At 41.1% G+C, this 72,089-nt stretch overlaps 1 pseudogene; it reads left to right on the top strand.

The window, feature by feature from the left end:
* The first annotated feature begins 29,755 nt into the window (after window positions 1–29,755).
* On the top strand, window positions 29,756–48,152 carry LOC132381571 (Ig heavy chain C region-like; annotated as a pseudogene).
* Window positions 48,153–72,089: the final 23,937 nt, after the last annotated feature.

Raw genomic sequence — 72,089 nt, 5'->3', positions numbered from 1 at the left:
AGATGTTTCAGTGGAGATTTTGATAGATGAGGTCAATGTCATTTAATCTGATGCTTGGCTAAGGAGGTAAAGCGATTGTAAGTAGTCATGGATGGGGAAGGTTGGGGAAGTTTATCTATATTGATCTGTTTTGATGAAGTGAAGCTCCTTGATAAAGTTAGTTTGGGGTATGTTAGTTATAATGTACAAGCTTACATTTCACCCCCACTTAGATGTTAGAAATGTCAGAGGTTTGGGCCTGTTGCAGCAGTATGTCATGGGAAACTAATATGTAGAAAATGTGGCAGGTAACATAAGTATGAAGATTATGAAGGCATAAAGATTAATCATTGAAAATGTGGAGGAGAACTTAGTGCAGATTATAGAGGATGTGAAATGCTCAGGAAGGTAGCTGAATTTCAACAGGTGGAAGTACATTTTGGTGTGACTTGTGCAGAGGCTGTGGCAAAAGTTAAACCAAATGCTGATAAAGCATTACCACTCAGAGAACAGAATTCAGATTCAGATTCAGTTTATTGTCATTTATAAACCACAAATACAATGCAGTTAAAAAATGAGGCAACATTCTCCGGAATGATATCACGAAACAGCACAAAACAGACCACAAAGAAAAACCACATAACGTTTGGTAATCCCTAATCCAGACTCCGGGGAAGACTGCTGTGTATCGATATCGTGCTATCGTCTTAGCATGTTCCCCAGAAAGGAACTACAAACCCATCAGACAAAACTAAAGCTACAAGACCTGCACAAAACCACATAGTTACATATAGTTATAGTTAACATATGTTTCAACAGTGCAGACAGTACCATAATTGATAAAAGACTAACTGACAAAGACCACATAATTAATACACATAGTTTCAACAGTGCAAAGCAATACCATAATCAGATAAAGAGCAGTCCATGCATGGTTTAAAATAAAGTCTCAAAGTCCCGACAGCCCATCATCTCACGAAGAAGGCAGAAGGAAGAAAAACTCTTCCTGCCATGAACCTCCAGCGCCGCAGCTTGCCGATACAGCACTTTGAGAGCTCCAACCACAGCCAACTCCGAGTCCGTCCGAAAACTTCGAGCCTCTGACCGGCCCTCCGACACCGAGCACCATCTCTGCTGAGTGCTTCGACCCCAGCACTGGCCGCCAAGCAACAGGCAAAGCCGAGGATTCGGGGTCTTCCTCCTGGAGATTTTTCCAATCGCACAGTAGCAGCGGCAGCAAAACAGGCATTTCAGAAGTTTCACCAGATGTTCCTCCATGCTTCACACGTCTGACTCTATCAAATCAGGATTGTACACTACCCCTACTGACAGATAACAGATATTTTTTCCTGGAGTGGCTGATGCCCGCTGCGTCTTGCCGCCATCCTGCAAGGGAAGATCTTCAGAATGTGAAGTCAGTGGCTACTTGTCAGCATTATCTTCCTCTTACTAAACATATTTTACTAGTTGATAAATTGAAGTTTGTGATGTTCATAACCATAAGACAAAGGAATAGAATTAGACCGTCCAGCCCCATCAAGTCTGCTCTGCCATTCAATCATGGCTGATTCTTTTTTTTAACTCTTCAAACCCAATTCCAGCCTTCTCCCCATAACCCTTGATGCCATGTCAAGTAAAGAACCTATCAATCTCTGTCTTAAATACACCCAGACTTGGTCTCTACAGCTGCATCCAGCAACAAACTCCACAAATTTACCACCCTTTGGCTGAAGAAATTCATCTGCATCTCTGCTTTTAAAGGGAACTCCTCTATTCTGAGGCTGTGCTCTCGTGTCCTAGATTCTCCAACCATGGGAAGCATCCTTTCTACATCTACTCTGTCTAGGCCTTTCAACATTCAAAAGGTTTCTATGAGATTCCCCCCCCACCTTCTCTCCCCCGCCCACACCCTTCTGAATTCCAGCGAGTACAGTCCCAGAGCCATCAAACATTCCTCTCATTCCTGGAATCATCCTTGTGGACATCCTGTAGACCCTCCCCAATGTCAGTACATCCCTTCTGAGATGAGGAGCCCAAAACTGTTCACAATACTCAAGGCGTGGCCTCAGCAGTGCCTTATAAATGCTCAGCAGATGTATTTAATTGTAGTGCTTAAACATCTAGTCATACTAAGAAAATTAAAATTATTGTGAAAGCAGCATGGAAAGTATCTGGTATAACAGGTGTTATGTGGGTAGCTGTAAATAAAGTCCTGATGGCTGGGGTATCTGTATTTCAGTCTCCTTGTGAAGGTACATAACGGGCATAAGATAATTGCAATAGAATGTGAGAAGCCTGATTTCCAATGGTCAAGACTTTAAGAAGTTTATTTTTGGAATCTACATTCAAAAGAGATATTGGTCTATAGGGAACACAGTCAGTAGGGTCTTTATCTTTTTTCAATATTAAAGAAATAGAAGCTCTATAAAAAGATTGTGGTAATTTACCTAGTCTAATTGCTTCCTCAAAAAACCTGCATAACCAAGGAGAAAGAGCAGAGGGAAAAAAAATCCACTGAATACCCATCTGGACCTGGTGCTTTCCCGGAATTCATAGAGGAAATAACACCTTTAATTTCTGCATCCATAATAGGAGTTTCTAATATTAAAAGTTCTTCAGATGATAATTTTGGAAAATTCAATTTCCCTAAAAAATCATGCATGATATTATGATCATGAGGAAATTCAGAATGATACAGGGAAGTATAAAATCTTGAAAAGATTTGTTTATCTCATCATGATTAACTGTCAGTTTACCATTCTGTTGGCGAATCTTAATAACTTGACGTTTAACCGAAGCATTCTTCAATTGGTTATCTAACAATTTACCCTATTTATCACTATGTATATAATAGTCACTTCTGATTTTCATTAATTGATTTTCAATCGAAGATGTAAGTAATAAACTTTGTTCCATTTGAAGCTCAACTCTTTTTTTGTAAAGCTCCTTACTAGGAGCAATCAAATATTGCTTGTCAATTTCTTTAATCTTATCAACCAATAAAAGAGTTTCCTTCTTAATACATTTTCTCAAACCAACAGAATAGGAGATAATCTGTCCACGTATATATGCTTTAAAAATGTCCCAATGTGTTCCGCAGGAGATTTCATCCGTGGAATTAGTTGAAAAGAAGAAATCAATCTGTTCCTTCATAAATTTAATGAAATCTGGATCTTGTAGTAAGGTAGAATCAAATCGCCATTGCTTAATACGAGAAGCTGTGTCCATTAATTTAATAGAAAGCATCATTGGAGCATGATCAGAGATGGCTATAACGTCATAATTACAACCAATTACAGATGGAATAAATGAGAGTCAATGAAAAAGTAGTCAATTCTTGAGTAAGAATGATAGACATGTGAGAAAAATGAAAACTCTTTGTCCTTAGGAGGTAGAAATCTCCAAACATCGAAAATTCCAGTATCAGTCAAAAAAAATTATATAAGTGGCCGACTTCTTTGGTAAAGTCTGAATGGATATAGATCTATCCAGCAAAGGATTTAAACAACAATTGAAATCACCACCCTTAATTAACATATATTCATTTAGATTAGGTAGAGAAGTAAATAAAGACTTAAAGAAATCAGGATAATCCATGTTTGGAGCGTAAACATTAACCATAGCAACCTTCTTATTAAAAAGTAACCCAGTAACAAACAAAAATCTACCAGTCAGATCCGAAATAATATCGTGTTGAACAAATGAAATAGAGGAGTCAATAAAAATTGAAACTCCCTTTACTTTGGCATTCGAATTCGAATGGTACTGTTGACCCCTCCAAAACCCCCAAAAAACGTTGATTATCCTCTTTCCTCACATGAGTTTCTTGTGCAAAAATAATATGCGCTTCCAGTGTTTGGAATACTTTTAAATTATTTTTCCGTTTAATCGGATGGTTTAAGCCATTAGTATTCCAAGAGACAAAATTAATGGTCTGAGCCATATTTCTAAAATCAACCCTTTGGTATATAAAGAGTTAACCAAAGTATGAACTCATGCACCCAGAAGAACAACAAAAATATGTGGAAGAGCCGGAAATGACGACGCATCGGATATTTTAGTAGTTTGAAATCAGCCCAAATGAAAAAACTGGAAAAACTAATAAAAAGGCCAATAGAATTAGAAAGAAACCTCCCACCCACCACCCACGATTAAAAAAAAAAGACTCTCCTGAGCCTAAAGGAGGCCAGGAAAAAAAGTGTGACAATAAACCTACCCCTATGTCTCCAGAAGGCGACTCCAAATATATAAAGGAGAAAAAAAAATCCACCCAAAATCCTAAAAATCAATTAACACTATGCTAAAACAGAATTGAATGTAGATTCCAAGTTCTTTTCCAAGTTATTGGCGACCAGGCTGGAGAAGGTATTACCTCAAATTATCTCGGAGGATGAAACTGGTTTTATTAAAAATCGCTATTTTTTCAATATTAGGAGATTATTGAATATTGTTTATACGCCTTCACGCAACACAACAGAATGTGTCATTTCATTAGATGCGGAGAAAGCACTTGATAGAGTTGAATGGCCATATATATTTACAGTGCTTGAGAAGTTTAATTTTAGTCTGACATTTATATCCTGGATTAAATTGGTATATCATACTCCAGTAGCCTCGGTTTTTACTAATAATCAAAGATCTCCCTTTTTTTGTTTATTTCAGGGTACAAGGTCAAGGCAGTCCTCTTATTCCATTATTATTTGATATTGCTCTGGAACCTTTGGCAATTTCTATTAGAGAATCACCTAACTTTTTTGGCATTACTCGCGGGATAGATATACATAAATTATCATTATACGCAGATGATTTGTTATTATACATTTCTGAACCTGAGAAATCCATTCCTGCAGTTATATCATTATTGGCTCAGATTAGTCATTTTTCCGGGTATAAATTGAATCTTGATAAAAGTGAATTATTCCCCTTAAATAGACAGGTTCCAATCTATGGAAATTTACCTTAGAAATTAGTTAATGACTTTTTTATATACTTAGGGATTAAAATTACAAAAAAATCCTAAGGAGTTTTTCAAGGTTAATTTTTTACCCTTAATTGATCAGATTAAATGCTTGTTTACTAAATGGACACCATAGTCTTTATCTCTGATATGTCAGATTAATGCTATTAAAATGATTATTTTACCCAAGTTCTTATATATATTTCAAGCGGTACCAATTTTTATTCCAAAATCCTTTTTTGACAATGTTGATTCAAAAATTTCCTTATATATATGGCAGAATAAAATTAGGTAAAAGATATTTACAGAAGTCAAAGAACGAAGGTAGATTGGAATTGCCTAATTTTAGGTTTTTTTATTGGGCAATTAATATTCGATATTTGAATTGTTGGTTAAGGGATTTGGATTTATTTCCTAGCCCTCAATGGGTAAATCTGGCAACTGAATCTGTACAAGGATTTTCATTGGGTTCTATTTTAGGGACTTCTCTTCCCTTTGCTCTTGCTAAATTGCATAAACGAATTGACAATCTAATAGTTAAACACACTTTACGTATATGGTTTCAATTTCGGAAATTTTTTGGGTTAAATCAGTTTGTTTTAGCAATTCCTATTGTATCCAATTTCTTTTTTCATCCCTCTATTATGGACCAAGCTTATTCAGCTCGGAAGACTAAAGGTATACTATGATTTTCTATTTTATTTTGGATAATTGTTTTATGTCTTTTGAACAATTATATAATAAATATAATTTGACTAGATCTCATTTTTTTTAAAATATGTACAGATTAGGAATTTATTAAACACTGTACTTCCTACCTTTCCAAATCTTGTTTCTTCGGGTATTTTGAAGAAATTGTTAGAACTAAATCCTTTTCAGAAAGGTTTAATATCAAATGTTTACAATATAATTATGAAAATACGTTCAGAGGCCTTTTATAAGATTAAAAATGATTGGGAAAGAGAATTTAACCTTACTATCCCTATTGAGAATTGGGATAAAATTCTTCAATTAGTTAATTTATCCTCTATATGTGCTAAACATTCATTGATACAGTTTAAAGTAGTGCACAGGGCTCATATGTCCAAGGATAAATCGGCTCATTTTTATTCCCATGTAAATCCTATATGTGACAGATGTCATTCTGAGATAGCTTCTTTAACTCATATGTTTTGGTCATGTTCGCTTTTGAAAAAATATTGGAAAGGCATTTTCGATATTATTTCCACGGTATTGAACATTAATGTACAACCTCAGCCTATTACTGTAATCTTTGGTTTACCAATGACAGAGTCAATTCATTTATCTTCTTCTGCTTGTCGGATGATTGCATTCCTTACATTAATGGCTAGAAGATCTATTTTGTTGAATTAGAAAGAAACTAATCCCCCCACCATATTTCATTGGTTTTCTGAAACTATGATATGTCTAAATTTGGAAAAAATTAGAAGTGTCATATATTAAATTTATTAAATTCTATTAAATTTGAAAAGACTTGGAGGCCATTTATTCAATATTTTCGCATGATGCAATTCGACCCTGTTCCAATCCTATTTGTTTTTCCGATTTTGATTATATTTATGTTGAGAGGATTGGAGTTGGGGACACTGATGATTCTTTGTCTTTTTATAGATACTATAAACAGCCCATTTTTTCCACTTCTTTTTTTTTCTTTTTTTCTCTTTATTAGTTAGTGGTTAGTTTGTTAGATTAGTTTTTCTTAGGGTAATAATATTCGTTTTATCTTTTTCTCTTTTCTGTTTTTTTTCAACATGATATACCTAGTTTTTTTGTTCTTTCGATTCTTTGTTAGTTGTATCATTCATGATTTGGGAAGACTTAACTATATTGTACTTATTGTTTGTGTATCCTTTTATGTTCATTTTAATTTTGTAATTTTGTAATCCCAATAACTATGTATTAATATTATCATGTTGATATTAATAAAAAGATTGAAAAAGAAGTTTATTTTTGATTTATAACATTTATCAAATACATTCAGGAAACCTGGTTGTTACTACATTTAAGGTTTTTTTCCCTTACAGGATTATTAGGTATAATAGACTGGTTGGTAGAAAGGGTGGTGTTACAAGTATTATAATGAAAATGATAAGACATAGAGTTGTGGACGAAAATGAATTATATGAGGCACTTGGAGAAGAAGTATTTGATTCAACAAGTAGGGGCATTAAAGTGGTAAATTCTTACAACCCTTATAAAAAGCCCTCGATTTTGTTGGAAAGCACAGGTAGTTCTAGCTCACTAAGGGTCGAATGGTGTGAGGATTTTAATGCAGATAGTTACTGTGGGGTTGTTTGCAGAATAATGGCAATGGTTTGATTGTAGAAGTAATTTTAGATATTTTACGTCTTGTGTCTTAATGATGGGAGGGGAATGCAACTTAATATTCATAACAGTTCTGAAACTGCTATATATTTAACATTAGTTTCGATCATTCCGGCTGGACTGAGTGACAGATCTCATGAGAGATCAAATATTGGAAGTGATCATTTTCCTATATAAAACCATAAGATACAGGAGCAGCAGTAGGCCATTCAGCCCATTGAGTCTGGTCTGCCATTCAATCACGGCTGATCCAATTCTTCCCGTCATCCCAACTCCCTTGCCTACTCCCCATACACTTTGATGCCCTGGCTAAGCAAGAATTAGCAATTAATAAGGATGAACAGTGGGCAAATAGATTTGAGGTTTAAAGCTTTCAGTAGCTAAAACACAAGTTGTATATTTTACTAAGAGGATCAACAAACATGTACTTAATTGGAAGTTATATAGTCAAACTCTTGAAGTGTCAGTGATAGGATTTCTTGGCATGTGGCTGGACAATAATCAGACATGAAAGTACCATATCAATTAAATAATTGAGAAATGTAAAGGGACATTAAATCTCGTCCGGTGTCTATGTGGATATTCTTGGTGTGCTACATGAAAATCTCCATTGACCATGTACATTTGATCAATTGGATCAGTACTTGATTATGGCTGTGTGGCTTATGGATCAGCGTCATCTTCAAATTTAAAATGTTTGGATCTGATACAACCACAGGCTTTAAGATTGTGTTGTGGCGGAGTAAGCTTGTTTCCTGTTTAAGCTTTACTGGTTGAAATGGGATAATTACCCTTACAGTTACGGAGGTTGAAGTTGATGGTAACATACTGGATTAATTTGAGGGGGCAGAGGAATGATCACGACGTTAAAAATGTGTTGGAAGACTATTGGGAACATCACGAAGGGAGTGTTTTTAATTTTGCATTTTTAGTTTTTCTTCTCATGCTCTGAATATGGGTCTGCTAAATTATAAATTATGTCCCACCGCAGCTTTCTCGGTAACTCCACCTTGTTTTATTCAAATGATTTTAGTTGAAATTATGTTGCATGATTTAAAGAAGTCTAAGGATCCAGAGATGCCTGAGGGTCTGTTGATTCATCAATATGTTAAGGAAGATTATTATATGTTTACCATTTTTTTCACTGATGGATCAAAAGGTAATTTGAGTGGGGATGTTGTTGTTGCTGTTTTTGTGCCTGAATTACAGGTAGCAATCAAGAAACGTTTTACTAACTATTTCTCAGTATTAACAGTAGAATTGGTTGCCATTATTTTTGACTTGCAGGGAGTGGAGGCAACTGCCCTTGCAAAGTTATAATTTGAGTCACGGAAACATAGAAAACCTACAGCACAATATTGTACAGCACTTTCGGCCCACAAAGTTGTGCTGAACATGTCCCTGCCTTTGAAATTACTAGGGTTACACATAGCCCCCTATTTTTCTAAGCTCCATGTACCTATACAAAAGGCCCTTAAAAGACCCTATCGTATCCACCTCCACCACCATTTCCGGCAGCCCATTCCACGCACTCACCATCACTCTCTGCTTAAAAGAAGCTAACCCCTGACATCTCCTCTGTACCTACTACCAAGGACCTTAAACCTGTGCCCCGTTGTGGCAGCCATTTCAGTCCTGGGAAAAAGCCTGTGACTATCCACATGATCCATGCCGTTTATCATCTTATACACCTCTATAAGGTCACCTCTCATCCTCCGTCGCTCCAAGGAGAAAAGGCCGAGTTCATTCAACCTGCTTTCATAAGGCATGCCCCCCAATCCAGGAAACATCCTTGTAAATCTTCTCTGCAACCTTTCTGTGGTTTCCAAATCCTTCCTGTAGTGAGGCTACCAGAAATGAGCGCAGTACTCTAAGTGGGGTCTCACCAGAGTCCTATACAGCTTCAACATTACCTCTCGGCTCCTAAATTCAATTCCATGATTAATGAAGGCCAATACACAGAATGCCTTCTTAACTAGAGTCAACCTGCACAGCTGCTTTGATCACCCTATAGACTCGGACCCCAAAACCCCTGTGGTCCTCCACACCTCTAAGAGTCTTGCCATTAATACGATATTCTGCAATCATATTTGACCTACCAAAATGAACCACTTCACACTTATCTGGGTTGAACTCCATCTGCCACTTCTCAGCCCAGTTTTGCATCCTATCAATGTCCCGCTGTAAACTCTGACAGTACTCCACACTATCTACAACACCTCCAACCTTTGTGTCATTAGCATATTTACTAACCCATCCCTCATCTAGATCATTTATAAAAGTCACGAAGAGTAAGGGTCCCAGAATAGATGTCTGAGGCACACCACTGGTTACTGAACTCCATGCAGAATATGACCCATCCACAACCACTCTTTGCTTTCTGTGGGCGAGCCAGTTCTGGATCCACAAAGCAAAGTCCCTTGGATCCCATGTCTCCTTACTTTCTCATTACGCCTTGCTGGGTTACCTTTTCAAATGCCTTGCTGAAATCCATATACTGCATCTACGGCTACTGCTCTTCCTTCGTCAATGTGTTTAGTCACACTTCAAAAAATTTAATCAGGCTCATAAGGCACAACCTGCCCTTGACAAAACCATGCTGACTATTCCTAATCATATCTCCAAATATTCATAAATCCTGTCTCTCAGGATCTTCTCCATCAACTTACCCTTGACAAAACCTTGACAACCTGCCCTTGACAAAACCATGCTGACTATTCCTAATCATATCTCCAAATATTCATAAATCCTGTCTCTCAGGATCTTCTCCATCAACTTACCAACCACTGACGGGAGACTCACTGGTCTATAATCTCCTACTTCCTTTCTGGAATAAGGAAGCAACATCCGCCATCCTCCAGAACCTCTCCCATTAAAATCGATAATACCAAGATCATCACCAGTGGCTCAGCAGTCTCCTCCCTTGCCTCCCACAGTAGCCTGGGGTATATCTGATCTGGTCCTGGCGACTTATCCAACTTCCAGAAAAACACACAAAATCTGCTGAGATGCAACAGGCCAAGCAGCATCCATAGGAAGAAGTACAGTCGACATCAGGATAAATGAAAGAAGAGATATTAAGAGATTCAAAAGGAGAAGGGGAAGATCTGAAATGATAGGAGAAGACAGGAGGGGGAGGGATGAAGCTAAGAGCTGGAAAGTTGATTGGCAAGAGGGATACACAGCTGGAGAAGGGAGAGGGTCATGGGACGGGAGATCTGGGAGAAAGAAAGGGGGAGGGGAGCACTAGAGGAAGATGGAGAGCAGGCAAGGAGTTATTGTGAGCAGGGAGGAGAGAGAAAAAAAGAGGGAAAAAAACGGAAAGTAAATAAATAAGGGATGTGGTAAGAAGGGGAGGAGGGTCATTAACGGAAATTAGAGAAATCAATGTTCATGCCATCAGGTTGGAGGATACCCAAATGGAATATAAGGAGTTCATCTTAAGAGCAGAGGAGGCCATGGATTGACATATCAGAATGAGAAAGGGACGTGGAATTAAAATGTGTGGCCACTGGGAAATCCTGCTTTCTCTGGAGGACAGAGCATAGGTGTTCAGCGAAATGGTCTCCTATTCTGCATCGAGTCTCACCAATATATAAAAGGCTGCACCGGGACACCAGATGCCGTATATCACACCAGCCGACTCACAGATGAAGTGTCACCTCACCTGAAAGGACTGTCTGGGGCACTGAATTGTGGTGAGGGAGGAAGTGTAAGGGCATGTGTTGCACTTGTTCCACTTAAAAGGATAAGTACCAGGAGGGAGTTTTGTGGGAAGGGTTGGGGGAGGACAAATAGACAAGGGAGTCATGTAGTGAGCGATCCCTGCGGAAAGCAGAAAGAGGGGGAGAGCGAAAGATGTGCTTAGTGGTGCGATCCCGTTGGAGGTGGCGGAAGTTACAGAGAATTGTATGTTTCACCTGGAGGCTGGTCGAATGGTAGGTGAAGACAAGGGGAATCCTATCCCTAGTGGGTGGCAGAAGGACAGGATGAGAGCAGATGTGTGTGAAATGGGAGAGATGTGTTTCAGAGCAGAGTTGATGGTGGAGGAAGGGAAGCCCCTTTCTTTATAAAATGAAGACAGCTCCTTCGTCCTGGACCGAAAAGCTTCATTCTGAGAGCAGATGCGGAGGAGTTGGAGGAATTTCGAGAATTCCAACTTGATGCTTTACAAAAGCTCCAGGACATCCTCTTTTTTAATATCTACATGCTCAAGCTATATCTATGTGCTCAAGGTTGTTCAAATTCTTTTTCGGCTTTGACCGGTATTAAAACAGGTTATTCTAGCAGTAGGGTAGATGTACTGCTGGAAGCTCTTCAAACTTTATTTCATATTCAAAGTATTGGTTTACATGTTTACTTCTTATGGGTCCTTGTACATAGCTGCTGAGAGGAGTTTTGTTAGGACTGGCGTCCCTACTTCTGGAACCATCTGTAATACATTTGAAAAAAAATATGCACACCTTCCACACATTAATTAACACTATTGTCTCCTATTGGACACCGCAATCTACAGTGAGGGACACATTTTCTTTCAGCTCCATTGAGAAGTACATCAGTTCAAGCTACATTTGAAGTAACAGTTCGCTCATCCCCTTTGCATCCCTTTGCCTCCCATCTCCAATTGTACTGTTAGGAACAGGCTCCTGTGGCAGGATGCAGGCTGATGCTGTCGTGGTTTCTTGTGCCCCACAAATGAGCAGGAGACACAGAAGATTCCTCAAGAAGGGTTAAACTTTAATTTGCAAATCAAAGCGGAGACAGTCATTGAGCTAGTCGGACCCAGCAATTTTTATAGCAAACTCCTGGTCCAGTTGCATTAGCATATGTAATCGGTCTATAGTTGCATATCACGCGTACACTATTGTTTTTACCCATTGACTTAATCATGTTCTAATCTACATCTCTTAGCTACCTCTCATTAACACACCATTGTCTTCTACATTTTTAGGATACATGCATAGCAAATAGCAAACTCAGAACTGACCAATGTTCTAATCTACATCTCTTTAGCTACATCTCATTAACACACCATTGTCTTCTACATTTTTAGGATACATGCATAGCAAATAGCAAACTCAGAATTGACCAAAATTTATACTCCAATAATGCCAGCCTCACCGAGTAATCAAGAGGCAACATTTGGCATGCCCTTGTTGAATCAGTGCAAAGAGAAGTCAAGGGTACAACGCCTAGTTCATCTTCAGAATCTGGTGCTAATTATTTGTTTTGAAACAGAGGTAGACACATCTTTTGCCTGTTCTTCCTCTGCTTTTTAATTTTCTAGCTTTTACTCACATTGTCTTTTTTTACAAGATTCATCTCAATGTTTTCACATTTCACATCTACATTCAACAATCTATAGCCTTACCACATTTTCCTTTCTCTAACAATGGCTGTAGACACTCACTTAGTCCATTCCAACCCATACAATGTAGTTAACATTCTTAATTGTATGAAAAGTAATTTGAAACAACTGATGATATTTTGATTGCCCCTTATTTTTTGGGTGTATTTCACATCATTCTGTTTTTATAATCTCATCTGTCTCAGGCATCCACTACCGTATAAAGAGAATCTGTGTTCAAGGCTAATTACCCACTGCCACATTCATTCTCACCTATCTGTCTGCATTGACAATATTGGTGCCGGCGGTCTATGGAAAAGTGTACAGGACACTGATGAACGGTCTCGGCCCAAAATATCGACTGTACTCTTTTTTTTTCCATAGATGCTGCCTGGCCTGCTGAGTTCCTTTGGCATTTTGCGTGTGTCACTTTAAAAATTTGACTAAGCACTGCCGTAGTCATCCTGTACTGGATGTTGCATTTAATGCTTGCCTTACCGTGACTTCCACAGTATGCAGAGGCCACAATATGCAATGTGTTCCCATCTGGAATGTTTAGCCTATAATCACGTTATCTCTGAATATGTTTCTCGGTCCTATCTTCCCTGCGTCCTTTCATCTCAGTCAGGGAATAGAGTGGTCAGGGGTTGTGGCATTCACCATGGGCAGAAAATTGCATTACAGTAACTCGAAACCTGCCAGTCTGCTCACATTGGAAGAGCAATATAGTGCTTGTATGCATCTCTCTGTTCTTTACTTACATCGGTAGACCAATTTGATTGGAAAGTTTTTACATTTCTAATAGAAAAAGGTGATGGCCTTGAGATGGATCAATTATCTGCGCAAGTACTGGCTCCCTGTACAGCTGTTTAAATAACACAACCTGATGGAGCACACGTACTCCCACCATAGTAGCAGGAATAACATCCCAATTCCTTTATGCCAGGATGAAAACCATTCAGCATCGTTGAAACCCAGAAGAAGCTAAACTCTGATCCTGTTGCCCGTCAAGCAAGAACTTGTGTTGAATCACCTGAGGTCCCAAATCATGGGAAAATATATTATCTCGGCAATAGGTTATATGCTTGTTGCTGGTATAACTGATACTATTTGTCTTTTACTTGAAACATGTTACTGTCAAAATGTCAACAAAGGGAATGCAATAAAATGCTCATGGACTGCTTTTTAACCACTGGAAATTCTGTCTCATTTACTCAGAATGCTAATTAAACCTGTATGTTGAGAAAAGGAAATAGATTAGAGATTTCAATCATACAAACAACTTTCTTTGAGGCCGAAGACCAATCAAATCATATTCTGGAGAATTGGACGCATTCCAAAAGAACAGTACTAATAAACTAGCATAATTAATTTTATTGATGACTGTTCCCTTAGCAATAATGTTAATAAAGTAATTAATTTGTTTGCTCGTCACTGTCAAAGAAATTGAATCTGTAACTTCCCAACTAATTGAGAGCTCAATTATGTAAATTGTTGATTTTGATACACTTTGTAATACACCATCGAATATTATAAGACTTTTGTTACAATTATTGCACTTTTATTGAAACAACTATCAAATATCGTCACCTGAAAGTCAAAGTCAGAAATTTCCAGTCACAAAATCTTGAAAAAAGCAAGGGGAATAAAGTTTAAAATGCAATGCTATTTTCATGCAAATGGTTCATAATTTTTGGTCACAACAAGATGTAGTGGAATTTAAATCTCAAAGCTTCACACTTTTGTATGGGGATGATCATGCCTCATGAGCAAGACTCAGGTTCTGAAAGAGGTTAAAAAATCTATGAAGGTAAAATAGTGAATGTGGTTTACATGAATTTTGGAAAGTGTTTGATAAGGTTCCCCAAGCAGGCTTTTTACAGAATGACATGAGATATGGAATCCAAGGAAACCTGACTGCATGGATTCGAATTGTCTTGCCGGCAGAAGGCAGAGAATGGAAGAAGATGGAGAGTTTTCTTTCTGGAGGTTGGTGTTGGGTAGTGTTTTGCAAGGGTTGTTCTGTGTGAGGTTTATAAATTAAATGGACAAGGAAGTGAAAGGGTGTCTTAGTAGATCTGCAGGTGTCACAGACATATGTTATTTATGGTGTACATTGTTGTCATACTTTACAATAAGATAGAGGCAGGATGCATAATGAAATAGCAAATGGGGATCAATCCAGAAAAGTGAGAAGTGATACACTTTGAAAGGTTGAACTTGAAGAAAGCACAGGGTTAATGACAGGATATTTAGAGGTGAAGAGGAACAGAGAGGTATCGATGTCTGAGAGTAAACCCTAGAGGAGATATCAAAATAGATTTTTTGTTTACACAGCGAGTGCTCGGTGCATGTAACTGTTTGCTATGGTCCTCGTAAAGCCATATACAATAGGAACATTTAAGAGACTCGCAGATAGGGCTACAGGTGTAAAAAAATGGAGGGTTATGGGCTGTGTAAGAGGGAGCAGTATGATTGATCATTTAGTGGGTTTATATAGGTCAACACAACATCTTGGTCCAAGGCCTGAACTGTTCCCTGTTCCAAGGTGCACATTTATAGTGCCACGCAGAATTGAATCAATTGACGAAGGGTCTCGGCCCAAAACCTCAACAATGCTTCTCCTTATAGATCCTGCCTGGCCTGCTGTGTTCCACCAGCATTTTGGCTGTGTGGTTTGAATTTACAGCATCTGCAGATTTCCTCGTGTTTGATAGATAGCAGTATAATTGGGCCATTCAGCCCATTGAGTCCTCTCTGCCATTCCATCATGGCTAATCCCAGATCCCACTTGAACCAATACTAACCTCCTCGCCATAATCTCCGATGTCCTGACCAATCAGGAGACTATCAATTTTCTTTCTAAATATACCCACGGTCTTGACGTCCACAGTTGTCTGCAGCAAAGTATTCTGTATATTCACTACTCTCTGGCTAAGACAAGTCTTCCTTACCTCTGTTCTAAAGGGTTGGGTTGCCGCTCAATTTTTGAGACTATGCCCTTTAATTCTGTACACCACCATGGGGAATGTTCTCTCCGATATCCATCCCTCCTTATCTAGACCTTTCAACATTCTGTAGGTTTCAATGGGATCCACATGCATTCTTCTGAGTTTTAGTGAGTACAGGCCCAACGATGCCAAACGTTCTTTATATGTTAACCCATTCATTTCTGAAATCATTCATGTGAACCTCCTCTGGATTCTCTCCAATGACAACTCATCCTTTCTGAGATAGGGGGCCCAAAACCAGTGACAATACTCCATGTATGGCCTGACTAGTGTTGAATAAAGCCTCAGCATTATCTCCTCATTTTTTATATTTTAAAATATAAAATGACATGTCTGTCAACATTGCATATGCCTTCTTAATCACAGACTCAAGCTGTAACTTAACCTTTTTGGAGACTTGCACGAGGACTCCTGAGTCCACTTGGATCTCTGATATTTGAATTTTCTCCCCATTTAGATAATAGTCTGCACTTCTGTTCCTTTTAGCAAAATACATTGTCATACATTTAAGAATACTGTATTCCATCTGCCACTCTTTTGCCCATTCTTCCAATTTGTCTAAGTCCTGCTGAAATCACATTGATTTCTCGGCACCATCTACCTCACCCCCCACCCTGCCACCTGTCTTCATATCATCTGCAAACTTTGTCACAAAGCCATTAATTCCATGATATATATCACTGAGAAGGAATGTGAAAAGTAGTGGTCCCAATACTTACACCTGAGTTAACACAACTGGTCAAGAGCAGCAAGCCAGAAAAGGCCCCCTTTATTCCCATCTTGCTGCCTCCTGCCTTTCAGTCATTTCTATATCCATGCCAGTATCTTTTCTGCATGGGAGTCTATCTCATTATGCAGCCTTCTGAAAATCCAAGTAAATGGAATCCACTGCCTCTTCATTATCCACCCTGCTTGTTCCTTCCTTGAAGAACTCTAACAGATTTCTCAGGCAAAATTTCCCATTGCAGCAACCATGCTGACTTTGACTTATTTTATTATAAGTCACCAAGTACACCTCAACCTCAAACTTAATAGTGGACTCCAACACTTTCACAGCCACTGAGTTTCAGCTAATTGTCCTATAATTTCCTTTATTTTCCCTTCCTTCTTTCTTAAAACAGTAGTGACACTTGAATTTTTCCAGTGCTCCGGAACTATGCCAGTATCAAATGATTCTTGAAAGATCATGAACAATGCATCTGCTATCTCTTCAGCTACCTCTTTCAGAACTCTAAAATATAGTCCATCTGGTCCAGGTGTTTGACCTATCTTAAGACCTTTCAGTTTGCCTAGTACTTTTTCCTTTGTAATAGCAATAGCACTTATTCCTGCTGTCTGACACTCACGGACCTCTGGCACTCTACTCGTGTCTTGCACAGTGAAGACAGATGAAAAGTACTCATTAAGTTCATTTGTCATTTCTTTACCCCCCACCCCTCCATTTCTGCCTCTCACCGGCATCATTTTCCAGTGGTCCAATATCAACTCTCACTCCCCATTTACTCTTCATATAACTGAAAAGAAACTTCTGGTATCTTGCTTTATTGGCTAGTTTGCCCTCATATTTCACTTGTTTCTCCTCTTACAGATATTTTTAGTTGTCTTTTGTTGAATTTTTAAAACTTCCCAGTCACCTGACTTCTGACTCACTTTTGTTACATCAAATGCACTTTTCTTATTTTTTTGTGCTGCCCTTAACTTTCCCTGTCAGCCATGGCTGCCTACTCTTGCCACTTGGGAACTACGTCTTCTGTGGGACATACCTATCCTACGCCTTTTGCACTATTCCCAGAAACTTCAGCTACCTCTACTCTGCCATCATCCCCACCAGTATCCCCCTCCATTCCACCTGGGAAAGCTCCTCTATCATGTCTCAGTAATTCCCTTTATTCCATTGCAATACTGTTACATCTGACTTACACGTTGTCCTCTAAAACAGCAGTCTGAACTCAAATATATTATGATCACCCTTCCCTAATAGTTCCTTTACCTTAAACTCCTAAATAAAATCTGGATTCTTACACAACACCCAGTCTAAGATAGGCTTAGCCCAAGTAGGCTCAATCACAAACTACTCTAAAATGCAATCCCGTAGGCATTGAACGCATTTCCTCTCTTGTGCTCTGGATTAAGCTGATTTGTCCCAATCTCCTTACATATTTAAGTTCCCTATTACAATTCTGACATTACTTTGTAATCTGATCAATAACAGGGCCCCTTCTGTGCAATGTCCACTGAGTGCACGGGAAGGACATTCGAAAGCCGTAACCCAGAAAAAAATGTGTCTAGCTTCCATGGAGGCCGATTTTAGGAGTAGATTTTGGAATTGGGGGAGCAATGTCTAGAAAAATTGCTACTTCGGATCCTTTCAACTGTTACCATAATTGTAACATCTGTTTTGCTCAGAGTACTGTCTGTTTTAACTTACTGCCTGAAGGGACACGTTAGACAATTGTAGCGCCAGGCTGCCTCTATATCGTGTGATTTATAAACATATGGAACTGTCATTATAATAATAATCCTGTTGTTTAACGACAATGTTAAATTTGTACATATTGTGCTTTTTTATGTAGTATATTTCTTTTGGTATAATGTATTAACAAGGAGTCATGGGGTGATGTTTCAGGAAAGAAGTAAACATGATACCTCTTTGGTAAATACCAAGATTTGCAACACAAAATGTAAGTCTGTACGATAAAATGGTGTCATATGTGAATGTGTTAGCCCAGAATAGAATGGGCCTGAATTCATATCATTGAGATTACATATTGAGGAAGGATGTTTTCTTTCTTGCATACCTCCATAATTTAAACTTGATACATAAATTAAGAAAATTGATGTATCTCTATGTTACAGGAACACAGCTCCGGACATTAATGCATTCTTACTGCACCACACCTTTACTGATTTATATCACAGCATCTGCAGAACAGATCCCTCGTCTCACATGATGGTGTTGAAATCATTTGTTTATTTTGCCATTATTACACCCATGAAAATTGATGGAGATTTTACCCTTGTTATCAGTGTCTCTCACCTTTTGCTTTTCCTGCTGCTCTTGCGGTTTCCATGGTTCAGTCGTAGACTGAATAGTTATGTTGGTTTAATTGCAGATATTGAAATGCATGACATGGTGTGGGTTCGTCCCTGATTTACATAATAATGGTTTTGCACTTGCAAGTTCTTAGAATCTAGAAGATTGTCATAAATATTTCCTCAGTTAGTAAAATTACTGAAGGATTTAGTATAATAATTTTGTTATGCTGTGATCGATCCACAAATAGATAGCAAAAGTTGTAAATATGTAATGTATGTAGGTCCGTTTAATTCGAAATAAAGATTTAATTCATAATAAATGTTCATCTTAGATAACGTGCTGATACGTTGTGGCAAAACAGTGCGCAGCTGATCAAGTGGAAGTTATTGGCCTGTAACTTAGCACTGGAGCCATGCAGGCATCTGCCGTATTATGGCAAATTAATATCTTGGGCCTAAAATTAAAAGCTTATTATTCATTTGGAGGTCCGGGTTTTGTTGTATGCTTTATTTTCAATGCCTATTTTTTAAAATTCTGTGTCTGTAATTGATGTGTCTTATCCGTGAAACAGATCGTCCACTTTAAGACATTAGTAGATTTATCTTCAGAGTCTACTGCATCCATTTACCGGGATGAAATTTCAGCTCTGGTTTGTTTGGTAAAGGTATATTCTAACTTCCCTCCAAGCTTGCCTGATTTTAAAAGCAGATAAGCCGTCACAACAATCATTTCTGACTAAAGAGCTTTTGGAGGTGTTGGAACTGCAATGTGCTCCCACTTTCTCTATAGTGGCAAAGATCTGCAAGTTCACTGAGTGTAAAACAGCCGATATTGGTACATAGAACAACTGTGAGAATGATAGTCATTGTTGACAGCAAGGTAATAAGCCTTGTTCTGGAGCGATTATTGATGCTTTACAAAATAGATGCTGTATTGAATTTGTGAACGTGCCAGTCCCTTGTTTTAGTTCCCTTACAATGTGGAACTAAAACAAGGAACTGGCACGTTCGCAAAATGTCAAAAACGTGGGTGAGCTGAGATATTGGAAACAGGAGGTATAATATCTTAGATAACACCTATCAGTTCAAATGACACCCCTGCGAGCTTTGCATTCCTGGTATGGAGCTTTCAGACCAGATAAAGAGGGCGGTTGTAAAGCAAAAGCAATATGAAATATTGAAGGAACTCAGCAGTTCACGCAGAATCTATGGAGTGAAATAAACAGTAGACATTTCCTCCATTGTTAATACAGCACTCATCCACATCGCCTCCATTTCCAGAACATCCACAGTTACCTGCCTCCTTAGGAATATAGTTGCCCTTGTTCTCTGCAGCCACCACATGAGTTGACACATCCGACACATCATTCTCTGAAAATTTTGTCATCTGCAACGGGAGCCTGCCACAAAGGCATCTGTATCTGCTCCCGTCTCACTCTTGCTTTCTGCAGGGATCGTTCCCTCTGTGATCCCCTTGTCTATTCATCGATCCGCGCTAAAGCCCTTCCTGGCACTTAACCTGCAAGCGGCAGAAGAGCAACACCTGCCCATTCACTTCTCTTTGACTTCTATTCAGGGCCCCAAACAGTCCTTCCAGCTGAGGCAACACTTAACCTGCATACCTGTTGTGGTCGTTTCCTGTATTCAGTGCTCTTGATGCCGTCGTCTCTATAGTGGTGAAAAACGATGTACCGCTTTGGGGGTCCGCTTTGTCAAGCCCCTCAGCTCTATCGCTGAAAGAAAGATACTTGGGTAGCCAATTTCAATTCCTATAACGACTCCCATTCCAGCATGTCAGTCCATGGCCTCCTCTTCTGCCACGAAGAGGCCATTCTCAGTTTGGAAGAGCAACAACGCACATTCCTTCTAGTTAGCCTCTAACCTAATGGCATGAACTTCGAAGTCTCCATATTACAGAAATTAATTTCCCTTCTTAATTTCTGCCTCTTCTTAATTTCCCCACTTTAGCCTCTTGTCTATTTTCCTCGGCTGCCTATTACCCCCAATGGGAACCCTTTTCCTTCCCTTTCTCCCATAGTTCACTCTTCTCTCCTATCAGATTTCTTCTTCGCCAGCCATCGCCGGAATTTAGTGGATCAGGGGGATCTCATTGAATTCTTTCGAATATTGAAAGGCCAAGACAGAATAGACATGGAAAGCATGTTTCCCTTGGAGGGAAAGTCTAGGATAAGGGGACACAGGCTCAAGCTAAAGGGGCATCCATTTAAAAAAGTGATGTGGAAAAAATTCTTCAGCCGGGGATGGTGAATTTGTGAAATTTGAGGCAGATGGATTTTATTCCAAACATGTTTGGGATGTTACACTTCAGTAGGACAAACCAGGGTTTGGAGTATAGTGTGAAGTTTTGGTCACCAACCTACAGGAAATATATAAATAAGATTGAAAAAAGCACAGAGAAAATTTAGAAGTTATGTTGCCAGGATTGGCAGACCTCAGTTATGTGGAAAAATTGAATAGGTTAGGATTTTATTCCTTGGAACATAGAAGATGGAGGGGAGATGTTATAAAGATATGCAAAATTGTGAGTAAATGTAAGCAAGCTTTTTCCACTGAGGTTGGGTGGCACTGCAACTAGAGGCCATGGATTGGGGTGAAAGGTGAAGTGTTTGCGGGTATCATGAGGGGAAATGTCTTCGCTCAGAGGGTCACAAGAGTGGTGAATGAGTTGCCAGCGCAACCGGAACATGCAAACTCGATTTCAACGATTAAGAGGAGTTTGGACAGGTACATGGATGGGAGTGGTATGGAGGGCTATCGTCCGGGTGCAGGTCGATGTGCATGGCAGTTTAATTCAATGGCCATGGACTCGATGTGCTGAATGGCTTTTTACTGCGCTATACATTTCTATGACTCTCACTCTAACCTGAAGAAAGAGGATATGGGTAATGGGCTGGGTGTGACGGTGTGGGAGGGGAGAATATTGCGTATAAGAGAAGAGGGATAGAAGTTAAAGGAATAGGAGAACAGAGGGGACTGGTCACCAGAAGAAAAAGTCGATAGTGATGACGTTAGGCTGGATACTGTGAACACGGAATGTGAGGGGTTATTCCATTAACCTGCGGCAGACCTTACCGTAGCTTTACAGGAGTCGTTTGACAGATATGTCAGTTTGGGAATGGAAAATGCAATGTTATGGCCGACTGAGTGAAGGCGCTCTACCAACCCCGCCTTGTCTCACAGTTGTAGAGGAGGCCGCACCGGATGCAATAAGTTACCTCGGTGAATTCACAGGTGACGTGCAGCCACAACTGCAAGGACTATTTAGGGCATTTAAAACGTGACAAACGTGGAGTCTCTGGCTAAAAGAAGTTTTGTGTAGTCAAGAGCATCCATCCACCTCGCCTCTGCACCATAACAAATGCAATCACATTTTCCCTGCGGTAGGGTGACTAGAATTTAAGGTCATACTATCGCTTTATCTTCAGCCCTCTCTCCATCCAACGCGTTCCCTGCGTTTGCCAACAAAAGATCCAGTATTCTTTTTTCATTATCTTTTTTCCCTAACCACGAATCCTAAATCTTAATCACTGGTTCAAATCGCTCAGCTTCTTCCAATAGTTCATGTTGTTCAGATGCCTGAGAATAGATCATGTACCAGACAAGTTTCGATACGGAAAGAGATTAAAAAGCGGTCAACAGGAGTTGAAGGATTTATTCAAAATCTCCTTGGGAAAATGCTGCACCTAACTGATTCCGAAACATTCCATGCCTGTCACTGTTTTAAGTGGTGACGCAGTGCTAGTGATCATACTGAGAATCTTGCTCTGAAGTACACCGATATCAAATATAAATGGCAAAAGAACCACATCCCATTCACAATCACACATCATCCAGGTCTTCCTCCTCATATGAGGTACATTCTGGGGTCTAAACAAAACCTTTGGTCTGTAAAGCAGTCCTCTGAGTTATGTTACTTTATGGAGCTGAATTATAGAGCAGGAACCTGAAAAGCCCCAGAACAATGCCACCAAATAAACTTACAATATGTTTTAAGGATATGCTGGAAGGGCAGACGCACTACAGCACTGGAGGAAGCTTACATGAACAGCACCTCCACCACGATAAAGCAACACCATGTCCGATGGATAGATCATGTAAATCAAATACCTAACTCACTTCTCCAGAAAAAAATACTTTACTCTCAGTTGAATGAAGTGATCTGATTGCAGAGGAAACGCTTCAAATACATCATCAAAATCAGACTGAAGAAAGTCAACATTACATCTACAAAGTGGAGAAGACATTGCACTCAGTTCATGTACCTGGAGGAACTATGTTCTAGATGGAACTGCAATACATGCGATTACCTGCACTGAGCCGCAAAGAACATAGGGGGGTTGTGAAAGGAGAGACAGAACAAGCAAAAGACCCAGCCACTAACCAGAGCTCTTGTTCTATGTTCAAAATGCGAAGAGTTCTGCAAAACGCATTTCCATTTATCCCGTAGTCCTTAATAATTGTCTTTTTTGCTTCACTGTGCTTTTCAAGGTTCAGCATTTGGCAATAATTGGAAACAGTTAATCTTTTTCCAAATCTTCCACAGCATTTGGTTTATAAATTGTTGCGTTCATTTTCTCACTGAGTAGATATATGGCTGACCTCACTAATTCCTCAATGAATTCTTCCAAATATCCTGACTGCCTCTTCAGATTATGAGGACCAAATTGCAACTGAGCATCATAAACCTATCATGATTCTCTAAAACAGCAGCAGACTATTTTTTTGCACTCCTGTATGTAAGATATATTGCATCTTTGTTGGATGGGTTTCAATTCCACTCTGATTGAAATTGGAATCAGAATGTAATTAGAATCAGTGATATTTATCATCACTGACATCTTGAAATTTGTTGTTTCATAGCAGAGGTATACTGTAGTACAAGACATATATTTTTATAAGTTACAATAAATAAACAAACACAAGCAGAATAACAAGATCGTGTTTATAGTTTCAAGGATTGTTCATATATGTATGTCTCAGATAGTGAGAATGCATAATGATGGATGCCGCCTGAGGAAGATATTTATGATGGTGGAACAATAATGTCTGTGCTAGAGTTGATTGAGCCTATAACACTCAGCAGCCTCTTTCAATACTTCACATTGGAGCATCATCACCAGGCTACACCAGTCAGAACATTCTCCATCGTACATATGTCGAAATTTGCTGGAACATTTAGTGATATCCCAAATCTCCACAAATTCCTAATTCCTGATTCCATCAATGTGTTGGGCCCAGGACAGTTGCTCTGAGATTACGTCACCCAGTAGCTTATCTCGTATCTATTGCTTATCTATTTCACCACTGACCCATCAACTACCGAAGGACCAAATCATATTTCAAAAACTTGAGAAACTCTGCAGAAGATTTGATTGGCCAGGACTGCATTTATACTAGTTTTGCCATATAGAATGCTGAAAAGCTGAACAAATGCGAGATGAACAAAAGAGTTCTTTCCAGGTACTTGATGCATTTGATGGCATATTTGATTGAACTTTAGGTCTATTCACTGAAATCACAACTATGTTGGAATTCTTTTTGAAAAGTCAAAAGCTGTCTTACAAGCCACTACTTTTCCATCTCTTTGACGAATCTATCAAACCCAGAGACTTGCCGTCCTGTGCTCCAACAATTGTTTCAATGCTAGTAACATGCCAATTGTACTTGTAACGAATGCTCCCATCCTTTACAGTTTTTTTGGTCTCCCACACTTTCTCGAGTGTAACCTCTGACACAAAATATATATTTTAACAAATCATCCACCATCTTCTTGTTTTCCAATATCAATTCCATCATGCTTTGGAGAAGCAGAGTTTTAAAATTTTGCTCAGTGCTTATCTGGAGCCTAGAAACAATATTGGGAATGTGTATATATGGCTTTCTGAATTTCATTGGAGAGCAGTTACAAACTGATCACTGTATTATTTCCGAAGCCACTGTACAAGCTAAATGTATTGAGAAGCCACAGGTTAAAATCTCAATTAAATCAAATGCTTACATTTGTCCAACATCACCAAGTGAATCCCCATTGAATTTGCTTATGACTTTGATTTTTCAACACAGTGCAGGTGGCAGCTCCGTTCACTGAAACAGCTGTACAAGACTACTGCCGCTTCCGCCCACCTATTCTATCTGCCACCCTGTGGTATAATTGTATTCACTAATTCATCCCATAGTTTTACTTCCTGAAAGTTAAGTGAACAACTCCTTCTAAATGCAGCACGGGGCAAACCCGACTTCAGATGTTGCAGTCACCAATACAGAACAGATGGGCGATAACGGATGGCAACTGAAGATAGGTGTGCAGGGGTCACTTACTGGTCCTTCCACATGTTACACTCTTTTACTGGGTAGTTCCTCAATGACACAATGTTGTAGCGAAATAATGAATGTTTTTACAAATCTCCATGTACAGCTTTGAAGCATCAACCTCGTTACATCAAGACAGCGATAATATGGTACCACGAATTAAGAAATAGACTAGCTTTTTGCATGAATAAACATATTTAAAGTCACGGCAATGCCATCAATCGAAAGTATTCTTGTTAGACTGTGAAAATTATGAATATTGGTTTCAATTTGTTTTCAAATCTTTCTGCTCTTTAGTCATTGCACTGAAGTGGATAGCACAATTAGTTTCAAATGATAATAAAGTATTTCGTTGTGCCCATTAGAAGATTTCGCAACGTTAAATAGTGCCATGAAATTGGCACGGCTTTATCACGTAACATGGTCTCCAATCTTGGTTCCCTCGTCCGTGCAATCTATTCAGTCGATTGTCAGTAACAGCAATTAATATTCCAGAATGTAGTAAAGAATAAATATGCGAGTAACGAGCTTCGGAGCTTCGGATTTGGGTAGATAAATAACATTTTTGGACAGTTTGTTTTGGAAAGTTGAGAAAGGAATATATAATGTAAGTGTTCTTGTGTTAAGAGGAACTAGGAAGTTAAAGCAGATATATATCGGCTCAACTACATTGCATGTTTACAAGAAGCAACCAAGAGTAAAATTCTGCTCACTGTCTTGGAGGGATCATAATGGTAAATAGAGCCCCTGACAAAATCTTTGTGGGTCCTCAGTTGGAATGAGAATTGAAATATGTGGGAGAGCCTTTTGATTGATTATCTGATGCACATCGTTATGAAAGTCCAACGCTTTAGATATAAAAGACCATAAGACTGTAAGGCATGGAGCATATTTCCTCAAAGAATTACAATGACAATTTGGTGTGAAAGCATCATAGATTCCAACAGCTTTATGCAAAGATGAAATACAAACGCGATGAGCATTATTGTTTGAAGCACTCTTCGTATTATGCATTCTACATTCCGAAAAGTAGTAATTTGGGGATTTAATGAGGTAGCGTAACAAGTTTATTCTGATTTTTACCCAGAGCAAGGCAGACATTTCTCTTCACATCCATCTTTCTTCAGAAGCAGGCAGCATCTTCCCTTCATTTTGCTTTCCAAGCATATGGTGAACATAAAGATATGTTCTGATTCGCGCATTGAATTTACTAAACTTTCCTTGATTAATGCCCAATTCACTTAAGTATAACCTTGTAATTAGCGAGCCACAGTTTTGATTTGTAATCTACTGGAGACTGCTGCTTTCAATCTATCCGGTGCCAAGACATCATTTCAAAAGTCATTTTCACGACAACAATCGTTAATCCGATCAACACACACAGAATGCTGGAGGAACTCAGCAGTTCAAGCAGCATCCATGCAAAGTACAGTCAATGTTTCGGGTCACAGCCATAGATGCTGTCTGGCCTGCTGAGTTTCTCCAGCATTGTGCTAAAGCGATGTGTATGTATATATAATCACAAACATCGAAAGTCCTAGAACAGAAGAACATTAGTGACATACTTGCAACTAGAATAAGAGCCTTTGATTGCTACACTCCGTCTTCTGTAGGCAACACAATTATGAATGCAAACGGCCAAGTCACTCGGGATGCAGTGCTTCTTAATATTCTATATGAGTTTCCCAAGAATGGTCCTGTTGAATACCTCACTGAAACCTATGTGGACATATTGTATCTCTATCTGTACCAATCACCTCCATCTTCTCGAAAACCTCAATGATGTTACTCAGACATGATCTGCCTTTGCACAATGCCATACTGATCTTCCCTAATTAGGCCATGTTTTTCCAGATGCTCATATATTCTGTCCCTAAGAATCATTTCCGTTAGTTTCCCTATCACTGACACGAGACCCACCAATCTATTATTTCCAGATTATCGCTCTATTCATTCTTGGACAAAGTAACAACACTGGCTACACATACCTTCCTTGAGATGCAAAATTACAATTTATACAAAGCATTACCAATTGTAAGTCAACACGGTGCATCAACAACAATGATGTCCTCCTTCCTAATAGGTTAAATGTCTTCAATCCAGGATTTGACGAATTAAATGATGCGACATCAAAGTAAGGTCCCTCTCTTTCCGGCGAACAGGCACCATGACAGGCGGCAGCTGAGGCGAGGAGAACCCTATACAGGGTAAATCAATGCAATGCTGCAGGTCTGGACAACATACCTGGGCAGGCGCTAAGGAACTGGGTGGCCCAGCTGACAGGGTTCTTAACAGAGATCTTTCTATTTGTCTGAAACAGTCCACTGACCCTGCACGTTTCGAGGAATCCACCATCATTCCGATACCCCTGAAAGCAACGATAACTGATGTAAACGACTGTCGCCCAGTGGCACTGACTTTATTAATCATGAAGTGGTTTGAGTGGTTGAGTAATGGAATACATAAAATCCTGCCTCCTAGCTGCATTGGACCCGTCCCAGTTCACCTACAGCTCAAACTGATATGCCATGGATGGTGGCATGGACCCTTGTCCACCTGGAAAATGATGCCTCGTACTCCAGAGTGTTTTTCATTGACTGCAGCTCGGTGTTTAATATTATCATCCCTCAGCAGTTGGTGGCTAAGTTGTCCTCGTTGGGACTCAACACCCCTCTCGGTAACTGGACTTTGGATGCCTTGATGGAAATACCCCAATCACTGCGTGTTGGCTGGAACATTTCAAGCTCCATCAAGATGAACACTGATACCCCCATGGTTGTATTCTCAGCCTGCTGTTCATGCTTCAGGCTCACGGCTGCACTGCCTTATGCAACTCAACCCGTATCACCAGCTTCACTGATGATACTACTGTGGATGGCTTCATCAGCAACGATCACGAATCAGCATTCAGAGATGGGGTATAGAGGCATGTCAAATGTTGCTAGAATAACATTCTGAGTCTCAAGGTGGATAAGTCAAAAGAGATTATTGTGGTCTTCAGGAAGGCACAGGTGGACCTCTCTCCATTGCACACCTTTGGCTGTGCCATGGAGAGAGATACAAGAGCACAAAGTTTCTCAGTGTGCACATAACTTACTATCTACCCTGGACGTACAACTCTTTTTCACTAGTTAGGAAGGCACGGCAGCTCTTTCATGCGAACTTGAGGCGTGCAAGGCTCCCGCTGCCATTCTAAAAGCTTTCTACAGAAGTGCCATCGAATGTCATATTGGCTGCATCATTGTGTGGTACCAAAGCTCCAAGGCAACAGGGCGCAAGATCAGAAGACAACAAGACCAGCTGAAAGGATCATTGAGGGTCTCCCACAAGCCACCCCAACCCATATATGACATTTACAAGAAGCATTGTTGTGGATCAGGACCACCCATCCCACAATCTCTTAGACCCACTTCCATCCGGATGGAGGTAAAGTAGCGTCAGGAATAGGTCTGCCAGACAGGGTAACAGCTTTTTCCCTGAAGGCTGTGAGACTTATGAATACTCTGCCACTACTGAGGTCCCGTTACTAGGACTGAGAGCTGTTTACTGGTTACCTGTGCTGTGTTTTACAACATGCACTTTCAATTATATTAACCCTTTTATAGTATAATACTTTGGTTGCCGTGCTGTGTGATATCTGTTACATTGAAGCACGGTGGTCTAACTGTACTGAATGTTATAATATTTGGGTTGTACAGTCAAATGACAATGAACTTGAACTTAAACGAAGTTGTTGGTCAACGGTATATACACCTATCGCCTCTCCCCAGAAGACTTCAAAGTAATGATTTTAGAGTGATCTAACGTTATCTGTTTCCTTATTAAAATTTCCTAGCATCTTAGTATGCTCCACTCTGATCTCACTATCCTATGAAGATTTCTCCTTGGTGAAAACTGACGTAAAATACACATTTAGAACCGCACTGCTGTCTCTCCAAAAACATGCTTCCTACTTTTTCTGTCAGTGGTTCTATCCTCGTTCTAGTTCCCCTGTCTCTTGATATATATGTCGGCCTTGCCAAAATAGGATTATAGCACCCTCTATCTCCTAATTTAATACTGAATGTCTTTTCGGGCTTATTTATATTTTCTCGGTATCACTGTTCAATGTTATCCTCCTAAACCTTATGAATTCTTTATTTTTCTTATTGACTAAATTTTCCACGCCTGTCGCCATCGAAGGTTCCTTAGAAGTTGTATGTTCCATTCAAGTTACACATTTTTATGAGTAACATCGACCTTCGGAGTTTGATAATTATACACATTCATTGCCCATCTACTTCTTCCCTTCACTTCATAATGGAATGTGTGTCGTATTTTATCATGTTATTGGAAGTTCGAACTAATATCTTTAAAGTAAACCACCTGACAGGATCTTCGTTCCTAAATCCAGCTGTGGTGTTTTCCCTGACCATAGATGACCCGGATTATTGCCCTAAAATAGGCACATCTGAATTCATTTTTCGCAGTAATGTTTAGCCGAATTCCTCCAGAATCTTGTGTGATGCTTCGTTATTACGCACATACACTGCAAGCGACGTCACTAAATTCTAAGAGACCACCATTGACAATAAACTTAAGGTCAGTTTTATAACTACGGCTGGCCTCAGATTCATGTTGCCTACCAATGTTGAACAGATGAAGGACCGCGAGACAGAAATGTGCAACAACAGGAATATTATTTAGTTTTTCATGGTGATTAAACGAAAGGCTTTTACTGCATTTGCTGTCTCAAGTTGACGGTTACTCATGGATGCTTTTAACAGATTTTTGAAGCCCTCTCCAGATAATAAAGCAATGAAGAATGGAAACACATTCAGTACGGATGGAAGTAAGCAATGGAGATCTTCCTCTATATCTCTATCCATACGTTTATGCTCATATATTTCACCGATGTAATTATGGAAATATCGGATATAATACATATAATTAACCGAGCTATAATCGCAGTTAATACGCCTTCTGTATTATGCAAATGTGCCCAGACTCTCGAGGCTTATAAAGTCTTCGCTCCTTCACAACGTTGCACAGACAGCCGACGCTGATGTCTGGAAACTTTTCTACTTAACAGGCTTTCTGGTGGTGAAGAAACCATGAATGTTTTGTGTGTTTTGATATTTTTCGTGTGGTTACCGAGTACGTGCTGTTCTTTTTTAAAGAGAATAATGATTATTATTTTGCCTTTGCATAAACAAATTTTATTTTATGTTAAAACCTGTTCTGCTTCAGATATGTGATGATTAAATTTGTTATCCTCCCTTCAGATGCCACGTATTTCTGCCATGCAAACGACAGCCACAGTGATCCAAAGCATGGACTCTGCAATTCAAAAATCACAAATGCATTTGGTAATTGGAGAAAGGACAATGCTAACTAGTTTCTGAACTGCACAATGCAGACGCTATTTTCGAGGGATTATTGGCTATAAAAGTAGCTGGGCGGAATAAAAACGGCGTTAAGCAAGATTGTAATTTGCGCCTTGACCAGATGATCTTGTATTGATGTACAAGGAACCTTTTAGTACTAGCATCAATTACTGTGTCAACAAAAGTGTCACAGTGATGAATCTACAATCTCCGTCATACATAAATCTCTTCCGCAATTCTTAATGCAAAACTATCACAAGACATAAACTTCAGCGACTTAAACTTTTCACTGCCAAACATGCTGCCTCTGCCAGACACTGGTAGGCATAATGGAACCTTGCTGTACATATTTGTGCAATTGCAGTATAAATGTTATAATCATATGAATAACAAAGCTTGATAGTTTCCTTGATATCTGCCTGGCTGAGAGTTATTTTCGACGGAAGCCAATAAAACCTATTTATTCATGTCCAGTTCCCTCATATCATGGGGGTATAGGATTACTTGACGGATTTATACACTATTTACAACAGTGAGGTTATTGTTCTCACGTGAAATGATGTGCCAACAGAAAGCCACAGCAGTCTAAGCCATAGCACAAACCTCCGGGACAGTTCTTTTTGTTCGTCGATTTGTAAATGGGATTACAAACTGTGCCTATACGTTCATGGATGTTGCTCGACATAATTTTAAAAATATACTTCTTCTTTGGGTTGAATTCCACCTACGTTCCTTGGTGCTTAATCACCAAAATTCCCGTTTCGATATCACAAGCCCTTTGAAAACACCGAATAAACAGAAAGGCAGATGAAAACTGAAAGAAATTGAAACCCATTGACAAATAGAATATATTGTTAAGCCTTTTGTTTCTGTCTTATTCTGGAAGACCTACCTCTATAGTTCACTTTTAATGATCACTTTCCGCATTGGGATGAATAGGAAGTAAATCATTGTGTACCGCAGACGGAGGTGGCACAAATCTGACTGTGAAAGCTGGTAAGTGACATCTTTTATTACATTTTGGGCAAGCGCATATGTTCCCCGATGAGAAGGGCAATTAGATTCTCACTTAAATGATGCAACCGGTGTAGTGCAATTTGATAATGTACTTTTGCAAATAGAAAAAATGCTAACTTGCTGAGATGTCCCAGAAGAAGTTAAATACGTGCCTTTCCTCCCAAGATAATTCTTTCGTTGGCTTAAAAGAAGAAAATTGAACTTGGAGTATTTTTTTCAAATCGAAGCACATCAATTACCCTCGATCTGCTGCACTCCTTCCACGACAGTAACTTTAAAGTATTACCTGATGCATTGATATAACGCGATTTTTCATATATTTGAATGCCGATTAGCATCCCACTGTCGCAGACATGACCTACATTGCCGTGCGCTACCTATATTAGAGAAAACCTTTTCATCGGTTCAAATATATGAAGATTGAGTGTGTAAAGTTGACCCAAGTACGAAAGACGTTTGAAGATGAAATAGTGCACAAAGGGGTCGCCAGAAATATAAACCGTATTTTCATCATTTGATACTTGGCAGGGAAGTTGAATCATAAACTCGTAGTGAAAACAACTTGACACACTGCTGGAATAGAATAAAATGTATTTTATTTAGAAATACATATCGTCGTCTAAAAACCACTTAAACTACCTATAAAGATTCTACATTTTCGTTCCTATATTACCTCTTTCTCAGGACTGAATTTCATTTTTTCCCAACAGAATCACACCATCCCTTCTGCCTACCTGCCTGTTCTTTCCATACAATGTGTATCCTTGGACGTTAAGCTCCCAACTATAATCTTCTTTCAGCCATGACTCAGTGATGCCGACATCTTCATATCTGCCAGTCTCAAACTGCGCTAAAAATCATCTACCTTGTTTCGCAAACTGCGTGCATTCAAATATAAGATCTTCTGTCCAGTATTAGTCAACATTTTTCCATTTGTCCCCTGTTACACTGCAACTCACTGACTGTAATTTTGCCCAATCATCTATCTGGCCTTCTTGAAAATTCCACTGCACACTGCCTCTGCTTGCATACCAGCTGCCACATCCTCTTCACTATCTCACCGTCACCCATCACCTCGCCAAGTTAGTTGAAACCCTCTTCAACAGCTCTTGTAAACATTCCCGCAAGTATATTGATCCCCAAACACGCTCCTATTGTGTTGGTCATCCAGAAGGGCTCCCAATGATCCATAAATATTCAACAGTGCTCCTGCACTAGTTCTTCAACCATACATTCATCTGCTAGACCATCCTTTTTTGAATTTTACTGTGGCGTAGCACAGGCAGAACTCCAGAGAGTACAGTACAACAATAGAGGTCCTGGTTTTCAGCTTTTTACTTAGCGGCTTCAATTCGCTCTTCAGGACTCCTCCCTTTTCCTACCTATGCCATAGGTGTTACTATGTACCCAGACTTCTGGCTGCTCAGCTTCCCCATTTAAAATCCTCTGGATCCATTCTGAGACGTCTCTGAAACTTGCACTTAGGAAGCAACATACTATCCGGGTGTCTCTATCGTGTCCATAGATCCTGGCGTCAACTGTTCCTATCACTAGTTCAGTCCTCTTCTGCCCCCTTTCCTTTTGAACCATTGCAGCAGATGCAGTGCCAGAAAACCTATCGCTGCGGTTCCCCCCTGCTGGTAGGTCGTCCTAGTGCACCACACACACATTCGAAAGTGGTGTACTTATTATTGAGGGGAACAGCCACAGAGGTATTCTGCATTGGCTGCCCATTTTCTGTCCTTCTCCTGACAGTCACCAAGCTTCGGGGTGACCACTTCCTGTAGGGCCTATGTATCTCTTCCTCATTTTCCCCTATGAGCCGAAGGTCAACGAGCACGTTGTCTGAGAAGCTGCATTTCGGTGAAACTGATGAAGATGTGGTTATCCAGAAGGCTGGAGGTCTCCCAGGGTTCCAAATCTCACACAAAGAACACAACACGTCCCTGGAGCATTCCTCACTGCTCTCCGTACCATCCGTGGAAGATTGTAGAAAAAGAAAATAACCAGATACTTGCCTTGCCCAAGCTAATTGTCACTCAAGCCTGGTGAGTCAGATCCTCCCTACTCCAACACTGGTCCACTCACACAATGACTGCTCTGCTTGTCGCTTCCTCGTTTTTATTTGTTCACTTGCCCACCTCATGTTAACTGTGCAGGTGATTGAGAGGTGGCTATTGGCACAGGCATGCGTGAGAAGGCCCAGAAGAAATGAGGCTTTTAATCCCATCGTATCCAATGTGAGCCCAACCTCCTCCATCCTGCAAACTGCAGGGATCCATGTATTTTCCAAATAGGATCACAGTTTTTTCCTGCACGCACCCTTCAGACAGTGACTTCATCACCCCAGCAACATTATGGATGTGATTCCTCATCCCATTACCCTCAACGGGTCCAACGATTTAATTAAATCTACCCTCCAACTCTATTCATCCTTGGCTTCTGACTCCTTTGCTGACATGAACATTCAAGGCAAGAATGCGAATATACAAATTAGGAAATGGACCTGGCCATCCCGTCGCTAATCCTACTTTTCCACTTCACAGTCGTCAGTCTTATTATGAGCTCTAGCCTTCACTCCCCACCCGTGATATGTGATTGTCCTTTGCTTTGTACGTACCCATCCATTTCTCCTTTAAAAAGTACTGGAATATCCTTCTACTGCATGTAAGTAATTCCAATATTTGTAATACACTACAAGAGAAAAGAGAACTTTACCTACACTCTATCATAAAAGAGTGACCTCATATTTATGCTCCAGTTTCCTGCCACATCCGAAAGTCGTGCAGCTGGTTAGTTAATTTTCAAAAGAATATTGTTCACAGTGCTTAAAACAATGACAGCACTTGGGTGGAATTGATGTGATTGTGGAGACGAATAAACCAAAATGGATTCATGTAGAATCAGTGTAAGTAACTTGTACAAGTTCTGCTCACTTTCGGTAGATCGAAACACTTGTTTCTATTTTTTGTTTCTTTTGTTGCTTTTATTTTATTCAGAGATACAGCACAGAAAGGACTTCATTTTGCAACTAGTCACGCCACCCTGTAACTCTCCTATTGAACCCTAACCTAATCAAAGTTCTGTCTTTGGACTTTCGGAGTTAATGAGAGTATCGGTAGGAAACCCACACGGTGTCGGAGAGACCGAGCAAACTCCTTAGACATGGCGCCGGAATCGAACTCCAAAATAAGACCGGCCGATCTGCAATTTCATTGTGCTAACTGCTGATTTACCATGTGCCTTCTGCTTCTCCAAACCTCGTTCTAAATATCCACGTTTCCTTCGTCCTTATCGTTTAGACTGATTATAAATATTCGGGACCCAGCACCTATCCACGTGATTCTAGCGAGCACTTGGCATAACACTATTACCATGTCGGCTGTAAGATTGGGGCTCAATTCCTGTCTGTCAGGAGTTTGTACGTTCTTCTCCGTGATTGCGTGTGTTTCCTCCAGGTGCTCCGGTTTTCTCCCATATTCCAAAGCAGTATGCTTAGGGTTAGTGAGTGTGAGCATGCTATGTCGGCGCCGGAAACAGCGATTGCTGCAGGTTGCCCAGCACATTCCTGGCTAATTTGATTTGACACTAACGACACTTTTCACGAGTTTGCTTCAGTTTCATCCCACCGGGTACCGGAAGTTGTCTCTCGTGGTGTAAAACGGGATGTTTCATGGGAAGGGTGGACTTGGAGAATTAATGTGGTATAATGATCAATGTTATCTAATGCCAGGTTGATCTCAGCGGGCACACTGTAAGCTTGCCATCTTGATTCCCACATTCAGTACACCTCAATACTCATCAACAGCAAGATGCAGTTTGAGAAAATCGTAATTGTGCAGATTATAAAATACAGTGTTGTGTGCTATGGACAGATTGGTAACGTTTCAGATTAGATTAGATTAGATTCAACTTTATTGTCCTTTTGCCGAGTACACATACAAAGCCAATGAAATGTAATTAGCATCTGATCAGAAGTGCGAAAGAATGGTATTATTTATAAAGTAACTGTGAATAAAAAGTAAGTGCTACAGCACATATATATAAAAGTACTGAGACAGTTCAATATTGGTGCAATTCTGTTTAGCGCTGTGATGTGAGGTTCAGCAGAGTCACAGCCTCAGGGAAAAAGCTCTTCTTGAGCCTACTGGTGCGGGAGCGGAGGCTGCTGCAGCACCTACCATATGGGAGGAGAGTAAGAAGTCCATGGCTAGGCTGAGGTGCATCCTTGATAATGCTTTTCGCTCAGACCAGGCAATGTTTATGGTAAATGTTCTCAATGGTGGGCAACTGGGTGCTTATAATTCGCTGGGCAGTTTACACCACCCGTTGGAGTGCTTTGCGGTCCAATACGGGACAATTGCCATACCACACTGAGGTGCAGTACACTGCTCATATTTTTGTTGTGAGTATTATGTACATCATGATCATTAAAGTACAAAGTTCAAAGTATAATCAAAGTACAGATACGTCATCATATACAAGCCCGAAATTAATTTTCTTGGTGGTATTTAAATAATGAATTTCATTGATACCATTGAACAGAATAAAACCAATGAAACCCCGTGCACATCAAGATGAACAACCAATGGGCAAAACATAAACTGCGCAATTCAATTTAAAAAAGTAAATAAAATAACAATAATAAATAAATAAACAATAAATATTGACAACATGAGACGATTTTTTTTACAGTGATCAATTGTATTTTACAGGGCTGTGGGAAAGGCTCTGTAGCAGGTGAATGAATTGAGTGAAGGCATCCTTTATGGTTCAAAAGCCTGATGGTGCAGGGGTAGTAATTGTTTCTGAATCTGATGGTTTGAGTCCTGAGGCTTCTGTACCTCCTTTCTGATGGCAGTAGCGAGAAGAGATTGTGGCACGGATGGTGGTGGTCCTCGAAGATAAATGCGGCTTTCCTGTGACAGCGATCTATGTAGATGTGTTTAATGGTGTGGAGGTCTTTACTCGTGATGAACTGGGCAATATCCACCACCTTTTTGTAGGCTTTCCACGCAAGGGCATTGGAATTTCCAATGGAAAATTCAGCCACATATCTACATAAGTTTGTCAAAGTTTTAAGTGATATGCTGAATCTTCTCAAACTTCTAAGAAAGCAGTTCTACTGCTGCGTTATCTTTCTAATGACACTTATGAGATTTGACTCAGGATAGTTGAGGAATTTGAAGATGAGGACTGGCTCATGGACCCGCGGTTTTCTCCTCCTGTAGTCAATAATCAGCTCCTTGGTCTTGCTGACATTAAGTGAAAGATTTTTATTCCGGCAGCTAGATTTTCAGTCTTCCTTCTCTGTGTTGCTTCGTGAGCACCTTTGAAACGGCCAAGCGTTTATCAGGCGTAATTATAAAGTACAATTCAAGGTACACGAAACATTCACTGCAAGCTCTGATACCACTATACTGAATGAAATACCGTTGTTTAAGTCGCCCCTTCAGCCAAAACGTCTTAGAAGCGCTAACATAGTTCTAGATGTAAGTAGTATAGCAGTTGTATTATGCCTAACACGTTGTCACGAAGAACAACGTAAAATTGATCCAATCATTTCAACGATGTTTCTGAAGATTAATATTTTGCCGGACAGTGATAAATGTCTAACCAAATTAGTAGCATACGTCTTTTGTTTTTGTTAATTTTAGCAAGGCAACTGATCGCACCAAACATCAATCTTGTCTATTCTGTAACTGACAAACAAAAGGCACAGGGTTTTGTGGAATTGATTTGTGTCATGAGGTTTCACGTAGTCTAGTGTAGCTTTGTGCTGAAAACACAATTACCTGAAAACATCATAGTGATCTGGCAGAAAAACGGACCAGCCGTACATTCTGCCTTTAACATCAGTCCTCCGGTTAAAACATCAAACAGAACGTTTACCTCAGCAAGTGTGCTCAAAGTGCCGCTGAATGAATGAGCCGGTGGTGCTGTGTATTTGTGCCACGTATCCCACTCTGCAACGAGCGGCAATATCCGCAAAGACATACGAACTGAGTCAGGTGAGAGGGAGTTCCTAATTTACAAGTGAAAAATTTCCACTTTCATTCTCAGTTTTACAGTTCTTGTGTTGCGATCATTTATAAACGCGATTTAAAAAGAACCAGACTAGTAAAGACTGAGATGCCTGTTAATGTAAAGTTCGGATAAGGGACAGACTGGAATTTGATTCTGAACGTTTAGTCAGCAAACATGAAATATCAGAGGTAAGAATTCCAAACAAATCTTGGAAACTCTAGTCAAAATATCTCATGTTGCATCAGTGAATATTGATTTCAGATCACGTTAATGCATCGAATAGAATTTGTGTATCCTAATAGCTTCAAAGGAATCCAAATCAAGTCAAGTCAAATAGCTTTTATTGTCATTTCAACCATAGCTGCTGGTGCAGTACACAGTTAAAACGAAACAACGATCGTCCAGGACCATGCTGCTATGTGAAACAACACAAAACTACATCAGACTTCAAGCCTACACGGGACTCTGTAAAGTGCACAAAACAGATCAAGACAGTATAATAATTAATAAACAAGACAGTAGGCACAGTAAAGGAAAAAATACAATATAATAATAAATGATTAAAAGAGGATCACGGGCAAAGGGTGGTGAAAGATATTCTGCGCTCCTCTTTAAATGTCGTTGCACGTTAAATTTTATGGATATGTTATATCCCTGGCTGGAATCAGCATGCAATAATGAAAGTGTAGGAAAATAAATAAGTGAAAGGAAGAAAGTAGCCGAGGCAACGACCCGACAACTCAAACCGTTAAACTTTGTGCTAACCTGGTCTTTCATTCTTGCATAAATACATGGAATGACCTTAGACGTTGCATATTTTGGCACCTTTTTCCATCTAATAATCGCTTCCACGATCTAGCTTTCTGTGTTCTGTCCTCCCTCAGAATGCCTCTCTGGCTAGCTAGCTCCATACCTCTGACTATTCTGCCACAAGCCACTGACCCTTAAACCACTCCGGTATTTTATCACTGTCGTCCTTTCAGGGAAAGTCTGAATGTATCCGTCCCTTCACCCTTCTTTATTATTAAATTGAAATCATTGCTATGTTTCAGGTTCGTCATCAATAAATCGTCCTCTCAATTTTGTGTTCTAGGTTTTGCATTGTTACTCAGAGATCCTACCGTTGAAGAGATATGGATAAACAAAACTGCCACACTGGTGTGTGAAGTGATCGCCACAACTCCAGCTGAGGTTTCCATCTCCTGGACAGTGGGTGGAAAGAAAAGGGCTGATGGTGTTCAAACAGGACAGGCAACAAAGATCGGAAGCCAGTACATGACAGTCGACCGTTTGACCAGCAGCGTTGCCGAGTGGGACAGCGGGGTAGAATACTCCTGCTCGGTGCAGAACAATCAATTAGGTACTCCGTTATCAAAACGGACACGAAACACAAAAGGTGGGTGCAATAAGAACAATCGAACTGCAAAGCAGTGTAGATGCAGAAAGAGGAACAGAAAGTGCTGCATGTCAGGCAGCAGATTGCAGAGCAAAACAGGCATGATTGTGAGCGAGTTGCCCTCTGGTAGAGCCGTAAGTTAATATATAATTCAGGGAAAGACTCAGGAGAGTTGAGAGGTTGAGGGCAAAAGTTTAAGGGTAACACGAAGGGGAACTTATTTACTCAGAGAGTGGTAGCTGTGTGGAACGAGCTTCCAGCAGAAGAGGTAGAGGCAGGTTAGATATTGTCATTTAAAAAAAAATTGGAAAGGAGTATAGACAGGAAAGGAATGGAGGGTTATGGGCTGAGTGCAGGTCGGTGGGACTAGGTGACAGTATGCGCTCGGCACGGACTAGAAGGGCCGAGATGGCCTGTTTCCGTGTTGTAATTGTTATATGGTTATGTGGATATTTTATATGGTTATAAGACTGGCGTGGCGACAATTACGTCACCAATAACATTTCCCCGATGCATTGTTAACAGAAATGTTGGAGACATGTGGTCCTAGAACATAGGAGCAGCCTCTTCGGCCCAGTTAAACTGTGTGCATCGGCACTTTTTTTACATTTTTAAATCTTTTTGTACTTTCATCAACTCCTCACAGAGTTTACCCTCAACCTCCACATTAGGGATAAATTACAGTAGTCAACGTAGCTAGTATCTACATGTTTATCGACATGAGAATTGAAAAACCTAAATTAAACGTGATTTGTGTCAGACATACCAATAGCGGTATCCCTGTGCTACCACATTCAATCGTCGTAGAGTCATAAAATGAGTCAACACGGAAATATAGTTGTCCCTCTGAAACCCATGTTAAATGCTGCTTCACGTCTATCTCAATCCAAAGTGCAGTAACAAAAAAAACTTTGTCTTTCCTATTTCAGTGATCGTCCAAATACTTTCTCAATATGGTGACCACGATCAAGATATCAGCCATTTCTTTTGACATACCTTTCCCTAAAGCTCCTTCTCTTAACTTAATCATATGCTCTCTTTGTATTCCATGCCAGTAAATAAGGAACGATGATGGCAATTTAATTTATCTTTGTCGCTGATAATTGTATATAGTTTTATCGGGTCACTCCTTAGTTCCCTTCACTCCAAAGAAAACAAGCCAAGCCTACCTAATTACTCCCCATAATTGAGGTTCTCCAGTCCAGTTAACATACAGTTGAATATGATATCCAGTCTTTCCAGTGCAGTGACATTCATTTTATAAAGTGACGATCAGAACTGAACTACTTATTTCAAACGCGAGTGCACGAGTGTTTGGGAAAATTAAAACAGAGCTTCGGAAGATTCACATGCTAAACCCCGATCTATGAAGGCAAGTATGTCATGTTCTTTTGCCAACATTCGATCTAGCGGTGCTGCCACTTTCAGTATACTATGGACTTGAACTTCAGTATATCTCTGTTCATAAAAGTTTCTTAATAATGAGACATTAAAGTTCATCAGCCGCCAAACGTTTAACTTTCTATTTGATCTGTGTCGTGGCACAGGCTTAGACACCAAACCTCACGATTCAGCAAGTTTAGTGTCAACCGTAACCTCAGGAATTATATTTCCTATATGTTCATACAAATCGTTATTTCTATCACAAACAACAAAAATCACAGTACTGTGGTACGCCGCACGTAGCATATTTCCGAACAGAAAGTTATTGTCAACATTACCCTTAGCAGCTCACTAACAAGTAGGCTGCTCACCATTGAGTCTTAAACAAATTGACAAGCGTATTGATAGAAATCTTGTCAAATAGAAAGGGGGGGCAATGTTTCTTCTCCGCAGATCCTACAAGTCCAGCTGAGTACTTGCACTGTTTCATTGCAACCACATTTCAGAAAGACAGTTTTTGGAGATTAATACTGGTTGACTTTCTCTTCCAGCCAAACCATTGGAACCAAAGGTACGCCTCTTGCCACCGTCTCCAGAGGAGACTCAAACTACGGGTATCGCTGTACTTACGTGCATGATAACGGGATTCTACCCCGATGACATAACCGTTTTGTGGCAGAAGGACGGAGCCGCGTTCCACTCGAACGCTACCAACTTCTCCACGGCACTTCAACAGGACATGACCTTCAGCACGAGAAGCCTCCTTTACTTGACTGCAGCCGATTGGAAGAAGGACGCAAGATACTCCTGTGTCGTCACGCACTCACCTTCAAAATCTACTGTGAAAGCAAACATCAGGACACCGAAAGGTAAGGAAAAGTTTGCCAGTATACACACATCCATTCTGTGTTCGAAAATCCCAGACAAAAGATAAAATGCATCAACCGCCTGCAATGAGCAGAGTGGAACGATCATTGTAATGTACTATAGTAGTAATCAGACCTCTCTGATAGTCTGCTAAAATAACATATATGAGCGTCAACTAAAATTCATAAGATGCAAACGGATCACTGTTGAACCTGCGAAGACAAATGCATTATAATATTAAATTGTCTCACCAATAGGAGCTAAATAGGGTAAAGCTGAAGGAATATGTACGGACATTAATTGTTGAATGACAATATGAATGGAGCCTATTCTTGGCGTTTCTGATTATATTCTAAGGAGATTGTTTAATGGGCCACACTTGTAAACAAACGTTTTTTAAGCTCAATTAAAGTATAATCAATAGACAGGAATTAGCATACTAATAATTCACAGGTAACGCAGGATGGTTTAACGATGAGTCTCCGATGTATTGGCATGAATAATTGGGTGGGACCATTCTCTGTAAGGATTTTGTACGTCCTTTCTGTGCAATGCGTGGATTTCCTCCTATTACTCCGATTTCCTTCCACAGTCTAAAGATTTACCGGTTAGTAAGTTAACTGGTCGTTGTAAATTGTCCAGTGATTAGGCCAGAGTTATATCAGCAGTTGCTGGTGGCGCTTCCCGAATGGCTGGACGGCCCTATTCTGCGCTATATCTTAGAATAAATAAACAAATGTAGGTCCAATTAACTGATGTGAGTCATAGAAACATAGAAAACCAACAGCGCAATACAGGCCCTCCAGCCCACAAAGTTGTGCCAAACATGTCCCTACCTTAGAAATTACGAGGCATACCTATAGCCCTCTACTTTACTAAGCTCCATTTATCTTTCTATAAGCCTCTTAACAGACCCTATTGTATCTACCTCCACCACCGTTGCCGGCAGCCCATGCCACGCATTCACCACTGTAGAAAACGTACCCCTGTCATCTCCTCTGTACCAGCTCCCCAGCACCATAAACCTCTGTCCTCTTGTGGCAACCAGTTAGGCCCTGGGAAAACGGCTCTGACTATCTACACGATCAATGCCTCTCATCATCTTATACATTTCTATCAGATCACCTCTCATCCTCCATCGATCCAAGTAGAAAAGGCAAGTTCACTCAACCTATTCTCATAAGGCATGGTCCCCAATCCAGGAAACGTCCTTGTAAATCTCCTCTGCACCCTTTCTATGGCTTCCACATCCTTCCTGTAATAAGGCGACCAGAACTGAGCACAGTACTCCAATGGGTCCTGACCAGGATCGTATATAGCTGCAACGCAGTAAGTATTGAAATCCTCCGTGCCATCAGCAGCCATCTGACCTGGACTGGAGAAAACACGTCTGAGTGGAATACTTTCGACCTGACGACTTGTCAGTTTTTTTCTCTCGCATGCTGTGATTGGTCCTCGGCCTGGATCTCACAACAAAACATAATATCATCCACGACTATCTATAGGAAGGTTAGGGATATCAGGCATATCCGTTTTATGGAGAAACTGAAATGAAATTCACAGGAAGATGCAAAGTCAACATAGTTCTGTCAATTACTTGGATCATTAGATCCCATTATACAGCGAACATTAATTTAGCGATACAGCATGGAGTAGGCTATTTCTGTCTTTCGAGCCACGCCACACCAAAAGCTGCACAACCCTGATCAACCTTAACCTAATTGTTGGTTAAATTTTACAGTAAGACCAAAAAACCATGAAATAGGAACAGAATTGGGCTATTCAGCTCATCGAGTCTGCTCCGTCATTCCATTACGGCTGATCCCGGAACCCACTCAACCCCATATGCCTGCCTTCTCACAATGTCCTTTGATGCCCTTACCGATCAGAAAACGATCAACTTCCACACTAACTATATGCACGGGCGGCCTACTCCACAGTCTGTGGCAGAGCATTCCACAAATCTACTACTCGCTGGCTGAAAAAATTCCTCCTTACGTCTGTTCTAATGGGGCGCCCGTCAATGTTGAGGCTGTGCCATCCAGGTCTCGATACCCTACAATAGAAAACATCCTTTCCACATCACCCTAACTTGTCCTTTCAACATAGGGAGGTTTCAATGGGATCCACACGCATACTTCTAAATTCCAGTAAGTACAGTCCCAAAATGTTTTCCCCATCATTCCTGGAATCATCCTCGGGAACCTCCTCTGGACTCTCTCCAATGGCAACACATCCTTTCTGTGATATTGGGCCCTAAACTGTTGACAATGCTTTTAGTGCGGCCTGATTAGTGCCTTATAAATGCTCAGCACAAAGTCCTTGCTGTTATATTCTATTCCCCTCGAAATAAATGCCAACGTTGCATTGGCTTTCTTTACCACAAACTCAACCTGTAAATCAACATTCTGGCTGTCTTGCACGAGCACATCTAAGTCCCTCTGCACCTCTGATATTTGAAACTTTTACCCATTTAGATGATAGTCTGCACTATTGTTCCTTGTACCAAAATGTACTATCATACATTTCCCAACACTGTTTTCCATCTGACACCTTTTGTCCATTATTCCAAGTTCTCTAAGCCCTGCTGCAATTGCATTGCTTCCTCAGCACTACCTGCTCCTTCACCTTTCTTCGTATCATGCGCAAATTTTGCCACAAAGCCATCAATTCCACTATGTGTACCATTGATAAACAATGTGAAAAGCAGGTGTCCTATTCCTGACCCGTGGGGAACACCACAAGTCACCGGCAGCCGAACAGAAAAAGGCTTCTTTTATTCCCATTCACTGCCTCCTGCCATATGGAACCCATACCAGCATCTTTCTGGTAAAGAGATACGGTTTTATCTTGCTGAGCAGCCTCAATTGTGGCATCTTATCACAGCCCTTCTAAAAATCCAAGTAAATAACATTCACAGCCTCGCTCTGTCCACCCTGGTTGTTACTTCCTCGAAGAATTCTAAAAGATTTGTCAGGCAAGATCTCCCTTCACAGAAACCATGCTTACTTTGACCTTTTTAACATTAATCTCCGAGTACCTCAAAACTTCACCCTTAGTAATAGATTCCAACACTTTCCCAACCACTGAGATTAGGCTAACTGGCCTATAACCCTCCCTCCTTAACGAGTGGAGTGACATTTGCCATTTTCCAGACCTCCCGGACCATGCCAGAATCAAGTGATTCTTGAAAGATCATGGCCAATACATCCGTTATCTCTTCAGCAACCTCTCTCTGGAGTCTGGGATGTAAACCATTTGACCTAAGTGACTTATGTACCTTAAGAACTTTAAGTTTGCCTTGCACTATTTTCCTTTGTAATAGTAATGGCACTCACTCCTGCTCTCTGATGCCCATGGCCCTCTGGCACACTGCTAGTGTTTTCCACAATGAATATAGATGCAAAATACCCATTACGTTCACCTGACATTTCTTTGTCCCCATTACTACCTTACCAGCATCATTTTCTAATGGTCCAATATTACCTCTCACTTCCCTTTTACCCTTTAAATAATTGAAAAAAAATTCTTGCTTTATATTATTGGCTAGTCTGTCCTCAAATTTCACATTTTCCCTTATAGCATTTTTTACCTGTGTTTTGTTTGATTTTAAAAGCTTCCCAATCATTTACATTCCCTCTCGCTTCTGCTACCTTATATTCCCTTTCCTTGGCTTGTACGCAGTCCTTATCTTCCTTTGTCAGCCACGGTTGCCTGCCCCTTCCATTTCAGAACTGCATCCTCTGTGGCACATATCTATCCTGCGCCTTGTGGAACTATTCCCAGAAACTTCAGCCATCTCTGCTCTGCAGTTATCCCCGCCAATATCCTCTTCCAATCTACCTGGACAAGCTCCTCTCTCATGCATCTGTAATTCCATGTATTCCATTGCGATACACACACATGCGAGTTATGCTTCTCAATGACCCCAACTAAGCAACCCGGTTTCTCTTTGACGCTGGAGCAGCTGGGGAAAACCCGTGCATTCCACGGGGAGAACGCACAGACTCCTTAAAGAACAGCGCAGGCATTAAACTCCGAACTCCTAGACGTTCTGAGCGGTAATAGCGTCGCGCTACCGTGGCTCCGTGTTGTTGGTTGGCAAAGGTCAGAACCACTATTTGCCCCAAAGAAGATGATGAAAATCAATTATACAAGCACAAAGACGTCATCGTATTAGATGGTTAGGGCAGTTTAGTACCCTTCAGGAGCTTCATGAGTGAACTCCTTTCCATGATAAGCGCAGATGATCGTTCATGTAAGCATATCGAACAAATCCAATCGCAATGCCTCATCAAATGAAGCAGTCCATGACTTCTTGCGGGAAGATCGATATCATATCCTAAAGCTGGTACTGACTGCAAAGTGAGATTTCTACGACATAATTTCTAGACAATAACTAAAATAAATTATAACAATCTGCTCTGCATATTCAGTGTTTCACGCACAAGAACATTCAGACCACTCCGAACACCAATATTTTCCAGTTTCCGACCATTCATAAAATATATTATCGTCATATTTATTTCTCCTCGGTCGGGATCCTCACGTTTTCCACGTAACATTCAATCTGCTGAGTACTTAACAATTTACTTACCTTCTGTAAATCCCACCAAATTCTCCCAGAATCTTTCCCACAGCCCACAATGCTACATAGCTTGTATTCCCAGTAAACATATTACAGTACATCCCCCAGTAATATAATTGAAATAGATTCAGATTATCTGAGGCCCCAGTATCGATCACTGTGATGTCCTGTTCGTCACAGCTTTTAGGGCCGTAAACCCTTAAAGGGTTCACTTCTGGTACATGGTTGCTGTACTGTTTAACATGCACAAAATGGACTGCTTTTATTCACCCGTGCTACTCTGACAGTGTCACCCAAACACAGAATACCATGATGGACAGGGGCTTCAAATACACGGGTGTCACTTGGAAATAGACTATGGCACCTTCCTTTCAGTTTCGATGGGTTTATATTCTGTAACTCGCTACCCAACAGCTTTGAAAATTATGCTTCGCCAGAAGCATTAAAGCAATTCAGGAAAATAGCTCACATTTTCTATGCAAGACAGGTAAACCATGAACTTACTAGATGCATCGAGAATCGAAAAAAAAAAGTAATAAAGCAAAATTACCAGAGGCTCATACACATTTGAAACTGAATTGATCCTCCAAATGTTACTGTATTTTAATACCACGGTTTATATTTTTTTCTGGAATGCGTTGGGTGGTAAATAATGCAGGTGTCGGCTCATACATCGCAGTAGAGTTTTATGTTTTTAAGATCAATTAAGTGGAAGCGCTTCCTTCGAATACGTGGTTCCATTACGTTTTATGGCACGTGGTAACCTACGGAGTCAATGTGGCCGCTTCCGTTTCACGTTACTGGCAAATTATCCTATTTCTGGTGGAGTAACTCCCACAAAATATGACCGAAAATATTGAAGGACTGGCAGTCCGTCCTCGGTTCGTAAAGTAGTGATGTATTGAATGCTAATCACACAACATGTGCTTTATTAGAAATCAGTGGCATTTTATATTTTGTTTTCTTATTTCCAAGAGCGTGCTACTCCGTCCATAATGGAGTAAGTACTGCAGTTTTCACTGAGTATAACTTTACCCTTAATAGTTCTTTTCGATCAACTTCTTTTAGAATCACACTGGGGACTTTTGCTGATTTTGTGTGAATACCTTTGAAGGAAGCCTCAGTATTTTGAAGATCTAAGGGGGAACGTTTGCATCCCTGAATGGGAAAAATACTTACTGTTAAAGTCATGTCAGTGTACTGTTTGCGCTGTTGTTTCTATAATCGGGAAAATCAATGAGGATATCAGACAAGGAAGATAGAGGAGTCGGGCTGATAAGGCCAGAATAGCTGTATTAAGGAAGCAGAAAAAAATGTCACAGAGAAATGCATAGTAGTGGGATTACGAGCTACTCCGGCCTGGTTATAGTTGTTATAATCCACATCTGAAACATCACAGAATGAATATAACAATTCCCACTTTTTTGCCAGAAGAATGCCGTGTGGCTGACATTAATGCCATCATAAAAAAGCCTTCCTTTGAAGAGATTTGGACGCTTCGGAGGGCAACAATTGTGTGTGAAGTGGTTTACACAGATTTACAGGACGTCACAGTCTCCTGGCGAGTAAATGGGAGTCGGAGAATGAACGGAGTAGAGACTCGCGGTCCAGAGAGGAGGGGAAGTAAATCCGTCATCATCAGCAAACTGAAGATCAGTGCAGAGGAGTGGAACAGTGGAACCGAATACCTGTGCTTCGTAGAATACCGTGATCTGCCAACACCACTGAAAACCGCCACTAAAAAGTCCAAGGGTAAGCGCAATTAACTGCCGTCTTGAGGCACATCAAATAAACTTTTTGGCAGACATTATGAACTAATCAATAGAGTTGAAAATATAATCTCCTCCATTCCGTTGCGTAACAGCAATCCAGAAGAAAAAAAAATGTCCACTCGTGGTAACGTAGAAAAGAAGCTGCACAAAACTGCAAAACTATACATGGTATCTTAATAACAAAAAGCAAATGTAACACCTTACTTATATTTGGAGACGATATGTCTTGAGTTGAAAAACTGATCTAATTTCTGAGTTTATTGATATTTGGACATCCGGAGTCTGGTGAAGATACAAACCTGCAAGTCAAGATGAAACTAATTTAACATGTGTTTTTTCCCTTCCAGTTACTGAAATGCACCGCCCTAAAGCCTACCTCTTGTACCCATCAGCTGAGGAGATTCAAGCCGAGGAAGCAGCTACCCTAATTTGCCTCGTGACCGGTTTTTATCCGGAAGATATATACGTCGGTTGGATGGCTAATGACACCCTTTTGCATTCGGGATTCTCGATCCAGTTTAACAGCGATAAGGAAAACGGCTCTAACTCGGTCACCAGCAAACTGAGGATCAGCGCAGAAGACTGGGAGAAGGGAACCACCTACAGCTGTTTGGTTGGACATCCGTCGCTACAAACAAATATTGTTAGAAGTATTAATAAATCCCGGGGTAAACCTACTTTAGTTAACGTGTCAGTTGTTCTAACTGACAGCTTAAAATCGTGCTTCTAATCATCCTTGATTTGATGACGAGTAGCTTGGAAGTGTTTCTTGCTTACCGCGTAGCTGTTTGAGTTTCCGTTTTGCTGATTTACTGTAGACCACGCATAGCATTCGCTCTTCGGATTATCACACCGTAAATGAAATATTCCATTAATTTCATCTGTTCGATAACATTGTGATGAGCTCTCAATAGCACTAGAATATTTTTAACCTTACGTTGTTTCTGAAAATGTCGTACTTTTGAGATGCTAGTAAGTCGCGGAATAGTTAGCAGGTAGCGATTTATTCTGTACGCCACATTATATTGAAATAAATTCAGAATGAAAACTTGGCTTCCACATGTGTGTTCATATCTTTGCTCTTAAGAGTAAAACATTATTCAGTTCTTTTTTATATTAGCTTCATTAATATATATGGTATACTTCTATTCTTTCCTTCTCACATGTCGCAAATATAGCAGGGAAACGAGAGAGGTAACGACATAAGGCAAATTACGAAGGTTATTCAGCTCTAACGGTTCGTGGAGATTAGATTCGAGATCTGATTTGACGGATAGGCTCGTTCGTGCATGTGTACCAGTCATCTGAACTTTAAAAGCAAAAGGTCCATAGACAGTAGACAACAGCACGGAATAAGCATCAGGATCAGAATAATTTTCTTTGACATTGTCGCGAATGTTATTGTTTTGCAGCAGCAGTACAATGCAATACATAAAATACAATATGAAAGAGATGCTTAAAAATAAATAAGTACTGATAAAGGGGGGAAATTAGTAAGGGAGTTTTAGTGGGTTCATCGATTGTTCAGAATCCGATGAAGAAGGAACAGAAGCTGTTCCTAAAAGGTTGAGTGCGTGCCTTCATACCCCTGTACTTCTGATGGCTGTAATGAGAAGATGGGACGTCCTGGATGGTGGGAGCCCTTAATGATTGTTGCCAACCCCTTGAGGCACCGCCTTTTGACATGTTCTCAATGTTGGGGAGTCTCGTGCCTATGGATAGCTGCACACAACACTCTGCAGTATTTACTGTTCCCAAGCAATGGTGCCTAAATACCAGCTGGTGATTTAGCCAGTTGGAATGCTGATGCTATGAATATTAGACTTGTACAAAAATTTGGTCTGGTCTTTGGTGATATAGCAAATCTTCTCTGCAAATCTAAATATGCCACTGACGTGCTTATTAACCTATTTACATCCATATTTTGGGATCTGGATAGATCTTCAGAGAATACCTCCTGGAACTTGAAATAGCTCACTTTTTCCACTGCCGACTCATTGATTAGGACTGGCGTGTGTTCCTTCAACTTCTGCTTTCTGCTGTTGACAATAAGTTCATTTCTCTTATTCTTGTTGAGAACACGGTTGTTGCTGTGGCACCACTAAACCAGCTGATTAATCTCACTGATGTACGCATCTTTGTCACACTCTGAAATTCTGCTGACAGCAGTTTCAGAGGCAAATTGATAAATCACATTTCCTTCTCATCTCTTTGTGAATTAAGTACATGATGCTTGGTTGCTGATTTCAAGCAGAAACATACCTGATGCTAAGTAAATACTATTGGCCTGCATATTCCATTTGGCCTCTAACACTGATTATACGGCATCCAGTGCTCAATAGAATTGAGAAGGCCGAAACAATCGACATCAGCGAATCCCAAAAATTCTGCCTGCCACCACCCCTGTTCCTAGTAAATGGCTGAAGCGGATTTCACATTCGCTATTATATGATCTTATTTAACACCTGTTTCTCAGTCTGCATCTACTGAATTGACCCTGTATAGTTTGTCTTTGCATTAGTTCTGAGCACCCATGCACATGGCAATGCCATCCCAAAAGCCCTTTAGTTTTTCACATTCTATATAACAGAGACTATGTCACCATGTTCTAGAAGACGGGCTATTTGACTTACCTTCCCTATGCATCTTGACATACAGGTGTTATAGATCTGCCGAAGTCTCTCTGTGAAGATAATTATCTTGAAATTGGGAGCTTTCACAGCCTCGTCCTTGCCCTCTCAATCTCGACATGCCCTACTAGATATCTCAAGCTGGATCCCTTTTTGGGCTCCTCGGCACAATAACCAGCAGTCATGTGAAGGTCCCAAACATTGTAGCCAGTTCAGGGACTGCACATTTCCTCGGCAATTTATATTAATATGCTACATAAATCCAGATGTTTAGATGATTTTTTAAATAAGTTGTTAAATATTCCCCGTGACCTTTCTGTAAATGGTACTGTGTAAACACACTTCAGTGAGATCTATCATCCATCCAACTGTTCCTCTTGGCCCCGGGCTTTCCATCAGCTAAACTTGGTTTCTGGCTTTGACTGCATGATGCTGCTGAGGGCCTGCTTGATATGGTTACCATGCCAGACAAAATGAACAAGAGAACAGTGTTCAAGTTCAAGAAAACGCCGACTTTGACTGCAATGGACAATCACGTGTCCAGAATTAACTGATTTGCAAGGAGGGTGGAACCTGTAGTTATGTCAAAATTGATGCATCAGCTGCAGTCGAATTCAATTCAATGTTGCTGTGTTCATAATTATGAATTCCAAATGAAGATCTGAAGTGGTACTCTTAAGTCAGTTTTGTATTCTCTTGACTCGTGTGCAGGTAACTGAATTTTGAAAATTGTACAGTCTTGCTCAATAGGGTCCAATGTATTCTATTTAGAACTCCTCACAACAGTTAATAACCACTCAGCTGACAGAAGAGTGAAGACCAAGTGACTGATGGCCATACAAATGACAGCATTGCAATCGTATGAAGGGATATTAATAAATGAAAGAATAGGTCTGTCATAAAGGGGAACGTGGGGAGTGGACACAAAAGGAAGACATAGACACTGAACTACCAGAAACAGGACAAGGCGTGAGAAGGAAGCAAGGAGTGTGGGGAATAAAGGACGCTGGACATTACACAGGCCCCAAATGAGACAACAATCCTGGGTCTGGGCGAGGACATGACGAAGATAGCGGAACCAGGACATGGAATTGGGAACTAGGAGCCTGGGCTTGGACTCCGAGCCAGAGAATGGACAAGGACCCAGAATCTGGGTGTTGACTCGGGCTCGAACTCCAGAACCAGGTGAGGACAAGACGTGGCTACAGGACGAGGAGAAGCACAGGACTGAACGTGAGACTCATGGACTGGGCAAGGAAACCCCAGCACAGGACGAGGGAACCCCAAAACCGGGTTGGGCAAGGTACTCCTGGGCTGGGCGAGGCACATGACAGGACGAAAACACAAAGGCCTGGACAGGACAAGGACCTTGGACGTGACTGGGACTGGACGAGACCCCAAAGCCTTGACTCGGTCGAGGAAGAGACAGGAATGCAGACCATTTGGTCGAGGGAGAGACAGGAACATGGAACACCGAGCCAGTACCCCTCCTTGGATAAGGGACGTAGGGCCGGGGCTCATTACACAGAACGCTGTACACGACGAGACAGTTCCCAACGCTAGGTAGCCGGACCTACCTAGCGAGGGCATGGACACGGAGAGGCAGTTCCCGACTCTTGGTAGCGGCAAAACGGCCGGACCTACCTAGCGGAGGCGTGGACACAAAGAGACAGTTCCAAACAGGGTGAGGCTCCAGGCACAGGCAAGACAAGGCAAGGCTCCAGGCAGAGGCGAGGCGAGGCAAGGCTACAGGCAAAGGCAAGGCAAGGCGAGGCGGGCACAGGCTCCAGGCACAGGTTTCAGGGCAAGGCTCCAGACGGGGCAAGGCAAGATTCCAGGCGAGGCAAGGCAAGGCTTCGCAAGAAGCAAGGCAAGGCAAAGCTCTAGCCGAGGCAAGGCAAGGCTCCAGGCAAAACAAGGCAAGGGGCGGCTAGGCGAGGCGAGGCAAGGCAAGGCTGCAGGAGGAAGGTGAAGGGAAGGGATACAGACAGGGGGGTTGGACAGGAACAATCCAGCAGCCAGAGGCTGAATCCTGAAGCTATTTATGAAGCCAGCCCAAACGAGAATCAACTGCCTCAACAGAAACTGGGGAAACCAGAAAACCTGGAATAAAGAGTATGGACCAGACCGCGAAACTGAATGCGGATTTCATGGACCGGACCATGACAAGGCCAAGTTCCGGTAAATATTGTATAGCGTCAGGAGCTCAGTTTAGAGAAGATAAACATATTTTAAAAACATAAATGTATTAGAAGCAGTGGATGTTCGGGAATGAGCCGAAATAAATTTGTGTATGCAGATTATTGCAATATCATGGTCTAAAGCTGCAGCCAAAAGCGTATAATATAAGTTTGCATTTAGAAGAGTAAAACACACAAGTTGAAAGCATGCTGCAACTATATAAAGCACAGCCAGCCAACGGAAAGGGATGTCACTTGTATGTACTGAACTCTGTCTTTTCTTTGCTCTGTGGGATGTGATCAGGGGGCAACTGCTCGGTGTATGTTAGGAGTGGGAGGTGAATATTGTCCTTCGCCTGAAGGCGCTTAACAGCGCTCTCCTAAATTAAATCTCGCTTTCATGAACTTGAGAAAGGGATTTCACCGTCTGGTTTGTGTTATCTAAAACCCAGATCAAGTAGATACATGATCAGTTATTTAAAGGATATATCAAGTAGAATTGACAAGGACGACACAGAACTAATGCCAGTACACTTTAAGGAATGCACTGAACGAATATAAAATTGAAACCTGAAGTTGAGAACAGTCTGATGAACAAGTGCGTCAAGGGAAGTGGGTCATTTGGCTTTCTACTAAGAAAACATATAAAATCCAGTAAATCTCTAATCTGTCGTTTCAGCAATCTGTGTAACTCTGGACGACTTAGACGACTATTCAGGCGATGAAGAAGGATTCGAAAAACTGGAGGAAGATGTCAGTTGTTCTTCAGCGCTCATCACCTTTGTGATCCTCTTTATGATGAGTATGATGTACAGCGCATTTACAATGACTGTTAAGGTAATAACGAGTTTCAATTCTCCAATAGTCTATGCAAATCCATTAAAATGTTTAGGGTATATTTCACATTTCAAGTTGTGAAACGATCAGTCTAACAGAAACTTAATTCATGTTTCTCCCAATGTGTAGTTGGGTTTCGGGAAGCTTCGCTGGGCTTATACTGCACACCTAATATCTCTTACGAACATGACGTCCGTGCATAAAATAATTAAAAGACCATGCACAACGATTATAACGAAAGGAAGGAATTACTGACAATGCCAGCAGGATTTGTCAAGAAAATGCGATAACTGAAAGAGAAGAAAACTCTTAGATGAGAGAGAGAGAGAGAGTGAGTGTGTGTATGTGTGTGTGTGCACGCGCACGTTTGTTTGAGAGGAAAGCGCAGAGAGAGACCAAGAGCTGTAAACGAGACGAGAACTCGGCGATAAAAGTATTCATTTATGCTTAAACTTGATCGAGGTGAAGAAACGAGGGGCAAATTGATTAGGACGAGATGCGGTATTTCTCGTTTAGGAATCTGACAATAGACAATAGGTGCAGAAGTAGACCATTCGGCCCCACGAGTCTGCACCGCCATTCTGAGATCATGGCTGATCATTCACTATCAATACCCAGTCCCTGCCTTGTCCCCATATCCCTTGATTCCCCTATACATCAGATATCTATCTAGCTCCTTCTTGAAAGCATCCAGAGAATTGGCCTCCACCGTCTTCCGAGGCAGTGCATTCCACACCTGCACAACTCTCTGGGAGAAGAAGCTCTTCCTCAACTCTGTTTTAAATAACTGACCTCTTATTCTCAATCCATGCCCTCTGGTACTGGACTCTCCCAACATCTGGAACATATTTCCTGCCTCAATCCTATCAAATCCTTTAATTATCTTAAACGTTTCAATCAGATCCCCTCTCAATCTCCTCAATTCCAGCGTGTACAAGCCCAATCTCTCCAATCTCTCTGCGTAAGACAGCCCTGCCATCCCAGGAATCAACCTAGTGAATCTACGCTGCATTTCCTCAACTGCCAGAATATCCTTCCTTAAACCTGGAGACCAAAACTGTACACAATATTCCAGGTGTGGTCTCACCAGGGCCCTATACAAATGCAAAAGGACATCCTTGCTCTTGTATTCAATTCCCCTTGTAACAAAGGCCAACATTCCATTTGCCCTCTTCACTGCCTGTTGCACTTGCTCATTCACCTTCATTGACTGGTGAACTAGGACTCCTAGGTCTCTTTGCATTTCTCCCTTACCTAACTCTACACCGTTCAGACAATACTCTGCCCTCTTGTTCCTGCTTCCAAAGTGGATAACTTCACATTTATTCACATTGAATGACATCTGCCAAGTATCTGCCCACTCATCCAGCCTATCCAAGTCTCCTTGTATTCTCCTAACGTCCTCTCGCAAGTCACACTGCCACCCAGTTTAGTATCGTCAGCAAACTTGCTGATATAGTTTTCAATGCCCTCATCTAAATCGTTGACATAAATCGTAAAGAGCTGTGGTCCCAATACAGAGCCCTGTGGTACCCCACTAGTCACCTCCAGCCAGTCCGAGAAACACCCATTCACTGCTACCCTTTGCTTTCTATCTGCCAACCAGTTTTCTATCCATGTTGAAACCCTGCCCCCAATGCCATGAGCTCTGATTTTACTCACCAATCTCCTATGTGGCACCTTATCGAATGCCTTCTGAAAATCTAGGCATACAACATCCACTGGCTTACCCTCGTCTAACATCCTTGTTACACCCTCAAAAAACTCCAACAGATTAGTCAAGCATGATTTGCCCTTGGTAAATCCATGCTAGCTCGGCCTAATCCTATTTCTGCCATCTCGATGTGCCACTATTTCGTCCTTAATAATGGACTCAAGCATCTTCCCCATGACTGACGTTAGGCTAACAGGGCGATAGTTCTCCGTTTTCTCCTTCCCTCCCTTCTTGAAAAGTGGAATAACATTAGCCACTCTCCAACCTTCAGGAACTGATCCTGAATCTAAGGAACATTGGAAAATGATTACCAATGCATCCGCAATTTCCTGAGCCACCTCTTTTAGAACCCTCGGATGCAGACCATCTGGACCCGGGGATTTATTAGCCTTCAGTCCTACCAGTCTACTCATCACAGTTTCTTTCCTAATGTCAATCTGTCTCAATTCCTCTGATATCTTATGACCCTGGCCCATCCATACATCTGGGAGATTGCTTGTGTCCTCCCTGGTGAAGACAGATCTAAAGTACGCATTAAATTCTGTTAACATTTCCCTGTTTCCCATAACAATTTCTCCCAATTCATTCTTCAAGGGGCCAACATTGTTCTTAACTGTCTTCTTTCTCTTCACATAGCTAAAAAAGCTTTTGCTATCCCCTTTTATATTCCTGGCTAGACTGAGCTCATACCTGATTTTTTCTCTCCGTATTGCTTTTTTAGTTAAGATCTGCTGCTCCTTAAAACTTTCCCAATCATCTGTATTCCCACTCATCTTAGCCCTGTCATACTTCTTTTTCTTTAATGCTATACAATCTCTGACTTCCTTTGTCAACCACTGTGGCCCCTTCCCCCTCTTTGAATCCTTCCTTCTCATTGGAATGAACTGCTTTTGCATCTTTTGTATTATGCCCAAGAATATCTGCCACTGCTGATCCACTGTCTTTCCTGCCAGGGCATCCGCCCATTTAACTTTGGCCAGCTCTTCCCTCATGGCTCCGTAGTCTCCTTTATTTAATTGCAACACTGACACCTCTGATCTGCCCCTATCCCTCTCAAATTGTAGATAAAAACTTATCATGTTATGATCACTACTTCCTAATGGCTCCTTTACTTCAAGATCACTTATCAATTCCTGTTCATTACACATTACCAAGTCCAAAATAGCCTCGTTCCTGGTTGGCTCAAGCACAAGCTGTTCCAAAAATACATCCCTTAGACACTCCACAAACTCCCTATCCTGGGGTCCAGCACCTACCTGATTCTCCCAGTTCACCTGCATGTTGAAATCTCCCATAACGACTACATTACCTTTAGCACATACCAATATTAACTCCCTAATCAACTTGTACCCAATATCCACGCTACTGTTTGGGGGCCTGTACACAACACCCATTAGGGTCTTTTTTACCCTTGCTGTTCCTCAGCTCAATTCACACAGACTCTACTTCCCCTGTTCCCAAGTCACCTCTTGCTAAGGACTGAATCTCATTCCTTACCAACAGGGCCACCCTACCCCCCCTTCCCATATTTCTGTCTCTACGATAGCACGTATACCCTGGTACACTCAATTCCCAGGCCTGATCCCCTTGCAGCCATGTCTCCGTTATCCCAACAATATCGTAGTTCCCCATTTTCATCTGAGCTTCAAGCTCATCTGCCTTATTTCTGACACTACGTGCATTCAAGTATAGAATTCTTAGCCCATTCCTCATCTCTTTGCTTAAAAGACTGTCTACTGTACCTAACCCAGCACCTTGAACTTCCATCGGGCTAATTGCACCCTGAATTTTGATGACGTTCTCAAGATTACCCAAACCTTCTACACATTTAACCCCATGCTCCTTCTGACCAACCCTCTGGATCTGGATCCCTGCCCCCTGCACATCTAGTTTAACCCCCCCCCCCCGAGCAGCACTGGCAAACACTCCTGCAATAATGCTAGTACCCCTCCGGTTCAGATGTAGACCGTCCCTTTGAAACAGATCCCAATGTCCCTGGAACAAAGACCAATTATCCAAAAACCTGAACCCTTCCTTCCTGCACCATGCTCTCAGCCTCGTATTAATGTGCATAATCATTCTATTCTTCGCCTCACTCGCATGTGGCACAGGTAGCAATCCCGAGATTGTCACCCTGGAGGTCCTGCCTTTCAGCTTCACTCCTAACTCCCTGAACTCTCTAAGCAGGACCCCCTCACTCACCTTACCTACATCGTTGGTCCCTACATGGACCACTACATCTGGGTTCATAGCCTGCACCCGATCTGAGATGTCCCTGACCCTGGCACCAGAGAGGCAACATACCATCCGAGACTCCCGATCTGCCCCACAAAATCTCCTATCTGCCCCCCTAACTATAGAATCCCCTAAAACTATCGCTCTCTTCTCTTCCCTCCTCCCCTTTCTAGTTGAGGGTTCAACCTCTGTGCCAGAGGCAGGACCACTGCAACTCATTCCTGGTAGGTCATCCCCATCAACAGTATCCAGTACGGTATACATTGTTAATGGGAATGGCCGCAGGGGTGCTCTGTTCTCTCTGATGGGAAAACAGTCATTTTCCAGCAGGTTATCAGAGCGTCCAATTTCAGGAAGAGTAAATGTAATTAGAAAGTTGACTAGTGGGACTACTGAATTAGTTTTTAGCAAATATCAATGAGTTTTGCTAATCAACACAGGAGACGTTTGTAAGATTGACAACTGGCCAATGAATAAAACGTGTTAGTCAATTTTATAATGAAATTTCCATAGATGTCTGTTCATATACAGAGCTTTAACAAACAAAGAACACAGTGATGGTAAAAATACATGTGAATTTGTTGCATAGAAACAGAGGACATGCGATTGCTTTCTCGAGTTGTTTTTGCACATCATATTGTAATTCTTGATTAGGATGAGCATGCTACCTATAAAGCTTACACGACATATTCACTTTTGAAATATTCACCCACAGCAGTAATAGCTTCCTTGGCGAAAATATTCTATGTGAATCTCAGTGCCAGAGGCCAAGGAATATTGTTTTAGGTCATTCCCACTTTATTGCAGCAGTTTCATCTAGAGGAAATAAGTTACGTTTTCTTAACCTTCAAAAGTGCGGAGCATTATGAGAGAATCACTGGAAATAGTCAGTAGTTGAAGATGTATCTGTGGGAAGCAAAATACAGTTAACAATTGAGGTTGAAACCCTTTCTTCAGAACTTGCGATAAGACAAAGAAACTTGTAAAGTACAATGTTTCTGACAGTGACAGGATAAAAACGGGACGAACCAGGTGATAAGTTATAAACAAGGTTGTCTGATCTAAGAATTAATGAGAACTCTTCGAGAATTAGAACGTAAATAGAGGCACACAGACATAGAAATGGGTCAGAAAAACTGCAGAAGCTAGCAATCGGTCAGAGAGACATACTATTGGAGGCATTCGCCGGGTCATGCAAGATTGTAAGAGGAAATTTTCGGAAGTTGACCCGGTGTATCACAACTAAAGTGAAGAAAGAATGTAGTCTCTATAAAGTGGAGAGCAGAAAGTTGACCCAAAAGGCTGCAGGTGAAAATCATACCTAGCCAAGGTGATAGACACGGGCAGAAGCAGGTAAGTGTGAAAAGGGAATTTGTTGAAATGTGATAGGTGGGATCAGACAAAGATAAAGCCAACAATCGGCCAGCTGAATCCAAGCGGGGAGGCGAGGATAAATGTGGAGAACAAGGATGGGTGGTGATATGTGGGGATAAAAGAGCTACACCTACTGGAATCGGACAACTAACGGGTATAATTAAGGGGAAAATAATGTATGAGGTATAAAATGTTTAGCAAGGTGACAATCACGGCATGTTGGTCTGAGTATGTTCTTTACTCAAAGCGAAATAAGTTGAGAAAGAGGATAGCTGGTTAAATAATACCAACCAACTACTAATACTCTGTACACAGATAAATCTAGTCATGCAAATTTGTAGAATTCATTACTCTGTGAATTAAAAGTATAGAGTCTTATATCGGTGGTGGGCAAACGATTAGAGAGGGTTGGTATAGACAGCTTTTACGGGCTTGTAGCGAAATGCCTTTGTGTGGCTCAGGCAGTGCCTCGCGAGAGTGATTAACTGTTTAGAGGACGTGAAAAAATAAGCATTAAAGATCGAGCAGCAGATGCGATGAATATGCGTTTTCGTAAGGCACTTGTCAAGGTTGCCCGTAGTAGGCTCAATAAGACTGTCAGGATTGAGGCGATCCTGAGACAGTTGCTATATAAGTTGGAACTGGCTTGGCCACAGAAACAGAACTGTGGCAGTAAATGGAGCGCATTCCGACTAGAGTTACGTGAGTAGTGATATTCCGCGGGGAAATGTTATGGTATCCCTGCTCTTTGGAGTTTTTACAAATGAAAAAGTGGAAGGGCATTTTAGTCAGCTTGCGGATGAAGCGGATTGGTGGCTTTGTGGATATTGTAGAAGTTTTTCATATGTTGCAATCGGATAGTAACAGTATCCCTAGTATCAATATACTTCATTTTGTGTGTGTTTCGCTCTGTTGTAGGTCACTCATGCGTGGAAATTTTCACAATCTTCATCTTTATCATGCACAATACGATTTTACTTGCTTCAAAATATCAGCGTACATGATTCCAAACTCCATATGTGTAATTGCAATCCATTCAATTTTTCCTCGTGAGGCAAGGTATTCATTCCAATGAAGAAACTACTAAAACTTTAACGTATTTTCAGCGCAAACAAAAAAGTTGCCCTTCCTAATGCAGACCAGAAATGCGGTCATTATTCAAAGAGTACCTCCGGACGCACGTTATACGTTTCGACATCTATTTATTGTGCAATGATGCCGAGTGCTCCATAACACATCTTGATTACTTGCAGCCTTGTTTGGCAATATTCCTCCTTTTACGTCCGACCACACAACAGTTCAGAACATACCAAAGAAGAATTCATTCTTTGTGTTTAACGCAGATGGTGGTTCCTCTTCATGAAAATAATATGTAAAGTTGTGTACAGTGTATTTTAGAGTATTAGTTCATTGAGACGGTTTGAAGAAAATATGCCCAGTCACAGACATTACACAATGCGGCACCAGGTGTCAGATGAAGTAGCGAACAGCAAAATGCACCAGCTCCTTCAGATCTGACATATGACGGATCTGATGCTGATTGGAAACGTAAAGACCCAACGAGCCCATCGACCAATGTTTTTCCTGTAAAAAATGCCTGATAACAAATCTAAAAATTTACAAGGAATATATTAAAGCATTTTATTTTGTTACTGAACTCTTTTGATACATTCAGTCGGTTTGACTGTTTGCCTCTCTCAGCTGCTCACTGGATTCTCTCTTCCTGTTTTATCTTTTCAGGTGAAGTAGAGAATGTTGAAACAGACGCAGCTGCAGCGTTTGTTTTAATGGACCCGAAGCCAAATGATGGCATCCGACGAATGGTGATGGTCCTGATGAAGGTCTCGGCCTGTAATGTGATAGTTATGCTGCTCCATTTCCAGTATCTGCAGAATCTCTTGGTATATGACAACATCAGACTGCTGCATTTATAATACCCTTAGTACTGTGTGTGTGAATTTATAATTTTGTTTCTGTTTATCCTATCAGTTTCACTCTGATTTCTGCTATGTCAATGACTGGTTTTGGCTGGAATTTCACAAAACAGTTGCAAAACAATGAAATACAATGTTTATTCCCGTGAATGATGTAAAATAAACTGGGGTGAAATAATTGTCCAGCAGTGAAAGATTGGAATCTACCACAAATGTGAAAGAGTTAAATGCACCTTGCAATCTGGTATTCCAATTTCGTGCTTGAACAAAACTATCAGTTTAGTTTGACCTTATGAGCCGCGCCCTCCCTTACTATCCATATTCACTGGCAAAGAAAACTTAGGAGTTGTTTCGAATTGACTCTTCGTAACTTCTCCGTTGCATGCATTTCAAAATAAAGTTTATACTCACGGCTCTGCACTGAGAAAAGGCTATGGATTAAGTAAACTATAGTTCTCTGTGTCCAGCAGTTTAATCAGTTACTTTCCTTTATAAAAGAAACATCAGGTTGGAGTGTGTCACGTGCAAATATTATACTGATATTGAACGAATAACAAAACGTAAAGGAGATCTATTGGATTTTGAAAGTAATTGCCTTGTTCCATTTAAGTGATGCTCTCATTCTGGAATTCTACAAAGGAATGTACTGATTACTACGTCTGTTTATGCTTATTGATACTTTGCCACGCTGTGTGCCGCAGTTCCGAATAATTTCCAAAGCTTTTCTTATTCTCATGCATGGGATTGTGCCCAATCACATAACTTGTATTCAAGACCTCAAATGTAACAAATAAATGAACACTTACCTGCCAATTAGTTCCTTCTAGTGTTCCAACCACCGTCCCATTCTTCTAAGGCATTCTGCCCTCTCCTATCAGATTCCCCCTTCTTCAGCCCTTTATCTCTTTCACCAATCAACTTCCCAGTTATTTACTCGCATCCTTACCCCTCCCGGTGTCTCCTTTCACCAGCCATTTTGTAGTTCTTCTTTCCCTCCTCTCAGCCTCTTATTCTAACTTCTCCCCTTCCTTTCCAGTGCTAATAAATGGTCTCAGCCCGAAATATCGACTGTTCACTCCTTTCCATCGATGTTGCAAGGCCTACTGAGTTCTGCCAGCATTTTGTGTGCGTTGCAACCAAATGAACATGCTGTGCTCCAAAGTAGAACCAGCTTTACTTTTTCCTACAGGAGTACTAAATACTTCACAGGATTGTGAAGAAGTTGCTCATTGCAGAAAACTTTGAATATTAATGTAAATACAATACAGATTGTATTCTACAAACCATTAGAATAAATGCAAGAGATGTACGCGTGCTTTTGTAGAGCGTGAACTTTTGATGGAAAACGCGCAAAATCTTTTCTGATTCTAGATATTACATGAGGGAAGTCTGAGATCACTGAATTTCCATGCAAATGTTACGGCCGAGGTACGCACCTGCCAAGATCAGTAATGCGTGTATTGGTAAGCATATAATTACACTATCAGAGAGAATAGCAATAGAAAGAATCCTACCATGTTCTCAGCCATAAACAAAAGCTGCCCTGTTGATTTTCCATCGCAGTCAGCAATCACTGAGTGGCCAGAATTGTGGCATTCACTGAGGGCAGAAAACTGCATTACCACAGCTCGGTCGGCACCTGACTGCTCACATTGGAAGAACAGTGTAGCTGTAAATGTATGCATTACTCGGTTCTTCATTTACACTGGTAGTCCAATTTGTTTTTGAAATTTTCCGCATTTCTAACGGAAATAAGACTGCCTTGAGATTCATCAATTAACTATCCGTGAGAGGAGACACTGCGCGGGCCCTTGATATGTAGCAATCAGAGCACTCGATAGAGAACACATACTCTCGCCAAAGCAACGGGAGTCAGGATCACAATCTTTCATCCTCACAGGAATCCAAAATCTGATATTACTGGCCGTCAAGGCAAAAGTTACGTTCAGTCATCGAGACCATAAAATCACGAGGAAAATAAATGATCTCATCAAAAAATTATATGCTTATCGCAGTTTTGACTGATACTATTTGTTTCTTATTTGTGACATATTATTGTCAGAATGCCAAACAACAGATTTCTGTAAAATGCCAATTGACCGCTTTTTTAACCACTGAAAATTCCGGTCTAAAATACCTATGCCTACGAATACTTATTTCAAAAATACTGTATCTATTTCAATGCTACACTGACTACTGATAAAACCGAACCACAATGCTAATTAAATCCGCATGATGAGTAAAGGAAATAATTCTACGTTAATAATTTAAATCAAAACACAATATGTTGGCAGAACTCAGCAGGCCAGACAGCATCTATGGCAGAAGGTACCGACGACGTTTCGGGCCGAAACCCTTCATCAGGAGAGATTTAAATCAAGATGTTTGCATATCGTTGTCGATGAAATGTAATCAGTAGTTTTCCAAACAAATGTTTTAAATGTATCAGAACAACTAAATAAATTTTAACCATACTTAAATTAAAGTGAACGAGCGGCACTTCGGAACTGATTAATGGAAATAACGTAGGGGCACCCTTTGAGAGAAGGCAGTGCAGTCTGATGTGATGTCCTTTGGAAATTAAAGAAGAAAAACTCAATTTATTAAAGAAAAAAAGACGCGTAGCAAGACAAATACAGCTCCTCCTCGTTTAACGAAGGACACTTGACAACATTTCTGGTTGATCTGCCACACTTCAAGAATACTCTAACGTTTTAATTTCTCCTCTGTCTCTTCTTTTCTCCTCCTTCTCTGCCTATTTTTGTCATTCTGGAGACGCGCAGCCCTTTCATCCTTCGTCTCTTCATCTCTTCTACCATTTGTTCTTTCTCTCTGATCCTGGATTCGTGCGGCCCGGCCTGACCGATTCTTGCTCTCTCCTCCTTCTGTGCCTATTGTTGTCATTTTGCAGACGTGCATACCTCTCCTCCTCTGTCTCTTCTTCTCTCATCTTTTTTGTCCTGGCTTTTTGATCCTGGAGTCATGCGGCCCTGGCTTGAGTCTTGTTCTCTCCCTCTCCTTGCGCTTCCCGACGACGTTTGGCGTCATCTCTTGACCATAATGTCTCCCTTCTCTTTCCACGCGGCATAATTAGGCTGTCCATATTTTTTACCCTCATGCATGATAGAAGATACGAAGCAGCAACACCTACGCCTGATTTTACTTGATGGTGTGGTTGGCGCTCTCCTAAATGGATGTGATTGCCCTGCCCTTTTGCTGCGGTCTGTGTCGCTGCTGTGAGCATCGTGAAGTTGGCAGTGAACACGGCTAAGGTTGGCCGTGCGCATGCGTCGCGGTGTCGCGTCCCGGATTCCAGTAAAGCTGGAATCTGCTCGGGTTGACGAGTGAACAATTTTATACGAATATGTAACCCTGGACTTTGCATGCATCTGTAAGTTAAGTCGACTTAGTCAAAAAAGTGCCGCAGTAATGCACCGTTTGGGCTTATTGGAGCTCACAAACAAACAGAGCAAGATAATTTTAGTAGCATATAGATATAAACTGCTGTTGCGATGCGCTTCGTAATATACTATTTTATATTTGAAGACATTAATCAAAATGATGGCTTTCTCATTGAATCTATTATCAAATACTGCTGTATGAAAGTCAGGGTTAAAATAATTTCTGCCACAAAAACATAACATGAGCGAATGAAGTGAAGTTTAAAAAGTCCGTGCAATGGTTCATACTTTCGGTCAGAACAAGATGCGGTGGAATTTTTGTCACGAAACTTTGATGGATTTCTGTGGGGGATATCGCGCCTCACGAGCATGTTTGAAGGTTATGACAAAATGATGAAGGTAGAAAAGTGCATGTGTTGTATATGGATTTTAGAAATGTATTTGACAAGATTCCTCACTGTTTCTGTCCTTTTAGTGCTTTTTGTCACTGTTAGCTGGTCAGAAATAAGCAGGAAAACAATTCGCAAATGCTTTGCTCACTGCGGTTTCAAAAATTCAGCCATGGAGAGGGCTGGGAGTGAAAATGAAACGATTTGACTAATTCAACAAATCGAAAATACGACGAATTTGAAGATTTCGACAATGATCTTGAATGCTTTGAGCATGCTATCGTCGAGGTGCCTGCGGTAGTATGTTCACAGTAACTCAAGTGTACAGGGCAGCATACACTTTGATGAACTCCTACGATTATATCCATTAGGAAATAAAATTTTATAGTACTGTTGTAGTATTAATAATGCTCTAATTTGTTATGTTTTCCATTTAAATAATATGTTACTCATTTAAGCCGTAGTTTATCTTTTCTTATATGTTTTAATGTCCACTCAATTGGACCAAACTGTACTCGTCCCGAAATGTCCAAAATAAGCGGAATCTACTGTCCACGTAAGTAAATGAAGGGTTATGGACTTGATCGTGCAGAAGATTTATATAGATCGGCACAACATTTGGGCCAAGGGCTGCACAAGATGTGTCCATGTTCTACGTTCAGTGTGCTACTCAGAATCGGAATCAATTTATACTGAAACTCATCAGGAGATATTTACATAAACTAGAGCAATGGGTAGTTTTTTTTAACAGATAGCGGCCATGTTAAGAAACCTTAACGTTCTGTGAAGGAATTCGAGTGTCTCGACATTTAAAAGAACTTGCGTGTGTGAATTGGCATGAATTTTTTGCAGGTAATTGTACTGTGGACATGTGGTCGATGTTTAAGGATCTCTTGAAGGATGTTAGGTATATATTTGTCCCGGTGAGGAAGATAAAGAATGGTAGGGTGAAGGAAGCATGGGTGACAAGTGAAGTGGAAAATCTAGTCAGGTGGAAGAAGGCAGCAGACGTAAGGTTTAGGAAGCAAGGATAAGATGGGTCTATTGAGGAATATAGGGTAGTAAGAAAATAGATTAAGAAGGGGCTGAGAAGAACAATAAGGGAGCATGAGAAGGCCTTGGCGAGTAGGGTAAAGGAAAACCCCAAGGCAGTCTTCAATTATGTGAAGGACAAAAGGATGACAGGAGTGCAGGTAGGACTGATTAGACATAAAAGAGGGAAGATGTGCCTGGAGGCTGTGGAAGTGAGCGAAGTCCTCAATGAATACTTCTCTTCGATATTCACCACTGAGAGGGAACTTGATGACGGTGAGTACAATGTGAGTGAGGTTGATGTTGAAAGGTTGGAGCAGGTTGATATCAAGGGAGAGGGGTGTTGGAGTTGTTAAAATACATTAGGAAGGATAAGTCCCAGGGCCTGACGGAATATTCCCCAGGCTGCTCGACGAGGCAAGGTAAGAATTGCTGAACCTCTGGCTAGGATCTTTGTGTCCTCATTGTCCATGGTAATGGTACTGGAGGATTGGAGCGAGGCAAATGTTGTCCTCTTGTTCAAAAAAGGTAGTAAGGATAGTCCGGGTAATTATAGACCAGTGAGCCTTACGTCTGTGGTGGGAAAGCTGTTGGAAAAGATTCTTAGAGATAAGAACACTGGGCATTTAGAGAATCATGGTCTGATCAGTCAGCATGGCTTTGTGAAGGGCAGATCGTGCCTAACAAGCCTGATAGAGTTCTTTGAGGAGGTGACCAGGCAAATAGATGAGGGTACTGCAGTGGATGTGATCTACATGGATTTTTGTAAGGCATTTGACAAGATTCCACACGGTAGGCTTATTCAGAAAGTCAGAAGGCATGGGATCCAGGGAAGATTGGCCAGGTGGATTCAGAATTGGCTTGCCTGCAGAAGGCAGAGGGTCGTGGTCGAGGGAGTACATTCAGATTGGAGGGTTGTGACCAGTGGTATCCCACAAGGATCTGTTCTGGGACCTCTACTTTTTGTGATTTTTATTAACGACCTGGATGTAGGGGTAGAAGGGTGGGTTGGCAAGTTTGCAGACGACACAAAGTTTGGTGGTGTTGTAGATAGTGTAGAGGATTGTCGAAGATTGCAGAGAGACATTGATAGGATGCAGAAGTGGGCTGAGAAGTGGCAGATGGAGTTCAACCCGGAGAAGTGTGAGGTGGTACACTTTGGAAGGACAAACTCCAAGGCAGAGTACAAAGTAAATGGCAGGATATTTGGTAGTGTGGAGGAGAAGAGGGATCTTGGGGTACATGTCCACAGATCCCTGAAAGTTGCCTCATAGGTAGATAGGGTAGTTACGAGATACTATGGAGCGTTAGCTTTCATAAGACGAGGGATAGAGTTTAAGAGACGCGATGTAATGATGTAGCTCTATAAAACACTAGTCAGACCACATTTGGAGTACTGTGTCCAGTTCTGGTCGCCTCAGTATAGGAAGGATGTGGAAGCATTGGAAAGAGTACAGAGGAGATTTACCAGGATGCTGCCTGGTTTAGAGAGAATAGATTATGATCAGAGATTAAGGGAGCTAGGGCTTTACTCTTTGGAAAGAAGGAGGATGAGACGAGACATGATAGAGGTGTACAAGATATTAAGAGGAACAGGCAGAGTGGAGAGCCAGCGCCTGTGCCCCAGGGCACCACTGTTCAGTACAAGAGGACATGGCTTTAAGGTAAGGGGAGGGACGTTCAAGAGGGACATTAGAGGAAGGTTTTTCACTCAGAGAGTGGTTGGTGCGTGGAATGCACTGCCTGAGTCAGTGACGGAGGCAGATACACTAGTGAAGTTTAAGAGACTACTAGACAAGTATATGGAGGAATTTAAGGTAGGGTGTTATACGGGAGGCTGGGTTTGACAGACGGCACAACATTGTGGGTCGAAGGGCCTGTAATGTGCTGTACTATTCTATGTTCTGTGTTCAGAAAGATAATTCTAACGTGACGAAGTATGGGGATGATCACTGGGAGATTATTGGGTTTGGGAACGTGGTTTGGAGATTGACAGAGTCAGAGTTTACAGAGATAGGAAGGGTAAGATCGGAAAGAAATTTGAGAAGAGAGACGAGAATTTTAAAACTGACTGGGTTTCCAGGATAGGACGAGTGATGTGGTAAATGTTCTGGAATGGGTCCGGTGAGCTTAAGGGTGATGCGCGGCAGACACGTGGTGTTTTCGTGGTTATGGAAGGCAGATGAAGGAATATAAATGTAATATTTGTTTTCCAACAGTGCCGCCATTATGTACAAAACCTATAGGTCGTTCTTTCAACGTTCTCCTTTCAAGGGCATGCTGGGTGACAATGTTGGAAGCAATGTTATAGGTCCATGCTAACCAGTGAGTACATGTCCGTATTAATCACACCTTCCAGCACTCGGCTCAGAGCCCCAGAGTTCATTCCTGTGCTCCTCCAGATACATTTTAAATGCTGTCAACGACTCTGTTTCACCGCTCCATTTGGACACTGAATTCTAGGTAATCGACATTTCCTTAGAGGAAAAATCTTTCCAATTCCCTCGAAACCCTTTTACCCTTTTACATCTTTTATCTTAAACATGTTTTTTTTAAATTTTATATGCCTCCAATGTAGAGACAATTTAACCACTAACCAATGCCAACAGCTCCGTTACCACCACACACACACACACACAACAAATCAGAGACGGGGACTTCATTCAAGCTTATTTATCCAGAAGCCCTGGATAAACCATGAGATCCGCCATCTGCTGAGGGCAAGATCAGTGGCATTCCGGTCTAGCGACCATTGTAAGGTACAAAAGGTTCACATAAGATCTCCGGAAAGTCAGCTCACGGCAAAACGTGGCAATTCCGGACAAAATTTGAACCACGGAAGGATGCTGGACCGCTATGGCAAGGAATTAATGTCATCTCCTCTTACTAAGCGAAAACACGCGACCTGGGTTATAACAACGCTGTCAGGATGCTGGAACAGGGATTCAATCGCTGACCCAGTACTGTGCACACAGTGATATGAATTGAGTAACAAATCCCGAGGAGCAAACAAAGTCGGCGTCGAAGTTCAGGCAGAGATGAAAACATCCAGAGAAATCCAAAAACCAGAATCGGGGAAACAGACAGAGTCATTAAGACGGATAGAGTACAGATAGGAATATTGAAAGGCTCAGGAAAATTCACTGGCACAATCTGACAACAAACAGATTAAAACACAGGACTGAAACACACTGAGCAATAGACAGAGAGGCAGATGAGGTGGAGCACAATGAGACGGAAGTGACAACGAGATAAGAAGATAAGAAGCTTTATTCAATATGGACTGTTCCTTTAAAAGGAGAGAGTGTGCTGAATGAGAGGAAGAGAGAGAGAGAGAGAGAGAGAGAGCGAGTAACGAACAGCTCATGAGTTGCCATGGTTACGGCAGGACGGAGCCATGTGATGTACAGCTGGTGTTCAGCTGTTGTGTAATATAAACAAGATCAACTGGCTTTGTAGTCAGTCACACAAGCCACACGGAAGACACGCAGAAATACAGAGACAAGGACACTGGGTTAGTTTTGTGTGCCCACGTAAAGGGTGGGTTTTGCTCATAATGTGGAAAAGGGGTGACCGGTGGAAAGCTATCGGAGTGTTTAACCCCTGCCTGGATTGATACCTTTACCACGTGATTCGACAGCATCGGCACAGGAAAACAAATCTTCTCTCTCTCTCTCTCTCTCTCTCTCTCTCTCTCTCTCTCTCTCTCTCTCTCTCTCTCTCTCTCTCTCTCTCTCTCTCTCTCTCTCTCTCTCTCTCTCTCTCTCTCTCTCTCTCTCTCTCCCTCTCCCTCCCTCTCCTCAATCTACTCATCTACTCAACTCAATATTACGAACTGAACTGACTTCATACCTGTTCCATCGAAACACTGAATCATTTACCACCTGAGCTTGGAGAAGTTTGGGAACTTTATTTACTCACTTATATATGCATAATCTCTGCTAACCTGTTTGCCTTATCTTGTTTTATATTATTATTTTACGTAGATACTAATAAAATAGAGTTTGCAACAGAAGACTCAGACTCCAGGTGTGTTCCATTTCTGCTGCTCCTTTTAACCGGTTACGGGGTACGTAACACAGCAAAACAGGTAATTATGAGAAAGAGGTAAGAGGCGGAGTACTCAGTGAAACAGAGGCAGGAGTAGGAGCGGGGAAAGGAGCACATGGGGCATGAAAACAAACAAGAGCACATGGCAATACAAACCCACAGACTGAAGGCGAAGGGGAAAACACACAAAAAGGCAAAGTTCAACTGGTGTTACTGACAAAAGATTAGTTCCCAGAGCGACTGAATGCCTTCTATGTTCGCTTTGACCATCAAAATATGGATGAACCTTCATGAACTCTCACAGACCACAGATTGAGTACCTGGCTGAGTATTAAAAATATGTACTGATCATGGCTGATGTGTTCACCGATAATTTTAAATTCTCACTTCGGTAGTATGACGTGCCGCCGCTTGTTTTTAGTTTGAGAAGATTCGCCATGTCATCTGAAACTTTAACAAACTCTGTAGATGTGTGGCGGAAAGCATATTGACAGGTTGCATCACGACCTGGTACGGAAACAGCAACGTACTTTAACGGTAAGCCCTGCGAAAGGTAATGGATATGACCCAGTCTATCAAGGGTAAAACTCTCCCCACCATAGAGCACATCTACACGGAACACTCTCACTAGAAGGCAGCATCCATTATCAAGGACCCCCATCAGCCGGGCTATGCTCTCGTCTCGCTGCCACCCTCAGGAAGAAGGTAAAGGGGCCTCGGTAAACTCGCCAACAGGTTCACGAACAGTTACTGTCCATCAGCCATTAGGCTGTTGAACCATTTGGTATAGCTTCACTCACCCCATCACTGAACCGTTCCTACAACCCAATGATTCACTTTCAAGGACTTAACATTATCATTATAATTTCTTTATTTCTCTCTTTTGTATTTGCATAGTTTGGTCCATTTTGAACATTGGTTGGCTGTTCGTCCTGTCGGGTGCAATCTTTTATTGATTCTGCTGTTTCTTAGATTTACTGAGAATGCCCAGAAGGAAACGAATCTCAGAGTTGTATATGCCGATATATGTTTTTATATAATAAATTTACTTTGAAACCTGGACTTTGTAATTTAACACTAACTCCTAATGAACAGTCATGCCATTCACATTATTGAAAACACAAAGGTTCCCAGTACCAATCCCTGTGGAACACCAATTAGCACCTTCTAAAAATCTGAGCGCAACACTGATCGCCAGAGGAAGTCATTCCTGCCTGTGGCCATCAAATTTTACAACTCCTCCCTCGGAGTGTCAGACACCCCGAGCCAATAGGCTGGTTCTGGACTTATTTCGATTTTGCATAATTTACTTACAATTTTTTAATTATTTATAGTTTTGTATTGCTATATTTCTACACTTTTCTTGGTTGGTGCGACTGTAACGAAACCCAATTTCCCTCGGGATCAATAAAGTGTGTCTGTCTGTCTGTCTTTCAAATCACAGAAAACCCCTTCTGAGATCACCCGAAACCCCCATTTTAACACCATTCCCTGAATCAAATAGGACTTAACATTTTACATTACATTCCTAAAATAGACCTTTTACTGGCCTTACTGACGTCAATGTCAAACATATTTATGATGGTACCTCACCCATTTGAGCTAGAGTTGGATGTAATCAAGACCATTCTGGATGCTGAAGATATTACAGACGACACTTTAAAGAGATGTTCATTCACAGTGTATAGCCTTTGGACAGTAGACTTGTGGCCACCAGGAGAGGTAGGGGATTAACAAGTCAGTGCAGGGTTCCGCTATGGCCATTCTCCTCAGCAACAAGTACACTCCTTTGTACACTACTGGGTGTGGGTGGCCATCAGATCACGGCACAGTGACAACAGCAATGTGGCCGGCTCTGAGGCCTGACGGGGAAGGATAAAGTCAGGCACTGCTGTTGTAATAGGGGAGTCGATCGTTAGGGAGAGAGAAAATAGATTCTGTAGCCACAAAACCAGTCACTAGGATGGTGTGTTTCCTCCCAATTGTTGGGCTCCATGATGCATCTTGCGACTGCAAGATATTGTCAAGCGGAAGAGGGAACAGCCAGAGTTCGTGGGAGATGTTAACAACAATGACATAGAAATGGGGTGATAGCACGTATGAGTGAGTGGCTGCAGAGATGGTGCAAAGGGCAAGAGTTCAAGTTCAAGTTGGAATCTTTTCTGAGGAAGGGGAGACCTGTACAAGACAGACTAATTGCACCTGAACTGGAGCGAAACCATTATCCTGGCCGCAAAATATTGTTGCTGCTGCTTGGGAAAGCTGAAAATAGTTTTGTAGGGCTGGGAAACGGATACAGAGGTCAGTAAGGGAAGGATCGAAGCAGAAGGTAAATGTCAAGGGAATTATTGAAAGTCGAAATACATAGAATGCTGGGTCAGATAGTTCGAATTGTGTATATTTTAATGCATGGTGCATTATGCGTAAAGATGATGAACTTAGAGTATGTATCAGTACATGGAACTACGATGTTGAAGCCATTACTGAAATTTGGCAGAGAACGGAGAAGGATTGTATGATTAATGTACCAGGAGGTAAACGAGTGAGTGGAGTTACACTATTAATATCACAGTTGCACTCAGAGGAGTCAGATACTGAATCCATTTAGGTGCAATTCAGGAATAGGAAGGGTGCAATCACACTGATGGGAATGTACTACAGATCCCCGAATAGGCATCGAGAAGTTGAGGAAGGGATATGCAACCAGATTAACGAAATATGTAAAAATAATAGGGTTGCTGTCATGGGAAATTTCAATCTTCCTTGTGTCAACTTCGAACTTCTTGTTGTAAGGGATTTAGATGGGGCTGAATTTGTTAAATGTATCCAGAAAGTTTCCCTAAATCAATATGTAGGCGGTTGAACGAGCGGAGCAGCAATACTGGAACTTG

The sequence above is a fragment of the Hypanus sabinus genome, chromosome 26 (genome assembly GCF_030144855.1).
Source record: "Hypanus sabinus isolate sHypSab1 chromosome 26, sHypSab1.hap1, whole genome shotgun sequence".
In the NCBI taxonomy this organism is placed as follows: Eukaryota; Metazoa; Chordata; class Chondrichthyes; order Myliobatiformes; family Dasyatidae; genus Hypanus; species Hypanus sabinus.
Note: the sequence above shows the minus strand (reverse complement) of the source record. Positions and strands in the feature narration are given on the sequence as shown.